The sequence below is a fragment of the Diceros bicornis genome, chromosome 4 (assembly GCF_020826845.1).
Source record: "Diceros bicornis minor isolate mBicDic1 chromosome 4, mDicBic1.mat.cur, whole genome shotgun sequence".
NCBI lineage: Eukaryota > Metazoa > Chordata > Mammalia > Perissodactyla > Rhinocerotidae > Diceros > Diceros bicornis.
The window spans coordinates 103169341-103241429 of NC_080743.1; the positions used below are offsets into that span (position 1 = coordinate 103169341).

Sequence of the window (72089 nt, forward strand, 5' to 3'; positions counted from 1 at the left end):
CATTTTCTAATAGAGTCCGATATTTCTCGGAGTCTTTCTTCATTTCTTTTTAGTCTTAGTTCTCTCTCTTCTTCCATCTGGAGTATATCTGTATTCCTATCCTCTAAAGTACTAATTCTTTCCTCCATATTGTCAGCTCTGTTCTTTAAAGATTCCAGATTCTCCTTTATCTCCTCCATTGTGTTCTTCATCTCCATCAGCCCTGATAGGTTTTTCTTTATGATTTCAATCTCTTTTGTGAAGAAACTCCTAATCTCATTTAATTGTTTGTCTGTGTTGTCTCGTATTTCGTTGAGTGTTTTTATGATAGCTATTTTGAAATCTCTGTCATTTAGTTTATGGATTTCTGTGTCTTCGGGGTTGATTTCTGGGTGCTTGTCATTTTGTTTCTGGTCTGGTGATTTCATATATTTTTGCATTGTGGTTCCTGTGTTGGTTTTGTTTTTCCTCATCCTGGAAGTCTCTGGTTGCAATTTCCACCTGCCGCCACTGTGTGGTGGTAGAGGGCTGTGTAGTCTAAGCCCCCTGTGCTCTGCCCCAGTTTTTCTGCTTCGATCCGCAGTTTTGTTTTGTTTTGTTTTGTTTCTTTTCCCCACTGCGATCCACGGGTCCAGTCCAGTTTATTCAGGTCTGCCTCGGACCGCTAGATCTGGTCGAGCTGCAGACTCCGGGTTGCGGGGAGGGGGGAGCTCTCTCTTTTGCCCTCTGGGTCCCTGACGTGGGAGGCTTCTCGTTTGCCCCTCTTTATCCGCTCTCTGGGTTGCTCAGATGTTGATGGTAGCCCTGTGGCTCCTCTGAGCCCTCTGTGCGGGAGTTTCCCACTGGCTGAGAGAGCCCGAAGAGCTACAGTTTCCCGCCGAGGGCCGCCCCTCCCCCCTCTCTGGGAGCCGCGCGGACCGGATCGCTGATCTGATGGGGAGGGAGCGGAGTTCTCCTTACCTCTCCCCACTTCCTCCGGGGGCCCAGCACGTTCCGCTCTCAGATGTGCGGCAGTGTGGATCCCTCCGCTCCAGCTTTTGACTGTCTGGGATTCCGTTGTTGGTCTGTGGCTGTTACTTTTGTTGTATTTTGTGGGGGAAGAATTCACGGGAAAGCTCACTCCGCCATGATGCTGACGTCACTCCTATATCATTTTTTTTTATAATTTTTATTTATTTATTTTTTCCCCCAAAGCCCCAGTAGATAGTTGTATGTCATAGCTCCACGTCCTTCTAGTTGCTGTATGTGGGACTCGGCCTCAGCATGGCCGGAGAAGTGGTGCGTCAGTGCGTGCCCGGGATCCGAACCCCGGCCGCCAGCAGCGGAGCTCGCACACTTAACCGCTAAGCCACGGGGCCGGCCCTTTATATCATTTTTAAATAGTTCATTGTTAGTGTAGAGAAAGGCAAGAGATTTCTATATGTTGATTTTGTCTCCTGCAGCTTGAGTGAATTTGTTTATTAGTCCTAACAGTTTGGGGAGGAGTCTTTAAGTATTTCTCTACATAAAATCATATCTGCAAACAGAGACCACTGTGTTTCTTCATTTCCAATTTAGGTGCTTTATATTTCTTTCTCTGGCCAAAAGTCTCTGGTTAAGACTTGCAGCAGTATGTTGAAGAGTGGTGTTGAGACTGGGCTCCCTTGTCTTGTTCTTTGTCTTAGCAAGAAAGCTTTCAACCTTTCACTGTTCAATATGATGTTAGCTGTGGGTTTGTCATGTAAACCTTTTATTATGTTCAGGTATGTTCCTTCTGTAACCCTTTCTTGAGAGTTTTTATCATGAAGGGGCGTTGAATTTGTCAAACTGCTTTATCTGATTTGAGAGGTTATTTTAGGATTTTTGTCTTTCATTCTATCAATGTGGTGTGTCACATTCATTGATTTGCATCATGTTGAACTTGATCATGTTGTTTGATCCTTTTTTTGAGTTTAGATAGTTTTGTTACAATGTGTCTTGGAGAAGAATGTTTTAGTTTGAAATTTTAGGGTGACTGATCGGCTTCAGGACCTTGGATGTCTACATCTCTCCCCAGATTTGGGAAGGTGTCAGCTGCTACTTTTTTAAGTCAACTTTCTTTTCCTTTCTCCCTGTCGTCTCCTCTGGTACTTTAATAATGCTTATCTATTTCTTTTCAAGGTATCCCATAATTCACACTGCCTTTCCCCAATCCTATCTGTTCCTTTTTTTCTTTTTGCTCCTTTGACTCGATGATTTCAGATGACACATTTTCTAGTGCACTAATTATTTCTTGTACATGGTTGAATCTGATTTAGAAGGTCTCTATTGAATTCTTCAGTTCAGTCATTGTGTTCTTCAACTCTAGGATTTCTGTTTGTTTTTCCTTAATGATTTCTGTTTCTATGTTGAACTTCTCACTTGTTCATGCACTATTTCCTTATTTTATTTAGTAGTCTATCTTTGTTTCCTTAGAGTTTTATGAATTTCTCAAAGAGCATTGTTCTGAAGTCTTTGTCACATAGTTCCTATATCTCCATTTCTTGGTCGGTCATTGGAGTTTTATTCTTTTTCTTTGGTGGTGTCATGGATCTTTGATTATTCATGATCCTTGTGACCTTCCATTGGTGTCTGCAAATTTGAGGAAGTAGGCATTTCTTCCACTTATTACAGACTGGCTTTAGTAAACCAAAGCCTTCACATTCAGCCCATCTAGGGGTCCTGGGTAGGCCATCTGGTGGTGTCCAGGGGCAGGCTTGCTGCTGGAGTCCTTGAGCAGCCTGGTACTGGGGTGAGTGGAAAGCTTGGGTCCACGGTATTGTGTCTGGCCCTGGGCACAGCTGGGACCCTGAGTTCACGAGTAACCCCACTGGACTCTGGTTTGGCAGGTCCTCATTGAGAGCCTGTGACCACAGGAGTCATCCAGGGCCATGAGAGTTGGCCAGTGCTGGGATGATCTGAGAGTCTCAGCTCACGAGAGCCTGCCAGGATCCTGTGCCATGAGAGACAGTTTGTGCTGGTGTAGGCCAGAAGTCTGGATTCCTGGTAGCCTGGGGCCACAGGAGCTACCTGAGATTGCAAGAGCCAGCAGGCGCTGGGTCAAGATGGAAGCCTGGGTTCATGGGAACCTGCCGGTGCCTGGTGCCATGGGAGCTGCCTGGGGCTGCCTGAGTCAGCAAGCACCTCGGTGGGCTTGGTTCTGTAGAAGCCTGTCGGAAGCCTGGTTCCATGAGAGCTGTCTACGGCTGCTGGAACTGGCAGGTGGTGTGGTAAGCCATGGGCCTGAGTTCCTAGTAGCCCCCGGGAAGCCTGGAGCCATGGAATCTACCTGGGGTAGATCTCTTAGAACTCAATTATAAAAAAAAAGAAGTTTGAAATGAAACTTCATTCAAAGAAATTTGAAATGAAACCATTTTCATTGGTTACTCAATGAAAATGGGTAACTAGCTGCAATGGACATGTCTCCAGGAGAAACACAGATGGCCAATAAGCACTAGATAGATGCTCAGTATCATAAATCATTAGGAAAATGCAAATTCAAAGCATAGTGTGAAACTATTTCACACTCAAAATGAAGGCTATACTCCACATAATGGAAAGTAACAAGTGTTAGTAAAGATATGGAGAATGGGAAACCCACATACATTACTGGTGGGAAAGTAATTTGATGCATTCACTGCAGAAAACAGTTTGCCATTTTTAAAAATCTTAAACCTAGAATTACCATGGACCAGGAGAGTCACAAGGTTGGTATGTCCAAAAGACCATTGGAAACATATGTTCAAAGAAAAACTTTTCCATGGATATTCAAAGCAACATTATTCACAATGGTCCAAAAGTGGAACAAACCCAAATTTCTATCCAGTTATGACTGCATAAACCAAATGTGCCCTATTCATAATATAGGACATTATGGAGCCATAAAAAGGAATAAGCTACTGCTACATGCTCGGCCATGGATGAACCTTGAAACATGTGTGCTTACTGAAGTCGTCCACAAAGGCCACAGATAGCATGATACCATTTGAATGAACTGTCCAGAATAGGCAAATCAACAGGGGGAGAAAAAAGGTGAGTTGTTTTCATGGGCTTGGGTTAGGAGATAATAGTGTGAATGAGTATGGGTTTGTTTGGGGGTGTTGAAAATGTTCTGGAATTAGTTAGTGGTGATAACCACACGACATAATCATTGTACTAAATGGCACTGAACTGTATACTTTAAATGCTTACAACAGTGTATTCTGTGTTAAGTAGATTCTCCATAAAAATTTTGAATTTTTTAAATTAATCAGGGTATTGATTAATTTTAATTTAGTTAATTTAAAGTTGGTTGGGATAGTTAATAAGGGTAATTAATAGAGTTATTAGGGATAGGGCACATTGTAGCCAAGAGAGTAAATATCCGATGATGGCTATAGTAACAGAACCTATAATTGTACAAGCAACAGTCTAAAATCCAGTCTGTTTCCATTGTCGCCAACTTGGAAAGACCAGCCATGAAAATAGGTCAGTGATCTCCGGGGCCTTGGGTATCTTTCAAAAGATTTAGGTAACATTACGCAATATTTTAACCTCTTGGGCCATCTGGTGGAGGTAGGTTTGAACTTGTGTGTTGATGTACATTCAGCAAGTGGTTCTAAGAAAGGCAAAAACCCCTCCTTCATTGGTTGGTATAGACAATCTAGGGCCAGGCCATTCTCTAAAACCATTTAGGCAAGAGACTCATGAGACTGTTCCACAAGGGCTAGGATAGGGTCTTATGGAGTTGTTGTCGATGTTGGGTTAAGGTTTTCGATACTTCTTGGTTGCCTCCGTTACCTGATTTTGCGTGGGTAGGGCCACCGCACCTGTGTCCAGTCCAGTCAGTCAGTCCTAGTAGAACTGAACACCCAGTCCTATAGGACTGACAGTGTCTCTATGGGTTGGTGGTAGCCAGTCAGGGCAGGAACCTCAGGGGACCTGCAACCTGAGGGAAGCAGGCTGAGATAGAAACAATGATGCATTGCAGAATATAGCTTGGAGAAATCTGCTCAGAAGGCTGGGGAAGAGAGAGCCTCACTGGGTGAGAGCCTTGTGATATCAGCCTACAGTAAAACCCACAAGTGGATGTTCCTGGTGTGAAATATTCATTACGGCCCTTGGAAGTAAAACCAGTAATTTGCACCCATTCACTAGTTACCTATGCTATATGATTTCAGGGGGTATTGTTAAAGTGTTTGTCGGCCAAGATCTGTTTGGGCCTGAGCACAAAATCACCAAGGTGGCCTCGAAGGCTACCCCAAAATGACCCCTCAAGGAGCAGTTGAGGCAGAAAGTGGGTGGAGCATTTTGAAGGAAGCCTGGGGCAAAGATGTTGTTGTGCGATTGAGTTGGGTACAGCTGAGTGTCTCCGCAGGGTAAGCCCTTCAGCTGGGGTACAATAGGTGATTGGAGGCCAAGTGACAGACCCTGCAACTCCTGATTCCCAGTGCACGGGCAGGCCTCTCAGCCCATTGGACATAAATGGTGGTGGTGTTTGTGAAGCATCTTGATGGCAGTGTGGAAAGTATAGGCGACGTGTGGTGGGAGACGTCATGATAGTGTCGGGAGGAGCTGTGTGTGAGATTACGGTGTTGAAGGGGGAGGACTGGAGGCAGGTGCAGTGGGTGTGTGACCAACAATGGTCAGTGAAGGGATAGCCGGGGTGTAACTGGGGAAAGCAGGGACCAGCAGAAGTCATGTGTTTAAAACAAGACACCAGGCCCAAATGGAGCCGCTTAGGCTATGCCTCACATAAACAAGTCGAGACTTAATTAGACTTTTGGCCCTCCCAGGAATAGAATCTTAAACCAGTCAATCAGGAATCACCTCATGCGCAGCAGGTAGGTCATCTTCCTGATAGAGCCCTGCCATCCTCTAAAGGAAAGTAACCTTGCAGTAACCAACCCGCTTTTTTATCTAGTGTAACTTCCTTGTTCTTGCTCCCTTCTGCCTATAAAATCCTTCATTTTGTAGAACTCCTTGGAGGTCCTTTCTCTCTGCTAGACTGGATGCTGCCTGATTCATGAACTGTTGAATAAAGCCAATAAGATGTTTAAAATTTACTGAATTTTATTTTGTTTTGTACCAGTTTGGCGGCAGCAGTGGGATCCAAAGGAGACGCCTGATGGCTTCGAGGATGAGAAACAGTCATTGGTACCAGCAAAACCTTTGAGTTCTCCATCTTTTTCACTGTTTCTGAGGGCTGTGGGTAAGTTTCTCTTGGATCTGAGATCCACTCTGTTTGCCTTGAGCTCCTGATCTAACTGGCTTTCCAGTCCAGGGTCAGTGGGTCAGTCTAGACTGACAGGATGCTCTAAGAGAGCATCAGTCTTAGCACTTGGTTAGTCAGCAGTGCCAGGCAAAGGCTTAGTGGTTCAGCTTGAGCTGCCAGATGGTTCTGCCAGGAACCCGAGTCCCTGGCCTTTAGTTAGTCCACAGTCCCCGTTTGTTGGGGTCTGCTGGGTGAGTCTGCAGTCTCCATGTGTTAGGGTCTGCTGCTTCAGTCCGTGGTTCTTGCTAATGGAAAGGAGTGGAAGAAATGTGTGCTCCATGCACATCCAATCTTTGAAAACTTCCTGCGTGCATTTTACATGCATTTTGCCCTCTGTTGACTGTCGATGGGTTCTAAGGAAATGGTGAAGGCACAGTGAGGAGGAACTGTGGGTTTCTGCACGACTACCTCGAGGAGGGCCCGCCCCTCCACCTGAACAGCCATCCGGCACTATTAGAAATGAAAGACATCCGATCACCGTGGATTGGAACACTCCTTATTGTGACGGTGTCAACATTATCCAAAGAGATCAACAAATGCAGTGCAGTCCTTATCAAAATCCCAAGGGCGTTTTGTGCTGAAATAGAAAAAAACCCATCCTAAGATTCTTATGGAATCTCAAATAAGCCCAGATACCAAAAATAATCTTGAAAGGAGATACTAAGTTGGAGGACTGATTCTTCCTGATTGAAAATTTACTATAAATCTACAGTATCAAAACAGCATTGCCATGGCATAAAGACAGCCATATTGAGCAATGGAAACAGAATTGAGAGCCCAAAAATTAACCCTCACCCATGTGATCAAATGATGTTTGACAAGGGTGCCAAGATTATTAAATGGGGAAAAGTCTTTTCAACAAGTTGTGCTGGAAATAGTGGATATCTACATGCAAAGGAATCAACTTGGACATTTACCTAACACTGTATACATAACTTGATTCCCAGTGAATCAAATACCTAAGTGTAAGAGCTAATGCTATAATACCCTTAGAAGAAAACATAAGGCAAAACTTGACAAGATAGGATTTGGTAATGATTTCATGGTTCTGACACCCAAGAGCAGCCAATAAAATAGGAAAATACATATGCTGGACTTCATGGATATTAAAATGTTTTGTGCCTCAAAAGCCATTATCAACAGAGTAAAAGCACAACCCATAGGATGGGCGACCATATTTGCAAACCATGTATCTGACAAAGGCTTAATATCCAGAATAGATAGAGAACTCCTAAATTCAACAACAAAAAACAAACAACTCAAATCAAAATTGAACAAAGTATATGAGTAGACATTTGCTCAAAGAAGATATGCAAATAACCAATAAGCATATGAAAAGATGCTCATCATCAGTAATCATTAGGGACATGTAAATCAGAAACACAGTGAGAGACCACTTCACATTCATTAGGATGGCATCTATCAAAAAGAAAAAAAAAAGAAGAAGAAAAAGAATAGAACCACTGTTGGCCAAGATGTGGAGAAGTTGGAACCCTTGTGTACTGTGGTGGGAATATATAGTTGCTGTAGAAATCAGTATAACAATTCCTAAAAAAAATTAAAAATATAATTATATAGGACCCAGCAATTCCTATTCTGGGTGTATACCCCACCAAGGAGTTGAAAGCATGTTCTCAAAGACATATTTCAACACTCATGTTCATGGCATCATTATTCATAATAGCTAAAACATGGAAGCCACACAAGTATTGTAATCAAGGAAGGGCTTACAGCCCAATGCACCCATTAGCCAAACAGGATACCCGCTCTTGTAGAAGGGGAAAAAGCTTTATTACGAGGTTGGCCAGCAAAGAGACGAAGGTTAAATCTTTCTCCCCAATGGGCTGTTGAAAAGGGCTTGAAAAGGGCAAAGGAGCGGGTACAGTAAGTTTGGGAACAGTCCTAGGCATTTTGTGCAAGCACAGATTTTCATGTTCTGTCACACATCCCACGTTCAAAAGACGGTGTCCTTAACATGATTGGCAGGGGAGTTCTTGGTCCCCCAGTTCATCCTCCAGTCACTTATGCAGTTGCAGTTTGAGTCTTGCAAGCCGTCTTGTTGTCTCATTGGCTCAAAGTAGTTGAAACTTGCTTAAGGAAGAGAAATGGAGTTTCTGAAAAGCAACTCTCGGCCTAAGATTAGATCCTTAGTAAATATCATATGGGATATGGCTTAAGAAAGTAGTCTCCAGGGTACTGTTGAGAAAAATCTGGCTGGGGCCCCATTTTATTTTGGGCTTGGTTGTGGGCCTTGCTATGGTATCTGTCCAGGGATGTATGGATGAGCAAAATGTGCTATATACATACAATGGCATATTATTCATCCTTGAAAAATGAAGGAAAGTCTAATATATGGCACACCATGGATGAACCTTCAAGATATTACTCTAAATGAAATAAGCTAGTCACAAAAATACAACCTTGTGTGATTTCCCTTCTAGAGCTTCCTGAAATCACCAGATTCAGAGAGACAGAAAGTAGAATGGTGTTTGCCAGTGGGTGGGAGGAGGGGGAATGGGGGATTATTCATGAATGGGTATAGAGTTTCAGTTTTGTAAGATGAGAAGTGTTCTGAAGATGGATCGTGGTGATGATTGCACAGCAATATTAATGTCTTCAGTACACTTCAATACACATTAAAACATACTTAATGTATCTATGGGGCCTGATGACTTGTCCTGGCCGAGCACAAGCTTGTGCTGTTGCACATCTTACCCCTCACTGTACAGTTGGGAAACTGGCCTAGAAAGAAGCAGATACTGTCCCAGACCACACGAGGTGGTCAGAGTCCTGAAGACTAGAGAGAGCTCCAGCTTACTTGGCCAAGGCTCCACCTCTTCCCTCAGGTTTCCTTTGGCAATGAGTGGCGTTAAGATCCTAGAGGATTGCTGCCCACCCCTTTCCATATGGGGTCATTTTCCTCTCCTCATCATCACACCTGCACAGGCACACTCCCTCACACTTGACTTCTCATATGGAGAACACTGAGGTGCAGTCAAGAAAGAGCTGACACCGGGGAAGTGACAAGAGGCATGAGGGAGAGAGGTTGGAGGCAGCTCTCCCACGGGGCAGTAGCATCCGTTCTCCTAGATTCGTGCACAGGGGCCCAGAGATGGGAAGAGGAATCCCTAAGGTTCCTAGGTGTCTACCTGTTCCAGATCCATCCCTGGCCCAGCCTGGGGATCACAGGACTGGGGTCCTGCAGTCCACCTCTGTGGGCACCCAGAACTGTGATGAGCCCATCCTCCCTTTGTGTAGGCATTGGGAACAGGAGAGAAGATCTCAGTGAGGGTCCTCCTGTATAAAGTGGAGTGCATCCAGCGAGTGACTCCAAGTGTTCCATGCACTCACAACATGTCTGTTGGACTAGGTTCTCTGTTGATGACCTACTGTGCTCTGAAACCCTGAGAAAATGATTTCCAGCCCCTGGAGATCCTTTAGAACTGAGGAGGCTAGGGGGCTTGGGTGGATGAGAACTGAGGATAAGGAAGAAGATGCCAGAGCACTGGACACCAAGTCCAGAGTCCAGGGAGAAGACTAATCCTTGTTGGACCCTTGAGGTCCTCATCTGGAAGTAGGGGAAATCATTGTCATGGCTGCAGTTAGGATGCCTTAGGAGTGAAGAGGACACCTGGTGGGGAACAGCAAGAGAGGTGCACGGTAGGCTCCCGAGATTCCTCCCACTCCCTCGAAGCTGACAGGTCCTGCTGCTTTACCCCTGGGACCCTGGAGAGCCTCTGCCTTGAGGACACCTGAAGAAAGATTCCTTTCTGTTTGGAGTTCCGGCCTGGGCAGCAGTGCTAGTTCTGGCCACGAGGGGGCGGGCAGCCTCTTGTGTCAGTGGTGGCCAGTGAGTTTTTGCTTTTATTTTTTTTCAGTTGTATTGAGATATACTTGATATACAGCACTAAGTTAACATTGCTGTGTGGTATATTTGAAACTTGCTAAGAGAGTAGATCCTAAAACGTCTCATCATCAGGAAACAATCTTTTTTTTCTGTTTGGTGATTGATGTTAACTAAACTTATTTTGGTAACCATTACATAATATATATATATCAAGTCATTCTGCTGTAATCCTGGAATTTACTTGGTGTCCACTGAACTTTTCTTGAGCTCCTGGAGCAGCGAAGAGTCAACCAGAGGTCTTTCTGGCTGTCCCCCTGCCTCAGAAACAACTTGTACCTCCTATTACTAGTGTTCATCTCCACAATGAAAGTTGGTCAAAAGCAGGGGGCGGGGTGCAAGATCTACCCATGTACTCATTCAGCAGCTGTGTCCTGAGCACTCACCCTGTGCCAGGTGCCCTGGTGGGCTGAAGTGCAGGATGAAAATGACCAAGTGGTCCCTGCCTGCCAGGAGCTCACAGTCTAGAGAGGAAATAGACAAAAGCAAAGACATGAGACAGAAAAGAGCAAGCGCTGTAGAGAAACACATCAGGGGGCTGTGAGGGAGGGCTGGGCGTCACTGGGTAGGAGGGTCTGAAAGACCTCTCTAGGGTGACATTTTCTGGGACCAGAATGACAAGAGGGAGTCAGCCCTGCACAAGTCTGGGAGCAGTGTGTCAGGGAGATGGCACCACTGGTCCTGAGTCTCACAGGCAGAAGTGAGTTTGGCCAGAGGAGGTTAGAAAGGTGGCCAATGCAACTGGAGGGAGGCTGGGAGAAGAGAACAGGAGCTAGGGTGGAAGGTAGGGCCAGGGCCTGGTAGGCTGTGTTCGTTACCTTTCCCTCTCTGACTTCATTGCCCCTAACCTTGCATTTCAAAACAACAAATGTTAACAATCTCACAATTTGTGTGGATCAGCAATCAGGCATGTTTTAGCTGGGTGCCTCTGTCTCAGTGAGTTTAACAGATTGGGGCTGTGGCCTGAACTGAGGCTCGACTAGGGGAGGACTGGCCCACAAGTTCACTCTCAGCCTTCAGGATTCATTTTGTATTGAGAGCCTGAGTTCCTTTCTGTCTGTTGGCCCAGGCACTCCCTTGCTTCTCTCCTCAATGTGCCTCCACATTGGGCAGCCCCAATACACCAGTATTTGATTCCTCACTTCCAGGGATTTGACAGAGTGAGAGAGAGAGAGATGGCACATGAGAGAGGGAGTAAGAGAAAGTGAGAGACCTTTTTAGTTAAAGTTTAGAAAAGACATCCCATCACTTTGGCTCTTATTCTGTTCAGAAGCCAGTTATTAACCTCTTTGTGGTTCCACGGGGATGTGTATAACATGGGTGGGGCTTACTGGGTACCACTGTGGAGGATGCCCACCTCATAGGCCAAGATGAGGCACTTCAGTCTCATTCTCCATAAAACAGGAAACAATTGAATGGTTTTATGCCACAGATGGCAATATCTGAATTTCCATTAGTTGCAACACCCTCATGGTGTTGACCTGAAAATGAGGCCAAGTTGGAAGTGACTGTCCCAATATCACATTCTTGGAGCCCAGGCCTGTTTTGAGTGGTGTTCTGTACTACATCCCACCCCTCCTTGTTATTCTTCCATCTCTAAGTTTGTGCCTTAGGTACATGTGACACCAGCCCACAGGGGTAATAGATATTATCTCATATACACCGGGTGATGTCCCTAGGAAGTAGATTCTAGCTTGATTCCCATGGTGCAGGTTTAGAGACTGGGGAGGACCTGAGAGGCACAAGGACTATCCCAGGATGAAGAAATAGTAAGGAAAAGGAGGTCTGCATTCATCTCTGTCTCCTCAAAACTAGGTCCCTAGTTAGGTTTCCAGGGACCTGTGGGTAGGGTTATGTGGTCTCATTGTGTACAGTTCAAGAGATGACGTGGGGTCATAGACCTCAACAGATCTTAGAACTCTGGTAACCAGGCACCCACATTGCCCCATCCAGCTCACTTGATTGGAGACAGTCAACAGGCAAAGATGTTTTGTTGTTGTTTCCCAACTTTTGGAGGATCTGGGCTCAAAAAATCCCAGAAAGAGAATCTTTTTGGTAGTTGGCGATGTTGGCTCAGCCTTAATTCTTGACGCCTCCGGGCATCTGGCAGGAGGCAGTGAAAGGTAACACGGGGCAGCCCAGGAGAGGCTAGTGCAGGCCAGGGCACAGCTGTGATCCCACCTGATCAGCCCCACACCCCTTGCCCCTCTTTGTGTGTGTGTGTGTGTGCATGTGTCTGTGAGGAGGAGAGAAGGCAGGACATAAGGGGCGGGTCATTCCTGAGCAGGAGCTGGTTGTTAGGTGTCGGAAACCTAACAGCTAGGTCATGTTCATACCTCAGGCCATGCCTGGCAGCATGAGAAGGTGAGCTCCTCTACTCATATTGTTACCGAGCACTAGAGGATTCATCTCCTTCCCTCCCTGACCAGAGTTCTTTGCAGGGATGCCCCTCTGTGCCTGAACTGAGGAACAGATATTCTCTTGGCGGTTGGCCCCAGTGGCAGTGTGCAGGCAGCCCCTGATTTCTTCTGGCCCAGTTCCCAGGCAGTCTTTGCAGAACTCCACCCAGGAGGTTGTTGAGTAACTGCCCAATGGTTTCAAATCCACCAACTCACTAGACAAGGGGCAGGTACATGAGGCCACCCACACTTTGCAGTGCTGCTCTGAGATGAGAGCAGGAGCAGAGGGTCTCCACACTCAGGAGCTTGAGATGACGGGGTTGGACTAGAACTAGGGAGGGACCAGACTCAGGCTGTCCCTTTTTTAAGCTAAAGGGGATGTACATGAATGTCATCTTGCCTGGTTAGGAGATGAGCTGCCGTGACCCTCTTACCCTTGTCCGGTGTGAGCTTCTGGAGGCCACTGAGGCAGAGCCAGATGGTAAGGGGGACTGCAGGCTAGGTATTCCTGGAAGGGAGTGGGATCTTTCCTGTGTTTAGAAGGACACATGGAAAGTCAGCTATGTGGGTGAATCTTTCTTTTTATCCCACTCCAGCGTCAGCTGCAGAGCTCCAGCCAGCGGCAGAAGAAGAGCAGTGGGCAGTGGTGGAGGTAGAGCTGGCTCCAGCTCCGTTGACACCACCCCCTCTAGCACTGGAGCCAGTGTCCCCTCCACCAGCAGTGTTGGAGGTGGAGCAAGGGCCAACATGGGCTCCAGCAGGAGTAGGAGCTGCTTAGCTGAAGTCACCTGGACCATCATTTCTAGTGAGAAGTCCATCTCCACCTGTGGCTCTTAAGGAGCGTGAGAAGCTTAATCTCATGGCCTTCCCTCCTAAGCTGGTGGTGGAGCAGTTTACCATGATGGATGCGGTGAGCAGCTGGGCTTTCAGGGTGGTGTGGGGCAGGCCTTCTCTCTGCTATCGTTGCCCCAGACCTGATCCAGACTCCTATGATCTGGGCCCAAATCCAGGCTCCACCCTTTACCAATCATAAAACCTGGGCAACTTTCTGAACACCCAAGCCTTTGCTGTCCACCTGCAGACCATGGAGGTGGACATTAAGAGGACCTGCTGCACAGAGTGACTGTGCCAACTCCATGAGGTAGAAGAGACGGAAAGCTGGGTGGGCCCTGGCCCATCTGTGCAGGGAAGGGCTCACTGTGTACAGCCTGGACCCTGGTGGCCCAACCGTCTGCTCAGGAGGCTCAACAGCCTCAGGACTTATTAGACGCCTGATGTGTACTCCACTACAAGGGAGACAGACAAGGCCTGTGGGTGTAGCTGCCACGCGGGGATGTGCATCAGAATGTGGAGTGGGACCAGAGGGGGGATCAGGGTATTGGAAGATGCCCCCTTGGGATGAGCCTAGTTGAGCCATCATCTGGAGCTTGGAGTTAGCCAGGACGGGCTGGGTTCAAATGTCTCTCTCCCTTCCTTGCCAGTATTGGGTCCTGGGTCATCCTGTGCTGGGTGTCCTCAGTGGACAGAGAAGAAAAGCCAGGGACTCTTACAAGGCTCAGGCCACATCCTGAGCTTTCTGAGCTTCAGCTCTAAACTGTGACTCCTGTGTGGGATTTTGGGGGCTGTAGACACAGACCTGGGGTGTGGCAGGGCTCGGTGACACTCCCCCTGTTCTCCAGGAGCTCTTCCAGAAGGTGGTGTCCTCTCCATGCCTGGGCTCCACGTGGGGCAAGAGGAACAAGCCTGGCAATGAGCACCAGACACCCAACGTCCAGGCCACCGTCGACCACGTCAGAAGGGTGGCCAGCTTCCTCATCATCCCCTGCCTCGGGGACCCGAGCATGACAGCCCAGGACAGGGTGAGGGTGGTGGAGCGCTGGATCCAGGTGGCCCAGGTGTGCTGTGGGAGGCCCAGTGGAGCCCCTCTCTGAAGCCTTAGAAACTGCCTCTCCACATTTATCAGGTCCCAGGATTGCAGTGTGTGGTCTAAGCCCCTGCACAGTCCCTAGGCCCTTCCTGCCAGGGGCCCGCTGACTTTAACTCCAGGTCCCAGTGAGAGGATGCTCACTTCCTACCTGGCTCCTTCCCTGGGTTGAGCTAAAATCCTGCTCCCTGTGAGTGTTACTCTTTGGGTCCTAAATGTGCCCTTCTGCGACTCCCTGAGCATCTGTCTCATCCAGGAGGGGAGATTTAAATAGAAGGGTACTGAAGCTAGAGCAAGCTGGGCTACAGTACCCCACCTCACAGCTCATTCTCTTCCCTTCCCCAGGAGTTCGAGATCCTGAAGAACTTCTTCTCGTCCTGCACTGTCAACTCTGCTCTACAGAAAACCTTCACAAGCCACCTGAAGAACACACGGGGGAAGTTTCCCGGTGGGTAGGCCTCTCTCCATAGGAGGACCAGGGTGGATGGGGGATTTCTTGTATGTCTGCCATTGGCCCCTCAGTCAGCTGGGAACTCCTGGGAGGCAGCAAATGCTGGGGACAGGGCCTGGGCCTCGGCAGGGGGTCTCTAAACCTTCCGGGGTCCTTAGTGCACCAGTTCTGCTTTAGGACTTGGCTTCCCTAAGTGTCAGGTAGTAAGTTGAGCCAAATTGGAGATTTTCAAGTGTTTATAGCAACAGAACTCTATGCCCAGTTGAAACTCAAAGCAGTCAAAACAGAGCTGCTCTGTAGAACTGGGGAGTGGAGATCCCAGTGACCAACAGGAGAGCCCCCTCCCAGTACCATGAGACCTTAGCGCTCAGAGGAGCCCAGTGAGAACACTCCTTCAGGCCGTTTGAATCTCTTGGGTTTGCAAAGAAAAGGGATTTGCATTCAGACCCCTCACATTATTCCTAAATTTATCCCTCGTTCTTTCCCCTCCCCTGAGAGAGAGCTCTGAAAATCTTAAGGAACTCAATAGTCAAGACAAGTCCTTGAGCAGAGACCTGATGATCAAGGTAGAGTGGAGGCTGGGGGTCTGGAAAGAGAGGAGGGGTGCAGAGGAGGGACACTGGGCAGGCTGTGGTTTTGATAGTTTCTCCCTTGAACTTTCTCTGAAACATTCCCGTCTATCTCATGCAGATTAACAAGTAGAGGGCTCTGTTCTGCCCATGGGAAGGTGGGGTGCCATTTGTGGGCGGGAGGCCCTGGTCATGGGACACAATGGTGTTGGCTGGCCTGTTCCAGGAGGAGTTGCCGAGCTGGCGCCATCAACAGGTCTCTGGCTTCCATGTATGTCCATCCTGCTGGATGTAGCTTCTTCCAGGCTGTTGGGTGGTTGGGGTGGGTTTAGCCCTCAGCCTAAACCTATCCTCAGGAAGCCAGGACCCTGCTGCTCCTTCTATCTTCACCACATCTCCAAGGGGCTGCACCCTGCCTGCCCCAGGGATGTGCGTGGCAGAGGATTCCCATGGTCCAGGTGGAAAAACAGGCTGCTCATCCTCAGGTGAGAGATGTGTGTGCATTCTGGGACTCCCCACTGGACCCCTAGAGCAGTCACTTCACTTGAGTCAACCACAGGAGTCTAACCTGAGTGCCTGGTTGGCAATGACATATGCCCCCGGTGGCTTATGAGAAGCGTCTAGGCAACTGATGGATTCTTAATGGATCCTGCTGAAAGGACCTTAGGAGCTTCATGTAAACGGGGAATCAAAATGTCCTGTCATCCCCTTCTCTGTTGATCAGAGGTGGCACCTTGGAGGTCCAGTTCTTGAGTGGATAAAGAAAGAGTTCAGGGGCCGTCCCTGTGGCGCAAGCGGTTAAGTGCGCGCACTCCGCTGTGGCGGCTCAGTGTTCGCCGGTTCGGATCCCGGGTGCGCACCGACGCACTGCTTGTCGACCTATGATGTGGCAACGTCCCATATAAAGTGGAGGAAGATGGGCATGGATGTTAGCCCAGGGCCAGTCTTCCTCAGCAAAAAAAGAGGAGGATTGGCAGATGTTAACACAAGGCTGATCTCCTCACAAAAAAAAAAAAAAAATTCAGTGCAGGGGAATGTCCTGAGGGGTTCCTTGGGGAGGAGAAGGCTTTGGCATGGCCTCTGGCCCAGCCTGGGGGCCAGACACTCCACGGGACTGGGCCAAGCAAGAGCCGCTCAACCAGACTCCCAAGACACCCCGTCCTCTCCATCCATGACTCAGCCCAGGACCAAGCTTTGAGAGCTCAGGGGACAGGACTCTTGTCAGTGGTGGGGCTGGGGGTTAGGCGAGGATGTTGGAACAGGGCCTCTGGCTGAGAGGGGCAAGCGGCCTCTCCTCTGTGGGCCCCTGAGCAACACACTGCCTATGTTTGGGCCTCTGTCTCCTCATCAGGGAAATGGAGGGATGGTGATTGTGTGGTGCAGGCCTCACAGGGTGGTGTTGAGGTAAGAGGGAGGAAAGGAATGTGGGAGCTTTCTGCCTACTCCACCTGGAGGGGTGAGGGCCAGAACAATGATGACAGTCTTGTGACACTGAGTCCTCATGAGAACCTGTGTGGTAGCCGGAGTTCTCACACTTTCCAGATGAGGAAACAGGCTCAAGGAGGCCAGGCCACAAGCCCAAGCTCACACCCAGAGTGAGAGTTGGAGCTGGGCTTGTTCTGGAATCACAAGACCTTGGAGGATGGAATGACATTGGTACCAGTTGACTCAAGTCAGATGTCCAGTGTCGGAGGCCAGTGGTGCTGGAGAGAAATGGGGTGAGGGGAGTATGGCCTCACTGACACTGTCCTCGACCCTGACAGGAGGGGCCCTCCACGTTTGCTCCCCCAGAGAGCAACCCCCAGAGAGTGCAGAAGAAGCAGCAGCAGCAGCAGGTTAGTGTGCCTGTGGGGGAGGGTCTCTGTGCTCCCAGCTGGAGGCCTCAAACCAAAAGATGAGGGCCCTTCATCTTGGTGCCACAGTGTCTGAATCCCCCAGTAGAAGTGACCAAGAGGAGGGCCTGGAAGAGCTGGTGCAGGATGAGTGTGTTTTGGGGAGGGCAAGGGACTGCACACCCTGTGATTTGCCAGAAGCCGGCCCTGGGAGGTGAGGAGGAGGAGTGTGGTGTTCTTGGGGTGTGAAGGGAGTAGGAATTGACGGGAGGCTGCTGAGGGTCCTAGGCTGCTCCTCGTGGGAACCCTGGGGTGGGCCAGGTGGCTGAGGGTGGGGACTTTTCAGGAGAGGGTCTACATGGGGTCGACTTGAGAGCAAAGGTTCATCCCACCCACACCCCGATGTCACAAGGTGTTGTCCCCTATCTTGGAACTCTGCTCAGTGACCTGCTGATGCTGCACCTGGCGATGGGTGACTATTTCGAGGTGGGTGCACCTGAGGACTAGGCAGGAAGGACCAGGATTCTGAGCCTTGGGATGCGGGAGCCCCCGAACTGAGCTCTGAGTTCTCAACACTTGGCACATCTCCTCTCATGAGAGCCTCGCAGCCACCCCTGGGAGCTGGGGCATCAGGCCTGTTTTAGCGATGAGTGAACAGAATTTCTGCCAGAGAAACCCATTCCAGTTACCCAGGCTGGGGAAGCTCAGAGTTGCCTGATGGCAGAGCTGCGTGAGGTTTTATCTGAGCTGGACTCAGCCTGTAACTCCCATGTTGCCCATGAAGGGAGAAAGAAGTCGGGCCCCCCCAAGTCAAGCAGCACATAAGTGCCTGAGCAGTCCCCTCTGCCTGAAGCCTCAGCCTCCAAGTCTGTCATCAGAGAGAGTTGTGCTGCCAGGTCCCTCAGTTACACCCCCATGTCCTCCTCCTCTGGAGCCCAGAGCCAAGCCTAGGTCTAAGTCCTGTTTTCTCTGCATGCCCGGCCCCCTCTGGGGATCTGGCAGTAGTGCAACATGAGAAGGGGTGGGCATAGGGAGCTAGTCAGGCTAGGGGTCTTTGTCTGATGAACTCTGGCTGTCTACCTTCCAGGGGAATGGGATCAACCTTGAGAAGAGGAATGAGGAGCAGCTGTGGCACTCCCTGCAGGGCAGAGGAAGGAGGTGGAAATCAGAGACCTTCTGGGCAGAACAGTCCTTGGCTCCACCCGCTGTATCTTACATTGAATGGAAGAGTTTGATACCAGAGAAGTGGGAGACCCATCCAATTGGCGAGTGGGTTGAGGGGAGGATGGCATCAAGGAAATCTTCCTGGAGGAGGGGCTGATTATTCCATTCTGAGAACTGGTAGATCCTGGATGGAACTGGAGTGAAGGATGGTTTCCAGGACTGGTCCCCTGCCCCACTCCTCACCTCCAACAAGACCACTGCAGCATCCCCCACCCAGGCCCTGTCTGCATCCTCTCCTTCCCTCTGGTCCCAGGAATACCGAGTCATGAGGGAGATCCTGCTGCTCCAGGAGGCTGCAAAGAATTACAACCTAGAGCCCGAGGGAGCGATTTGGGGCCTCGTTCCAGGACATGGAGTTGCTCAAAGAGAATGAGAGGTGAGGCCGGGCAGGAGTTGGGTGAAGGCAGGGGTGGACTCTCCCTGTTGGCCAGCCCAGAGCGCCTGTCTCCATGGTGCCCCACTCATCCCCCGGCCTTATTACATGGTGATCTCTGGGACACCCAGACTCCAGCTGCTGGGCAGGCAGTGGGGGGACCCCTGAGGTGTGGTTCCTGGTAGGCTCACAAGTGTCTCTCTGTCCTGTAGCTACAGCTTGTCCTGCGAGCCAGAGCGCTAGACCTACTTGGCCTGCAGAGTACGCAAGGCCAAGAAGAACCGGCCATCATCAAGGTCAGGGGTGAGTGAGTGTCTGGCCTGGGGTGACTGACTCCTAGGGGTTCAGTAAGGCTTTGGGCTAAGCGTGGCCTTGGGGAGTCGGATAGCTGGCACTGGGATCCCAGTTCCACTGTTGACCAGTCCTGTGACTGGGGTGACTCTCTTCAGCTTCCTGAGACTCCGTTTCCCCCTCTGTGAAATAGGTGATACTAAATGATGGCTCACGTGGCAGGGACGAATGGGGTACTGGTGGCTGACAGCACTGAGCACAGGGTCTGGAGCACCCAGTGCAGTGGGGACATGGTGGGGGGCCATGATTCTGAGGGAGGCCACGCAAGATAACCCGAGTCTTCTACTCAGCCCCCAGGCCCCAACCCCAAACCCCGTACCAGTGGCCGATCACAGCGCCATCCTCAGCAGCGGGGACACAGCTGGGATGCTTGCGATGCACAGGGTCAGCTCCTCCCATTTGATGGGAAGGGGAGCATTGTAAGCTGATTCCTGGGGTCCCCTGAAGCCCAAGAGAGAAGGGATGACCCCATCCCAGCTCCCTGACATCTCTACCTCAGCACCTACTCACCCATTGGGGAGAAACAGTGGTTATTTGTTGTAAATAATAAATGACATATTTGAACATTATATTAAAGTCCTGTTCCCTTTACAGCTTGGGAGTTGTGGTGTGGTTCTGTCGCTTTCTGTAGGCATGTGAGTGAGACACAGAATCTCACATTTCTCCTTGAATCAAGAACTCTTCTGAGTCATCAACTTATTGTATGTTGGAGAAGGGAGAAAGGCCAGCCCCTTTTTTGGCTAGTGACATCACTCCCAATTCGCCCTAACTCCAGAGGACAAGTTCATTTCAGTATCATTCAGCTCCTCCAGGGGCGGACACTGTCCCCGGCCCATTCTCCTGGGATATAAAGGTTAATGGTACTTTCACAGGCAAAGCAACAACCACTGAAATGTGGATGTCTTTAAAACAGCACTACCCAGGACCAGGTCGTGCCATAGGCAGGGGGTGCCTTTCTACATTCTGGAGGAAGAAGGAATGTTTTCTGCTTCTCCTGTTGAGGTTTCTTTTGACCAAATTTTAGGAACTTGTAGTTTTCTAGTTCAATCTCTGGAATTGCATCAGCTGTAAGTGGGGAAAACAATGTAAAAAGATCAAAACATGCATGTGGAGAGGACAAGGCCCGAAAAGGTAATTTGCAAATGGACTAAAGGCAGACAGGACTTTCCCTCCTGATACCCCTCTAGTGCCTCCATGTTCACCACTGACCTAGAATTGAATCCTGCTGGGGTCCATGTCCAGGACTGTGAATTCTGTTTCCTGCTGTTTTGTATCCAATGGGAAAGATCTGTGACGCAGCTTTAAGTCTACCACTGGGCCTCATTCCATAAACACGACCGACCGCTCTCTGTGAACCAGGATTTCCAGCACACCTGCCTTCCTTATGCAATTCCCTTTAGGGCAGAAATTCCCTAGAAGGCCCCCAGCCTCCTCCCTCGCTTGGCCTGATGGAGCCCGGGTGAGCTCTACTTTGCCAGGATAAGAGACCATAATCCTGACCAGTGAGTGACTCCACACTGTCCCTTGCTGTCCAGGTGACATCTGAGGCCGTGTCATTCTGAGGTCCATGGTCTTAGACAGTCCTCCAGTTTACATACTCAGTGTTGATGTTGCCAACTTGTCCAAATGGGGCAATTTGGCCCGAGCCATTAAAGTGTGTCACCCTTGGGTGGTTGTGTTTTTTTCCCCTGTCTTGTGCTGTGGTTACATTACAACCACCTGATGGGTTGTGAACCCTGTTTGGAGCTTTGAAAGATGAGGCATGACAGGGGTGTGGGGTGGTCCAGCAGGAAATGCCACGGAACAGATGATCCATGGTCGTGCATGAACACAGCCTTACCAATTAAAATACTGAAATGCTTCCCATCTGGTGGTGAATAGACACTGCTCTGACCTCACACCGAGAACCCACCCCGTGACCAGGAGCTTTCAAGGGGTTACCAAGTGGCATTTTGAACCTCATCCCTTGGAAACACCCTGTAAGACAAGAGCCAGATGAATCGCTTGGCACTTGTGAGTTATCGCCTCCTTTCTGATGGCTGCAAGTGTCACCCAGACACACAGGCTGGACTCTGCCAGGGAAGCCTTCTCAGGACAGGCAGAAGCTGAGGATGAATCCTGGTTCCCGGCATCCCAGGCCCTTCCTGACAGGGCACAGCCACCCAGGAAAGTGGTTTGGTAATGGAAAGACTAGGAAGGCAATACTTCCCCTCCAAAGAGAAAGAGAAGTACCAATAGTGAAAGCTTGATTCCTCAAATAGTCAATTAAATCTCAACAAGCAGTGAGTTCTTGTCAGATTACTGATGCCGAAAAATGGTCTCTTGATAATAGCATAATCCCCCAGCTGCCATGTCCATCTTCATGAATCAAATTTCCAACACATATGGATCTAAAAAACTGAGGGAAATCTGGTATTTCCTTAGATGCAACTCTGAAGTAGCATGCAAGAAGGAACACAAAAATGGAGACCTAGAAGTAAATATCTAATTTGAGAACATAGACATCGAAGTGCTTTGGAAATAATATTTTGGAATCTATTGGAATATTACACAAAAAGAATAATCCACTTTAAGTAGGTTTTACTGTGACTGTATGGGGAAAAACTGAATCATCCTGTGACGTTGATAACTCGCTGCTGACTTGAAAGTACAAATAAATAAAGTACATAGTAAAGGAAAATGAGAGAACAGCATGAAAAAGGAAGATCTTTCTCTCCTCACCTGCAACTCAACCTCTCACCTCAGAAAGAAACCGCTGTCTATATTTTCTGTCACGCAGCAGAGTTTAATAAAAGAAACGTATTGTTATATTTCAAAGTTTCAAGAGCTCAAAGTACAAAAACATTAGGGACGCTGCCAAGAGACCTCACTGAGGTGCCTGCTTCATTTCATCTGCTGTCAAGACGGCCTTCTTGGCCCCTCACTTTCTCTGCCTCACTAGCTAGTCTGTCCGCCATCAGTGCTATCACCAGTCTCTCTCCTGTGCTCCTCACTGCCCTTTCCTCCTTCCTGATACCTTCCTCAGTTGCCAGAAATTGTTGGCAGTGGAGCTGTGGAATGCCCAGATCAGCTCCTGGAATCATCCCTGCCAAATCTGAAGACCGGCAGGAGTGGGCATGGGACCTGGAGTGCAGACCACCTGCGAGCACACCTGGAAGGGATTCACCTGTGTGACTAGGTACAAGGTTTTGCAATCCTTTGGCAAGCTTGAAAGGAGTTACCAGTTGTCCTGCATTGCTGCAGGCCTGGAGTCCTTGTGGTCTCTCAGGCCAGCAAACCTGGTGGGGCTGGTCCAAGGTGTCCTCCCAGAGACCCTTCATTGTCAGGATGGGATGGAATTCTAGGAACCGGCCTCTTGAATATGTGACTGGACATCCTCATACGGATGGAGATGTTTAACCCAGGCTTTGGTTTGGACTGGATCCCACAGTTATGCTGCTTCCTCTGTGAAGACGTGGCTATCATCTTTCTTTTCCTCTTACCCTACAAAAGTAAATCAAGAAATTGAGACAAATGATAAAGGAAGCCTGCCTTTTTAGGACAATTATCCTGTCTGTTTTGTACTTCCACCCTCCCTCTATCCTCTGGGGATAGATCTGACCTCTGTCCCGGGATGTCATCAGGCAGATTTGCATCAAGATCAGAAAGCTCAAGGTCAAAACTCAAGGCTACTCCAGATCATTTCTCCTCCCCCATCCTGTTAACACCCCCTCCTTGTTTGAGTGTGTTTCTATTCTTTTCTTGTCCTTGTCACTCTCAACCTCATAAGTCCTGGCACTCCCTCTCAGGACAGTCGGTCCCCAGTCCTTTACTAAATCCCAAATCCTACCATTTGTGTGTTTTCTGATTACTCATTTGCTTAATCCATTGACCACTTGGTGTTCATAGAAGTTAAATCAATAGTGATATTATCAACCACCCCCTGTTAACGACTTACTCCCATATCCCAGATGTTCACATAATCCAAATGGTTATGTTCAAAAGTAAATAATTCAGAAAACATATTCACCCTCCACAAATTCCTGATCTCTAATATTTTTATTCAAACACTCATACAGTAGATACCTGTGCCTCATGATCAGAAGTAGTGCCAGATCACCGATCCTCACCTTAATTTCCTCCTACACCTATCAATCCTGGATTCCATGGACTATGATCTCAATAATTTCCTTGGAATAATAAAAAATTCATTACCACTCATTTATGTTGTAAACCTCCAAACCCAGAAGATCCCAATTATCTGCCATGCCGCAGCTACTGCTGGTCTTATAACAAGCTGAAGAAAAAGCATGAAACATGATCTTTTGGTACCACTGTAAATACAAAACCATCTGCATCAACTGGGAAGCATCCATAATGCCTGGAAATCTTGTTCTCTTTTTTCGTGTTGGCTCAATAACAAGAAGATAAATCAATTTAAAAAATGGGCAAAGGACCAGAGTAGACTTTTCCTAGTGAAGACATACAAGTGGCCAACAGGTGTATGAAAAGGTGTTCAGCATCACTAATCATCAGGGAATGCAAATCAAAACCACAATGAGCTATCACTTCACACCTGTTAAGATTGCGATTATCAAAAAAACTAAAGATGGCAAATGTTGGTGAGGATGTGGAGAAAAGGAACCCTTGTGGGAATGTAAACTAGTACAACCATTATGGAAAACAGTATGGAGCTTACTCCAAAAATGAAAACTAGCATATGATCCAGCAATCCCACTTCTGGTATATGCCCACAGGATTGAACTCAGGGTCTCAAAGAAATACCTGCACTCTAATGTTCATTGTAGCTAATTCACGATAGACAAGATATGGAAGTAACCTAAATGTCACTGATGGATGAATGGATAAAGAAATGGAATATTAGTCAACCTTAAAAAAAGAAGGAATTCCTGCCATTTTTGACAACATGGATGGACCTAGAAGACGTTATGCTAAGTGAAATAAGGCAGACAGACAAAGGCAAATACTCATTTATATGTGGAATCTTAAATAGTCAAACTTATACAAGCAGAAGTTAGAATGGTGGTTGCCAGGGGTTGAGGGGATGGAGAAATGGGGAGCTGATGATCAAAGGATACAGAGTTTCAGTAATCAAGATAAATAAGTTCTGGAGATCTAGGATATGGCATAGTGCTTACAGCTAACGAGACTGTATTGCGTACATCACATTTGCTAATAGTGTAGATACTAAGAGTTCTTACTACACAATAATAGTAATAAAGGAGGTGAGAGAAAACTTTGGGAGGTGATGGATATGTTTGTGGCCTTGATGGTGGTGACAGTCTCAAGGGTGTATACTTATGTCCAAATTCATCAAGTTGTATATGGAAAAGTATGACATCATCATTGATTCTTCTGCACCTTGAAGTACGCCATGTCCTCATCACAAGAGAAAAAAATTTGTAACTATGTATGGGGACATATGATAACTGGACTTATTGTGGTGATCATTTCAACATTTATACAAACACTGAATCATTGTGTTGTACCGCTGAAACTAATTTAATGTAGTATGTTAACTTTAGATCAATAAAAAAAAAAAAACAGAAAAAACCATTTTAATATTGTAAATGAGTTCAGTGAATCCCTGAAACTGCCTCATTCCCATATGAGAGTTACAGGAAGCAGAGAGGATGAAGTAAGATGGAAGAAAGTTGTGCAAAACACTATTCAAATTAAAATCATTTAAGTTGATATCAACTCCTTGTGGCAAAGTTCTGTGACCACCGATCTTCTTTCACATTTTTCCTGGAAAAGCATACCTTCAGATCCAACCCATAATAGTTTCCTCATTTGCTCTAATAAGAAAATTTTAACTTAATAAATAAAACCAAAAGCAACCCTTATGTATGAATAAAGTTAGTGAACTTTACAGAGAAAAGAGCATATTTGGACAATCTCAATAAAGGTAACAGAAGAACGGAATGATGATGAAGTCTCATTCAAGCTTACCTTTGAAAGCCAGTAAAACCAGGTTATCTTTTCAAGAATGTGTGTAGAGCTGACAACCTTGGAAGATAGAAATAGTGGCCTCCTCTGCAGCAAAAGGCAGGCTTGCTTACTCCCCAGTATAATAAAAATAACACCCTTCCCCAGACCAAAGGTCAGCAGACTTCCTGCCTGTTATTGAAGATTTGAGTTCCTTAAGCTCTGAGTTCTTGCAACCCTCTGCATGTCTCCTGGCCCACTGTGTATCATCCTGTAGGAAGTGGGATTTAGTGAACCAGTGCAAATGTTGACACTCTGGCCACTGCCATTGCTATGTCATTAAGTCCTGTGTCTCTGACCCATGGGTCTCGTATCTTTTGCCAGCATCTGTAAGACCATGGTAGCTAACTTATTCGTTTGCAGGTAAGGTAAAATATCAGACCATTGACAGTTCCAGACAAGCCCTTAAAGTAACTAGTAGTCTTAGGAACAGAGAGCTATCCAGAACAATATGCATGGATGGTCTTCATTGAAGACTTCATGCAACCAAAACTTTAATAAGTCTCTCTGACCTCTTTTATTTCTACCCCAATTAGAAGGAGAGACACCAAGCTTTATAGACCTAGGGCTTGTGCAAGCCACCTGGAGACCTAGTGACCAGAAACTTCCCATGGGGAGCAAAGACAGATGGGCATATTTCCAAAATGGACCCATATGCCTCCCGATCATCCAAAAGACAGTACATTATCTTAATTTATGATGATTTGATTCATTAAAATCTTGTGATGGGCCAAAGATACACTTCTAAGAGGAATGAGGCACATGGCAGTTGTAAGCAGATTAACACATTTGGTGAATATCAAACTCTGAACTAACTTTAGTGTTCTAATCAATCAAAAGGTACAACAAATTTAATTAGGTAGATTAAATGATATTTAATGGTATGCCTGTTTATTACTCTGCAATAATGAACAAGCAGCTCATGTAAATAACTATAATTGGTCTTTAAAATATGATAGTCAGGACTGTTTGAGATAAGCTGGAGAGAAGGAAGGGGAGAAATAGATAAAAGCTAGCTGCTCTGACACCACTCTCAAGACCCCTGGATCTACATGTAACCCAGGAGATCGAGGCAGATGGCTGTGTGCCTAGATCCTCCTGCACTATGGTTCTCAGGGATGTCACAGGGCTGAAGCAACTTCCTGAATCTTGTTTACACGTCCACGTGTACAATACCCTTGACCATGGGGATGAACCACCATTCATTCATCCCTTACACCCCTCTAATTGAAAATTAGATTTCAGAATCATTGTACCATTACGTGATAATTTATTCCTCAAACTTGTAGGATGGCGAGCTAAAAGAAAATCAAATTTCAATGGCTTCTTTTCTTTGAAGGACCAAGATGTTCTTTCACACTTAGAATCTGGATTAGAGGATAAATCCATAAAGTCAATGGAAACAACTGAAGAAATGGACAGAGGGATATTTCATTCATGTATACACAGTAATCACAGAGACTTGAGGATATCAAAGGAAATTCTTTATTAAGAACCAAAGTTATGGATTCCTATCTTGGGTTCATTACTTTGAATTTTTGACCCAAATCATATACATTTATTGGACCATGTTCAATTCTATGATCTTTAGAAGATGCAGCCTACAGCTGAAGAGAAACAGATACAACACCAATATCTTACCCTCTCTGAAGTACAACTGAGAGCCCCTGGAGTCAGAAGTTTTCTAGACAAGAAAAAGTCATTCTTCCTCTGAACAGAGAGAGTAGTAGCTATTCAAACATTAAACTTTAAATTGTTAACATGACTTGTTAGATTGTGATGGAGCAAGCCTCATACCTTCTAAGTTTCATGATTTTTCTCCAGAATACTGAGATGGATGACCTTAAAGTCCAGTTTCCCCATAAATGTCTTTATTCAGTGATAAAATTAAATTCCCTATAAAATAATTCCCATAGGGCTGGCTCCGTGGCTTAGTGGTTAAGTGTTCTGCTACTGGTGGCCCGGGTTCAGATCCGGCATGCACTAACACGTCGCTTCTCTGGCCATGCTGAGGCCACATCCCACATACAGCAACTAGAAGGATGTGCATCTATGACGTACAACTATTTACTGGGGCTTTGGGGGAAAAAAAGGAGAAGGATTGGCAACAGATGTTAACTCAGAGCCAGTCTTTCTCAGCAAAAAGAGGAGGATTGGCATGGATGTTACCTCAGGGCTGATCTTCCTCACACACAAAAAATAATAATAATAATAACAATAATAATTCCCATAAAATTGTTAAAAATATATCATAGTCTCTGACCAAGAGGAAACAAGGAAAATTGAGCAGTTGAATAGCAGTGTAATAAACTCCATACAAGGATCTTACTGCAGCATTATGTATAATAGTGAAACTGGACATAATCCCATCTCTATCAAAGAAGAGATAAACAGATCATGGTATTCCTGTTCTTTGGAGTACCTCTAAAACTTCTAAAAAACTAAGTTAGAGTGGCGAGCACTGAGAAGGAGAGACATCTATGATATATGGTTTGGGAAACAACAAATTGCAAAATGATGTAGTTATGTCATTTATGTTAAAAAAACTTTATGTGTATTTATAAATTCATAGGAAATGTCCAGAAGAATAAGCTGCAAACTCTTAACAATAGTTCCTTCTGAGTAGGGGAGTGAGTTTGCAGGGAAAGGGATGGATGGGGGAGGTTTCACTTTGCTCTACACAGATCTGGGTAATTTGACTTTTTTTTACAGTATGTAACTCTTTCATAATTAGAAAAATGAGTAATGTGACCGTTTGGTGCAGGGCAACAACATTATGTTCCCCAGTCTCTGTACTGTATGTTACTGCACAGCACGGACTGTAAGAGAAAGCCCAGAGAAGCAATGAAGACAAAGAAGACATGACACCTGCAAAAATTCAGTGGAGTATTTCTACATAACAAACCTTCCAGGTGAGTGATGGTCAGTATCTTCCACTGCTCCGGCTCTCCTAAGAAACCTAGAACCTCCCCAGGGTAAGCTGGAGGACCATGCCCGACTAATCCACTCCCTGCATGGGGCCGGTTTGTGCAGGGTGACTGCCATCAAGCAGAAAATGGACTCAGGATGGGGCGTGTGCCTTTGGAGAGGCTGGCAGAGAGGCACAAAGTGGAACACCAGCTAAGTGCACACACCTGAGAGGCGGAGGTCCAGGTGGAGACTCAAAATGTACCAAGAAACTGTGTGAAGTGAAGGAAGCTACTCAACCTCTCTGAGTCTCAGTGTCCCCCGCTGTAAAATGGGGATCACAGGCCTACTTCACAGAGCTGTTGGGGAAGATACATAAAAGTGTCTGTTACAATCAGTGTCACATTATTAACAAAGTCGTCTCTGACTTCAGAAAATCGATGAAAAGAATAATGTTGATGACCAAAGATGAGATGCCCAGCTTTGTAAGCAGCCCCAGCAGCATGAGAATGAGAGGAGCTCCGACTAAGCAGGGTTCTTCACAGCTCCACTGGAGAGGACGAACACGGGCTACACCAGGATAAGGGGCTGTTGTACAGTGACTCGTGTAGTGAGAGTGGGTCCCTAAAGACACTGTGAAACAGAGTTACACACAGTGGCTCCTAGGAAACAACTACAAAGCAATCAACACAGCGGATAGGCTTGGGAATGGGGCAAGCAGAGGAGGGTCAGAGTGACAAAATCTGATGGAAGACACTGAACCACGATGAGTTCCCAGCTCTGTCAACAGCTGCTGTGGTTGCGCCAGGAGATCAAACGCCTGAGACAGCTATGTGGGGACTGCTGGGAGCACAGTTGTCACTGCGGCCATATCCCAACAGCAGTGCATCAGAGCACACACACCCTGAGACTTTCCTCTCCATTAATCCTTGTTTTAAGATGATGAATATTCTCATGTTACAATGTCTCCTTCCAACACTTGTGGACCAGTGTCATCAGAACCCCCTGAAGAAGGCACAGGCCAGAGTAGGATGGAACACTGGGGCCTGGGGGAGTGGCGCTGCACCTGACTACACGGACTATCACCTGGGCCTATTGAACACGAGAGAAGAACCCGAGGATGTGGTCTAACAAGACTTCCCTATCTTGCCACATTCAGAGACACTACACACTTTCTCATTCTTTCTTTACAAAAATGTTAAAGAATTCATGTGTCATTAATTCATAAAGAGGCAAATTCTTGACAAAGTGACAGGGTCCAGTTTCCATGACCAGGTTTTTCAGTTGTTTTGATAATATCCCACATTCAGGAATCGGAAATGTAATCTATTGGGATGTGTAATATAAAGAGGGACTTTTTTTCATGTAGATCAACGCCCAGATTTTTAGGGACGACATAAATCATGAAAGCTGCTAACCATTCCTCCACAGGTTTCAATAAGACATTTAAGTTAATTTACCAATCTCAGGAAAAGAGAATTTGGCAATTCAAGTTTTTTGTTTCTGCATTCAAACGTACAGTACAGCTAAGAGAATGAGCAGAAAAAAATTAACAGGAAGGTCTTGCTTTCATTTTATCTTCTGCAAATAAGCAAGATATTTTATGCTCTGTTCCTTTCACAACTCTAATCAATTTTTAAAGAATATGGTACCTCTGACTATCACTAGGCATGTTTATGCGGGAACCTTGCCAGAATCCAAAGCAGAGATGTTAAATCTGACGGGTTTCAAATGCTGCCCAAGTGCTGTCTACCTTGAACATCCCTCTCCCAAAGCTGGATGACTGGTCTCTTCCTGAGTGATCAGAGTCGCCACTCATGTCCCTGAGAGGCTGGCCACTCAGGCCTGAGCTGAGATTAGGTGATCAATCTAAAGGGCAAAATGATTAAGCTATTCTCTTCTTAAGGTTGCTGCTTTGGAGGCCACTGCCCTGGAATGCGTTGGTGAAAATGGCCTACTTGCCTGGGAATTGGATTGTTCTCCTCTGCTCTTCGCGGATCCTGGGGAAACCAGTGATTAACCTCACAGATGCCTTAACTTCCACACCTGTGAAAAAGGCAAGCAACAGCCAATGTTACCACCCAGCAAAGCTCTTAAGTTGTACTTGCAAGACCAGCCACAAGGGGGAATCTCTCTCAAAAGCTGATGAAAGGATGGCACTTTGGCTAGAGAAGGCAGAGGGCAGCAGGCAAAGTGGAAAGTTTCTGGGATGTCAAACCAGTTCCCATAAGCATTTTAGAGAAGCACCTGGCCCTGGACTGGGTAGGGGGCTGTGGAAAGACCCACAGGCACGCAGGTGGGAGGAGGAATCAAACAACGGAGGAAGGCGGTGTGGAAGAGGCACGAGTCTGACTTCTATTTTGGACAAAACCAGTTGCACGCTGCAGGCCCTTGGCTGCCCATGCAGCCGCCACATCCTCCTAACTCCCTGGTCCCACTCGTCCCGTCGCATCCCTCTGGGATTCAGTCCACGTGCAGCGGGTGCAGGACCAGAGTCCTGAGTCAAGGGCGGTGTGTCCCTCGGCCAAGCGCACACAGCCCTGCTCCTCCCCCCAGGGTTAGGCACCACCCCATGCTCACAGCCTCCTGGGATTTGTAGTCCTGCGGTCCTGCAAGCTCCCAGCTGGGAGCATTTAAGAGACAAAAGCTCCCAGCATACACAGCTAGGGGCCCCAACTCCCACCTTGTCCCCCCGCCCCTGGTCCCCATCCCTCTGCTTCTCCACCCCACTCTCTATTCCGCCTCTTCTCTATACCATGACCACTCTCTATGCCCTGCCCACCCCCCAGAGTATGCGCAGTGTGGTTGGGCTACATCCCTTGAGGCCAGTACTCAAGTAGGGGTGGGGCTCAGCAGCCTGGCTATTGCTGAGGATGCTTGCAGCCCTCGTGGAAACATCCTGGCCAGTATTTGAAGGGTAAATTCTATATCTAAAATGGAAATAATGAGTGCCTGGGATTCTGGAATTTGCCTTTACAAGGCCACCTGTCCTACCATCCCCTCCATCCCTCCAGGTTGACATGATCCTCCCTCTGGTTCCCGTGGTCAAGGTCGCTGCAGAGATCCTTCCCTTGGACCTCGCCCACCTGAAGGGCCCATACCCATCATAAAAACTCAAAGCCATGCCACTTGCCAAATTGAGGCAAAAATGGAAAGACCCAGGGGGCCATGCAAGGGCGAGGGCATTAATAGATACTTGGAAGTATTAAAATCCATCTGATGATGTCATGAGTGAACGTGTTCCACTTTAAAACAAAACACTGCTGTTATTCTGAGATATTGAGTTAGGATCTTTGTGCAAATATGAAGGATTTAAAATGTTTATTGATGTATAACATGAGTACAGAAATATATGCAGAAATCATCCATGTAAACCTCAAAGAATTATTACAAAGTGAACACACTTGTGTGACCAAGAACTAGCACCAGCTTCACTCCGGCGCCAACAATCCGTTTCTCCCTCCTTCCTCCCAAAATGTAAGCGATATCTTACCAGCAAACACTGTATATCGAGTTTGTCTTCTTATACGAGTTTTTTATTACAGAACAATTTAAACAATATACAAAATAAACAAAATAGCATAGTAGGCCCATCACCCAGCTTCAACAACTACTAACTGTCTGCCAATTTTGTTTCATCCACATTCCATCCCATTCCCACCTCACTTTATTATTCTTTATTCCTTTGTGTGTGGGGGGTGTAAGATGTACGCACACTGAAAGACACAACTCTCAACTGTACAGTTTTGGCAAATAAACATGCCCATATAACCTTCACCCCTTTAAGAATAGAATAGTTCCATCACCCCCAGAAAACTCCTTCCTGTTCCTTCCCAGGCAATTTTTTCTTTCCCCCGAGGCAACCACTGCTCTGGTTTTTTCATCATAGGTTCATCTTGGCTGAAATCATCCCAAGTGTTTTGTTTTCTGTCCACCTTGCCTCCCTCAACACGAGGTTGATGAGACTCACCCAGCATGTGTGTGTCAGCGTTTGCTCCTTGGCATGGCTGAGGGCGTTCTGCTCTGTGGTTGCCCCGCAGTGTGCTCGTGTTGCATGTCATCTCCTGTGAACATTCTTGTACAAACCCTTTTTTTTTTGCTTCTTAATTCCTTTATTAGCATTTAAGTGACACACCTTTGCATTTTTTAGTGGTTGGTCCAGATTACAATATGCGTCTTTAACATATCACTGCCTAGACTTAGAGAAATGCCTCCAAGATTCATCCATGTTGTTGGGTGAATCAAGAGTTTATCCTTTTTATTGCCAAGTACTATTCTAATGTACCGATGCACCACAGCTTCTTTCTCGACTCACCTGATGAAGGACACTTAGTTTATTTCCAGCTTTTGGCAATTATGAATAAAATGGCTATAAAGATTCACACAAAGGTTTTTGTTTAAACATTAGTTTTTAATTTGTTTCAGTAAATACCTAGGAGGGGGATATCTGAGTTATATAATAAATGTATGTTTAACTTTATAAGAACCTGCTAAACTGTTTTCCAAATGCAACTATCATGTTGCATTCCTAGTTCTAGTTGCTCCTAGTCCACACCAGCACTTGGTATTTGCAATTTTATTTTTTATTTTAGCTATCTAATAGGTGTGCGGTCTCTTATTGTGGCTTCTGCTTCCTTTATGAAAGTGAGTTCTGCTAAATATAGAATCCTGAGTGGTTCCTGTGTTGACTTTTGGGTTTTCATTTTGCACTTGAAGAATGTCATTTTGTTATTGATTTGTCTCTTTTGTTTTTGATAATGTATCATCCATCATTCACATTATTTCTCCCTGTATGTAATGTCTTCCCATGTATATATGTAGTTCCTTGACTGCTTTCAAGATTTTCCTTTATCTTTGGATTTTAGCAGCTTGACTATCACGTGCCTAGGTATGGTTTTAATTTGTGTTTTATTTTGTGGGTTTCCTGACTTTCTTGGATCTAAAATTTTAGATTTTCCACCAAATTTTGAAAGTTATGCTATTACTTATTGATTTGCCTTTCTGCCTCATTTAATTTTTCTGTCTCTCCCCTCTGCTGGAGACTCAATCATCTCACAGGTTGTAAGGCTCTCTTCATTTTTCTTCAAAATTTTTACATTCTTTTCTTCAGGCTAGATAATTTCTATTGCTCTATCTTCATGTTTCTTCTACTGTTTCTCATCTACCGGTAAACTCAAAAGTATTTTTTTATTTCATCTTCTTATTTGGTTCTTTTTTGTAATTTCCATTTCTCTGCTGAGTTTCAACATCTGTTCATTCATTATGAGAATATTTTTCTTTACCACCATGATCATCTTTATAATAGCTACTTTCTTATCCTTGTTTGCTAATTGCAACACCTTGAGGATAGCTTCTACTGCCTGCTTTTGCTCATATATGGATTACATTTTCCTATTTCTTCAAATCTCATGATTTTTCAAAATTGTGTACTGGAAACCATGAATGATAGTTATAGAGACTCTGGATTCTATTGTATTCCTTTGAAGAGTGTTGTTGTTTTTCTAGCAGAGAGTTAACTTGGCTGGACTGAAACTCCAATCCTGTCTCCTTTACAGTGAGCATAGCTGAAATCCTCATTCAGTTCTTTCATCTTCCAACTGTTGTTTACACAAGGCCCTCTGGGGCCTACCCTGCATGTGTGCTGTTCAAAGATCTGCCAATTTGGTGTGTGTGTGGGGGAGACATTCATACATATTTTGAGATTTTCCTCTTTGTGTGTCCCTCCCTTCCAGAATTTCTCCCCTAACTTTCCAGCTACTCTGCCAGCCCCAAAATATATCCTGTAGCATTACAAGTAAGACTGTAGTTTTTTCCCCTGTCTGGGCCGTGTACAGATTTTGGAATGCTTTGAGGCAAAAGACTCAAGCTTGCAAATATCTCCTGGTGCAATTCCCATCACTTAAGGGAAGACTCTGTCTCAGTTCTGCTTGCTTTGGAAGAGGTTTATACATACACACACATACACATTTATTATATGTGTATTACATATAGATAAATGATTCTCTATAAATATATATAATATTTTATGCAGATTTTTATCATTGTTATCTGTGAGAGTGTTAGTTCAACAAGCTACTCCACCATTACTGGAAGCCAGACCTCGTCTTTTTTGGATTTTATATAAATTGAATTATAAAATATATTGCCTTTTGAATATAATTTCTTTTATGCTGCATTATGATTGTGATAGTTATCCATGCTATTGCATGTAGCTAGTGTTTGTTTATTTGTTGGAAATAATTAATTTTTTTAAATGGTCATAAAATATGCATAACATAAAATTGACCATTTTAACCATTTTTAAGTGTACAGTTCAGTGACATTCAGTACATTCACATTATTGTGTAGCTATAACCTCCAACCATCCACAGAACTATTTTTACCTTGCAGTGAAACTCTGTGCACATTAAGCAACAACTCCCTGTTGTCTCTCCCTCTTGCCCCTGGGAACCACCATTCTCCTTTCTATTCCTATGAATTTGACTACTCTAAGTACCTTATATGAGTAGAATCATACACTATTTTACTTTTGTGGCTGGCTTTATTTCACTTAGCATAAAGTCTTTAAGGTTCATCCATGCCATAGCATGTGTCAGAATTCCTTCCTTTTTAAGGGTGAATGGTATTCCACTGTGTGTATCCAGCACATTTTTTTTTGTCAATTCATCCGTTGATGGACACTTGGCTTGCTTCCAGCTTCTGGCTATTTTGAATAACACTGTTAATGACAGGGGTGTATGTATATGTCTTTTTACCTCTGCATTCAGTTCTTTTGGGTGTATACCCATAAATGGTGTTCTGAGATTCATTTTCTCCCATATGGGAGGGTTCCCCAGACCTCCAACAAGCAATTCTTGGAATGTCAGCTGGTCGTCAGATAATTCAACTCAATTTGATGCTGTCAACACAGAGATACATCCGATTCCACAGGTTGAGGGCTCAGTCCTATAAGACTGCACACCCACCCAACCTCACTTCAACTTCATATGCTAGTTAGAAGTCCAGGCTGTTTCCTGTACTTCTGACTGACTGGCTGTAAACCAGAGGTTCCCACAACCTCCTCCTTGGGTTTGATTAATTTGCTAGAGTGGCTCACAAAACTCAGAGAAACATTTACTAGATCACCAGTTTATTATACAAGGATATAACTCAAGAACAGGCTGATGGAAGTGGCGCATAGGGAAAGGTATGTGAGAAAGGGCACAGAGCTTTTATGCCATCTCCAGGTGCACCACTCTCCAGTCACTCCTTGTCATTGGCAACCTGGAAGCTCTCTGAACCTCCTTCTATTGGGATTTTTACTGAGGCTCCCTCATGTAGGCATGATCAATTATTAACTCAGTTTCCAGCCCCTCTCCCTTGTCTGGAGGATAAGGAGTAGGGCTAAATATTCCAAGCTTCTAATCAGGGCTTGGTCTGTCTGGTGACCAGCCCCCATCCAGGAGCCATCCAGGAGCCCACCCAGAGTTACCTCAATAGAACAAAAGATTCTCCTAGTGTTCTTATCACTTAGGAAATTACAAGGGTTTTAGGAGCTCTGTGTCAGGGATGGAGTCAAAGACAAATATTAGAACAAGAGATGCTCCTAGTGTTCTTATCATTTAGGAAATTACAAGGGTTTTAGGAGCTCTGTGCCAGGAACTAGAGACAGAGACCAATAAATATATTTTCTATTATTTCAGAACCCATAAGTGGAATTGCTAGATGATATGGTAATTCTATTTTTAATTTTTGAAGGAACTACCATACTGTTTTCCACAGTTTTATATTCTCACCATCAGAGCACAAGGGTTCCAATTTCTCAACATTCTTGCCAACATGTTATTTTCTGATTTTGTGATAGTAACTATCCTAATGGGTATGAAGATGTATCTCATTGTGGTTTTATTTTGCATTTTCCTGACACTTAGTGATGTTGAGCATCTTTTCATGTGTGTACTGGCCATTTTTTATCTTGTTTGGAGAAATGTCTATTCAAGTCCTTAGTGCATGTTTAAATTGGGTTTTTTTTTAATTGTTGAGTTGTGAGAGTTCTTTGTATATTCTAGATATTAATCCCTTATCAGATATGTGATTTGCAAATATTCTCAACCATTCTGTGGGTGGCCTTTTTACTCTGTTGATAGTATCTTGTGATACAGAAAACTTTTGCATTTTGATGAAGTCCAATTTGTTATTTTTTTGTTGCTTATGTCTTTGGTGTCATATTAAAGAAATCATTGTTGGCAATGGCATTTGGACTCAATGACACACAGCTTTTACCCTGTGTTTTCTTCTAAGGATTTTATAGCTTCAACTCTAACATTTACATCTTTGATCTATTTTGACTTAATTTTTGTATATGGTGTAAGGTAAGCATCCAACCTCATTCTTTTGCATGTGGGTATCCAGTTTTCCCAGCACCATTTGTTGAAAAACTTATCCTTTCTCCAATGAATGGTCTTTGCACCCTTGTCAAAAATCATTTGACTGTATAAGCAAAGGTTTATTTCTGGGCTCTCTATACTATTTCATTAGTATATTGTGTGTATTTATGCCAGTACCACACTGTTTTGATTACTTTGTAGTAAGTTTTGAAATCAGGAAGTATGAGTTCTCTAACTTTGTTCTTCTTCTTCTAGATTGTTTTGGCTATTCAGGGTCCCTTGAGGGTCCATATGCATTTTAGGACATATTTTTATATTTTTGCAAAAAACATCATTGGAACTTTTACTTCTTTGAATAAGTTGACTCTTAAGTATTTTACTCTTTTTGATGATATTGTAAATAAAAATGTAATGTTTGTAGATTTCTTTTTCAGATTACTTATTATTAATGTATAGAAGAACAACTAATTTTTGCATGTTGATTTTGTGTCCCACTACTCTGCAGAATTTATTAGTTCTAAAAATTTTTTTCTGGAATTTTTAGGGGTTTCAACATATAAGATAATATTTGTAAACAAATATAATATTACTTCTTCCTTTCCAATTTGGTTGCTATTTCTTTCTTTTTCTTGCCTAATTGCCTTGTCTAGAACTTCTAATACCATGTTGAATAGAAGTGGTGAATGTGGGCCTTCTTGCCGTGTTCCTGATCTTCGAGGAAAAGTTTTCAGTCTTTCACCCATGAATATGGTGTTCTGTGTGAATTTCTATATCTGGCTTTTATTATGTTGAAGTAGCTTCCTTATATCTGAGGGTTTTTAACATGAAAGCATGTTCAGTTTTGTCAAATGCTTTTTCTGCATCCATTAAGATGATCTTTTTATTTTTTCCTTCATTTTGTTAATGTAGTTTATTACATTGATTTATTTTCATATATTGAAACATCCTTGCATTCCAGGAATAAATCCCACCTAAAAATGATGTATAATCCTTTTAATATGCTGCTGAATTTGGTTTGTTACTATTTTATTGAGGATTTTTGTATCAATATTCATCAAAGATATTGTACTTTTCTACAATAGAAATCGTACTTTTCTTTTCTATTGTATTCTATTATAGTTTTCTATTTCTGTAGTTTCAAACACCTGTCATTTTATTTTCTCTTAGTGTCTTTGGCTCTGATATCAGCATAGTGCTAACCCCACAGGAGGACTTTAGAAATAGTCTCTCCTCTTCAACTTTTTGAAAGAGTTTGAAAAGAATTGGTGTTATTTAATTAAAAAAAAAAGGCTTTGTGCCCAGGAATAAATTCAGCATAAAATAAATACAAATAAATATTTTTTAAAAATGTGAAAAAGTTGTTTTCCTAAAACAAATTAAAAATTAAGCAAATACGTTACTTACCACTTTACTACTTAAAATTTTTTAACCTAATAATAGGCATGAAAAAATTGTTAGAATTAAAATGACTCAAGTGTTCATTTTCTTCATTACAAATTTTCTGACAGAAGTATATGATACCATCATGTATGACATCTTTTATCAAAAAATGGTCATTTTTTGTAGTATTTGAGAACATTACGAATTTTCCCAGTAGCCTCTCACAATACTCTGATATGCAAAGTTATCTTTTCAACATATATGTCTTATCATCATCCTTACCAAATTAACAAACTCTGTCAGGTGCTAATTAATTAACTACTTTTCCTATGATTCAGGTTCTCCGCCATTGATTTCCCTAACTATCAGGAAATTCTACAACTTCTGCAAGATTAACAATTTTACCTTACACTGTATTTCTCTCATGTGGTTTAAAACATCCAAAAATCATTGATAAACTGACCCTGCCCAAACTAAAGCATGGTGAATTATAAAAGATGGTCTCTGTTAAGTGGGGAGGGATTTCAGGTTGAACTTAATTTTACAAGTGGTCAGTTTATTACAGTGTATTGTTCTGTTATGTATTTCACTTCTTTTTTTAAAAAAGTGATAGTTGAGGGCACTTAGATAATAAAAAGTTGAGAAAATAAGGAACTGATATACTTTGTAAGCTTCAAATGTTTTCAAGCATAAAATACAATAAGAACTAAAGCCAAGAAATGGCAGAGGAAATAGAGATAAGAGGATGAAATTGCAAAACCGAATCTATACTAATATCTCAATGGCTAGCGTTGTGGTGCCAAGAAGGTGGTGAAGTCAAAGAATTCGTAAAGATGATAATAAACAGACTGCAAAGAAAAAAGACTGAAATTTTTATAGAGAGAATTTTTACAGCAATATTACAGATCGAGAAGAGGGAAGAGAAGTTGGAGTGAGAGACTATCTGCTTGTTAAATTACTCCCACTGTAGAGAACAAAAAACCAATTTGCTGAAATCTTTGTTTCCCTCTATGACCCTATCTTTATCTGCAAAATGTCAGCTCTGAATCAATGTCACAATCCAGCTTTTCCATCCCTGGGGAACAGAGCATTTAAGCTCATCTGAAACCTCATCTGCCCAGCCTGTGAAATAAGGCCGGCCATCCATTCTCACAGAGGAGCCAACTGGAGGTAGGATTTTTGGTTCTGAATTCAGCTAAACATCTTCAAAGAATTGTATCTGGCCTTCCTCATCCAAAGCTATCAGTGAAGGGCTGGCTGGCTTTCAGAGAAGACCAATTCACAGTCAGCTGTGACATTTTCTGTTGAGCTTTCTAGAGAAGGCTGTGGGGCTTGTCAGTAAGAGTTGATTTCTGTACGGGTTATATTTTTTTATTTTATTCAGAGATTTATAAAGAAATTTATATGGTAAGTATTACTTATTATCAAGAAAAAATGTTGTCTATTCTCTGGTCATTTAAGCAAAATCCTCCTCTCAGGGCCCACCCATAGACAAAGCCCAGATTTAATCTCCAAGCGTCTGCCAGGCACACTGTGGTCAGTGGGAAGGACTCAAGTTGGGAGCCTGTTCTCTTGTGTCCTGTGCTGGTACTTAATCTTCCATCTCTTCAGTGTACTACTAGACAGAGGCTCAAAGGACTTGACATTGGAGAAATGTACTTTTCATTGTCTTTAGACTTTTACACTTTTCAAAAAGACTCTCAGCATTTCCAGTAATTGTGCAGCAGTTTACCCAACACTAAGCTTCTCACTATCAAAAATTAAAATAAATAAACTTTGAAAAGGAAAAAAGTGATCTTTGCAATTTTGTACAGAATCTATATAATGGGTGAATCCTTATAAATGGAGGAAAGGTAACAAATTTAACTCTTTTGGTTAGTTAACACAGTATTATATTTTATATATTACCAATTTTGAGATTATTTGTATTTAAAAATACTGCTTCAAACCCCTAAATCATTGTAAGTGGTAGAGTCTGCCAACTGCCTTGGCTGAACAATTATATACAGTGTCAGCCAAAATTCTTCCATTCCTGTATAATCTTATATATGGGTGGTAATGGTGGGTTCTTATAGATTGTTTAAACACGTGCGTATCACAAAATACAAGTGGCCATTAAAAATTAAAATATTCACGAAATACAAGGTTATCTGATTCCTAGAAAAAGAAAACAATACTGTAACATTAAGGCTAAAACTGTCAAAAAGGAAGCCAAGATAGACTCAAGTCAAGCTTTTGCTGAAAAGTTATTTGGCTCATCTTTGAAACTTTATCATGTTTATTATGTAAGCAAGATACTTTCAGAGACTGGAGTATGGAAAGTGCTTATTGGTAAGTTAACATTGTGATCATTTATTTTGTAAATGTTAATACGAGAGAAGTAATTCACTTTTGGGCCCGCCCCGTGGCTTAGCAGTTAAGTGCACGCGCTCTGCTGCTGGTGGCCGGGGTTCGGATCCCGGGCGCACACTGACGCACCGCTTCTCCGGCCATGCTGAGGCGGCGTCCCACATACAGCAACTAGAAGGATGTGCAGCTATGGCATACAAATATCTACTGGGGCTTTGAGGGGAAAAAATAAATAAATAAAATCTTTAAAAAAAAAAGAAGTAATTCACTTCCTACTATATTAGGATTTTCAAGTTCTGCTAAATCTAAGGCCACATTACTGGCAAGTTGGGATACCTCTAGACATCTGAAAAATATGAGTCCTACAGAGAAACATATAAATTCTCTCTTCATCTTGTTCTAAATTCTAAAACATTCTAAGGTTTTGGAACAAACCAATGACATTCCAAATTTACAGTAAGGCTGCATGTGCCGTACATGATCCTATAAGAAGAGAAATCCGAATTTTAAATAGAGGAGATTGTGTACAAAAATAAAGTACATTTTCACGTCTGAAAGGGTATTTCAAGAAAGAAAGGATTCTCAGAACATGTGGTAAATGGTAAATAACTTACCAGGGGCTCTCTAAAGGAGAACATATTGTGGAAAAAAGATCTTAAATGCAGAGAGCTAAAAGATCTTAAATGCTGGAATCCTTATGATGAAACAGACGCTGAACTACTTTTTCTTAAAGTTTAAAATGCATCGCATCTTCCAAACAAATACCTCCTCTCTGCCTTGTCGCTTACCTGGGCATGGTGACGTGTTTGGATCATTTTTCTAATTCATTTGCTCTTAAACTTGATGGGCAGCAGAAGCACCTGGAGGCCTTGTTGAAACCCAGATTGCCAGGCCCCACCCCAGAGTTTCCAGTTCAGCAGGTGTGCAGCAGCACCTGAGAATTTGCATTTCTACCCGGTTCCCAGGTGATGCTGATGCTGCTGGTCCAGGGACCCCACTTTGAGAACCACAGCCTAACTTACACCCTATGTATGGTTACCAAATCCATTATTTCATCATTTGTCTGCTACTTTTCTTTTATCACATCAGCACCTTACCTCCGAATCTCCTCATCTAGCATTGGCAATACTTGGAGAGTTTAACAGCTGGTCTTCCTTTCTGGCTCAGTTCTCCCTCTTCCTCTTGATACTACATTCTCTTGCTAGGTAATTCTTCCTTAAAGATCAGTTCATCATAGATCTTCCTTGCTCAAAATCTCATGGCTCTTATGCTGAGCACAAGACATTTTAAATTCTCTACTTGGCTCATAAGATCTGGAATAGCCTGTAGAATGTGGACAACCTATTCCCTACCCTGCCTACTATAAAGGAGTATGTGAGGATTACATAAGATATGCACAATGATGCTTGTTATGCACAGTGTGATATTCTATAAATTCACTGTGAACACTGAGTCAGTGAATATGACCCACTGCTCCTACGAGAAATGCAGGGTTAGGTTGCTGCAAGCCTTAGTTACATTTTCTTCAACTGATCAATACATAGCCTTATTCTCTGTGTGTTTCTCTTTAAAGTCACCTTATTTAAAATATATTGTTGATATATTAACATTGAACTCACACCAACAGCACTGTACCTCATGTCTGAAAGAAGCTTGTCGAACACACATACTTTCTCTGTAAAGGCATGTCACAATCTCTTGCCCTGAGGAACACCAGGCAGCATTGCAGCCCTACACATGGGGGACATATTGAACAGCAAAGTCACCAACACAAGGCACAAAAAGATGAGAAATGAGGCACTAAATAGACTGCAAGAAGGACACTTGTTTACAGTATGGGCTGAAACAAGAGGGCAGAGCGTCACCTTGTTCACCCTCAGCTGGGAACGTGCATGTCGAGTGACTCAAGTTTTTCACCACTTTGTGCATATCTGCAAATGGACATGAAAGCCCTGTGAGTGTTTATTTGGAGGCTGTCAGTACATTTTAGCTAGTGGGCCAGTGTGCAAACACGGAATCCACAAATAATGAGGATCAACTATATTATGAAAGCATCTTTTCAAAACCAGAGTATTGCTCAGATATAAGAGCAATAATGATAACATAACAGCTAACATTTTAGTGCCTACTATGTGCCAGGAGCTCTTCTAAGCACTTTACATAAGTTTATGCATTTAAGTCTCACTGAAACCCTATGAGACAGGAGTTCTCAGTAGCCTCATTTTATAGATGAGAAAACTAAATCTCAGAGAGTAAATACTTTGCACAGTTTCCCCAGTTAAAAGTGGAATAACTGGGATTGGTGCCCAGACAAACTGGTCCAAAGCACACAGCCTCAATCACTGTGGTAGGAATGTGAGCGAATTTTCTAGCACGCCCCGAAAAGCCTCTTCTTCTCCAGTCAGTGTGGTCTCTCACATACATATTCACTCATCAAACATTTTCTGAGTGCCCCAAAGGTGTCAGGTACTGTGTTTAGATACTGGAGGGACAAATAGAATGTTGACACAAATAATCCATGACCAATCTATAAATCAAAATTGGGGTGAGTTTATGATGAGCCAACATTTGAGGGCCATATAGCCCGGGAGAGTCCTTTCACTAAGAAATGGAGTACTCCAAAGAAGTGGGGTGTACAGAGTGGTTATATACCATCAAAGAGCATGTTTCACATGTGATTGCAATGTTCCTTTTATAATAGCCGTGACATTGACCTTTCAGCACGTTGATTGATGGACACAGTAGGTATCAGGTCTGCTGTCTCCATGGGTGTGGCTGTTGTCTCGAGTTGGGTGGTCACAGGATGAGCACAGCAATCAAATCCTAGCCTAGGGAGAAATGCTTATCCTTAAGGAAATGCCAATGTGGGAGAAGTTGCATTTATATCTTAAGGTCATTGTTTTTGTCTTTGGGACATGTTAATTGCTTAAAGCTGATATACAATGGATGAACAGAGGCTACAGGCCCCTTTTGGGGGGAAAAAAAAAAACAAGGTCAAGCCTAATTAGTTTTACACCAAGTGGCTTCCTCATATGCTCCAATATATCCTATTGCTTGCCATTTATTTATGAAGAAGAAGGATAGCCTCAGCTTTAAGGAGCTCACTGTCAATGAGACATGAAAAAAACAACAGTTAAGAAAAAGTAGATAAGTACAAGGTCCCCGAGTGGTGACATCAAAAGGGGTCTCTAAATGGAGACCTCTCAGGAAAAGTGTCCAAGAGGAAGGAACATTTGACATGAGTTTAGATTGAGAAATAGGAATTAAGTTGATCAAAAAAGAGGGTAGGAAGACAGAAGAAACACATATAAAAAGACAGATATAAAGGATGCTAAGGATTTCAGAGTATGGGGGTATTTCTAAGGCTGGAAAAAAGCCAACATGTAGGAAACAGTGGGTGATGAGGCTAAAGATGAGGACAGCAAGGCAAAGCCTGCGTGTCCAGCTCAGGAGTCTGAATGTTCTCTCAGATGCTCTGAGCAGTCATTGTAGCAGTCTAAGCAGATATCAGATTTAAGCAAATTTAGATTCTAGAAGGTAACTCTGGAGGTATTGTGGAGGAAAGATTAGAAGAAATTGAGACTGGAAGTAAAGGGTCCTGTTGGGAGACTGGGCAGCGATCCAGATAAATAGGCCTTGGCTCAGGCGGGGGGTCTGCAGGTGGAGGAGGCCAGGAGGTGGGAAGCAGTGCTGGGCTCCTGGAGGAGGAAACTGAGCTGCCTCTCAGTCACAGGAAGACTGTGCCTGTCATGGCCTCCCCACCCATATCCCCAAATGTCATGTTCCTTTCTACGTCTGTACCTTTCCTCTCTTCTTCCATTTGAAATCCTCATTCTTTCTTCCCTCCACCTGCCCAAAAGTGATCCATTTGAGGACTTGATCTAGTCTCCCTCTCCTAAGGAGCTGTCCTTAATTACATTTTCTCAATAACATTCCCAATTTTTTTAGGTTCTGTAATACAACATACACTAAATACCTTGGCAGAACCTAATTACATCTTGCAAACAGTTTCATGTATGTGGAGGAGCTTGGAATCTTATAATTCTTTGTATTTTCTTCAATACCTACCACAAATATCTTGCACATATAGGTCAATGGATGTCCAGTAAAGTTCAATAAAGAAGAAGCACCCTTTATAAGCTAAGAACTTTTATGAGCTCAGTTATTCCTTTAGATCAGCTGCTTGATCCATTTGTCTTTCTCCACAGGTCAACAGTGTTGCCCAGCACAAATGAATTTTACACCTTCTCAAACTCAATAGAGCAAAGATGGAACTTCATTCCCCCTGCAAGCCCTACTGCCCCAGAGAAAAGCAAAAACAACGTGTGACATCTAATTCTTTCTTCACATTCTCATGTCAAATTGCAACTGTTTTCCAGATGCTAACTGGTTTTCATTCTTAAAACTGACAGAAAAGATTCTCATTATTTCTTTCTTTCCTTTTTTTTGGGGGGGGGAGGAAGGTCAGCCTTGAGCTAACTTCTGATGCCAATCCTCTTTTTGCTGAGCAATATTGGCCCTGGGCTAACATCTGTGCCTATCTTCTTCTACTGTATATGGGATTCCGCCACACCATGGCTTGACAAGCGGTGCATTGGTGCGCGCCTGGGATCTGAACCTGTGAACCCGGGGCTACCACAGCAGAGTGTGCGCAATTAACTGCTGTGCCACCGAGCCAACCCCTCTGTTTATTTCTAAAGCTGAAATGTCTAAATCGTTCTCCAAGCCAGTTGGAGTTTCCATAAAATGAAAATGTACATTCCAGAAAAATCCTTAACTTTCCAGAATAATCCTTAATATATTATGGTAAACACCTTGGCAAAATGTCACTGATTTTCAATGTTAGTGCCTCCACAAGGGTATCCTTGCATTGTGGCCCCTCCCAACCACCTCTCACTTTGCCCCTCCCCAGGCTCATGGGCTCAAAGTGTTTACTGAGCACTAAGAAGGAGCAGAGTCTGAGGGAGACTTCAAGGATAGTCTGTTTTCTGACCCCAACCATCTCTCTCCATCTCTCCTTTAACCTCTATTTTTCTTACTCTGGTTTCTACTTTAGTTCTTTACTTGTCTTGTGAATTGTTGTTTTGTGGCTTATAATTACCATGTAAATTGTTATTACTTTTTGCCTTAGAGTTTAGAAAGAACTTACATTAAACAAGGTTTTTTTCCCAGCTCTTTGATGTGTCTAATACCTTCCAACGCAATTCAAGTGGCTTCTTGTTCTTATATCTCCATCATTATTCCTTCAGAATTATGTTCACCCCACACTTTTGATCTGACCAATGATGCTTTACTCTTTAAACTTTTCTATGCCAAGACTCCCATGAGGAATCCCTCAAGCACCATCAGCTAGGCAATCCCACATTCCTCACATCTGTTTCTGATGCCGGCCCTGATATCTGTTCCCCAGCATTGAACCCACCATATATGGGGTTAAATCAAAAAACACTCATTCCCCCTTCTCTGCTTCTCTAAGTTATATTCACATGTAGATATGGGTTGTTTTACCCTTTGTGTTCCTGAATTCCACAAGACAAATGGAGGTAATAAATTGTTGAAAGCCCAGGTGTCTACAAACTGAAACTCTGACTAATTACCAGTTCTTGTGGTTTGTTACAGGGAGACTGAGATCTCAAAATTATCAAGAAGCTGAAGCTCCCCAACTCCCGCTTCCTGGCGCTGAATCCACCATTCATCACAGGGACAGACAAACAGAGGACACCTGCAGCTCCCCTAACTCAGCTAAACGCAGGCTGATGGGAGGACGCCGAACTGCAAAGCCGCAGCTCCCCTACCCCACCTAAAACCTTGTAAACTGTAATGGTTAATTGGCAATAGTTGCCGTCCACACCCCAAGGCCAAATTTCTGGTGATGAGAGAAGATTGGTTGATGGAGCCCTAGATCTCCCGCTGTAGATAGAGATGACAGCCGGCTTGGCGCCAGAAGACTGGGATCCCTCCTCCAACAAATAATCAGTCACCAAGGATATATTATTTCCCACAGACTTTCCTTTAAAAGCCTCAACTCCTAATGCCTCAGGAGGACTGTGGATTTTGGGGCATGTGCCCACTACAGCCTCATTTTGCTGGCAAAATTAAACCACTTTTCTTTTCCTCAGTCCCTGGTCATTGCGTTCATTGATTCGGCTACGGTGACAGGGTCCTGGGTTTTTCTGGCTACATTTCCTTGATTTGTTCCTAAATAAAGATATTTCTGAAACTAATAATAAATTGTACCAACTGGTCATTGTATAAAAATCACTATCACAGATATTTTAAAGAGAACAAATGGAAAAGAATATTAAATTCTTCAGATAACTTTGCAATCAAATGAGGCATTGAGGGGAGCAGGGGGCACTGATTAGACCAGGATCCTAAGAGAAGAATTTTAAGTCAATTTCAAATGAGGTTAAAACTGGAATGAGGAAGTATATTACCAGTTATCTGAAATCATAAGCATTTCTCTGACCTTTGAGAATTTATTTGCATATAAACTGTACCACATGTGGGGTAAGAGTGCTGATATTGTTTAATTTCTTTTTATTATTCAGCACTTGGTAATAGATGTGGCTGTTCACAATTAATAAATATAATGTGGAGAGACTCAACTTTCAACTGCCTGATATTATCAATTCTTACATAAAGCTAGAGTTTTAAAGATCAAATTTCATTCTAGTTACCTCTCAACTAGTCCATTTATGTCAGAAAGATGTTGAGTTTTAGGAAAATACTTCAAAACACAAATTTTATATGTAATTTCAAAAGCAAAAAATTAGTTAAAAACTGGGTGGTAACCAGTTTTGTTACCATATATTAATATTTAGCATGGGAGCAAATATTTTTAGAGAATATAATTGATATTTGCCTGTTTGTATATTGTAGAATGTTAAAGGAGTTACAGTTTTAATAGTATTTCAAATACCAGAGAATAAAAAACAGAATTGTTTCAGTTTTATGAAATAGTTTTTTAGACATAGCAGATTTTCAGAGCACATTATTTGAAAATAAAACAATCAGTTAGTGAGGTTTAAGCAATGTGGTTTTATTTTAAACTTGCTCATTCTATAGGAGCATCAATAAAAGCCCTCCAGGAGTAGCTGACCCTCTTTCTTCCTCATGAGCACCAGCTGTATTTTCTTTAAGCATCAGACTCTCGGGCAACACCACAACCCTCAACTCCGTTTAGTTGAGAAAAGGCTTTATGAGTCATGTGTTTTTTCTAGGGGTATGGAGCTCCCAGACTTATTAACTACAGAGAGAGTAAGAGTCAGAACACATTCAACAAACTCCATTGTACTCAGGTGAGAGGGCAGGTGTCTGAACGCACATCTGAAGAAGAACTTAGAGGATGCTTTCTGACTCTGCTTCGTGCCTCTGACTAAGCAGTCCTAGACATCCCCGTTACGGCCACGGAAAAACACAGGCAGCCTTGATGGACCAGAAATCCTCCTATGGCCATCATTTGTACAGAGTAAACTGGCTTAAGACCTCTCGTTTCCTGCTGCAGTGGTAATTTACAGACATACAGAACTGCCATCTAGTGACTAAGAAGAAAACAGCAAGGTGCTTTACAAGAAAAGTGAAATTGTGAGTTTTTTAAAAAAGAACAGTGAAGCATTAAAGTTGGTAAAGTTGACACAAGGTGGCACACGAAAGTTATAATGAACCTGAAAAATGTGTAGGTGAACTAATCAGTTGCTCTCTCTGCCTCTAAAACATGTCTTGACATCTGACTCATAAATAATATAGTTTAAATATAGTAGAATAACTTTGGAAATAAACTTCTCATCTCATCTCATCCAATGCTGTTGGCAGGACCTGGTATTAAATAGCCAGACGGTGAGTACCCATGTTGAAGTACCATTTTTATCACGGTGGAGAGAATATGAGGCATAAAACCCAACAGACTGATGTTCAGATCTTCCCTCTTATCCTTGATCAATTTTGTAAACATGGTTTTCTTTATCAGTTAAATATGAATTATAATAGTTACTTTAAAAGATTACTGTAAGAATTGCATGAGATAATACAGTAAAGGAACCGGTGCACAGTAGATTGACAGTTAATTCTCCTTCTTTGTCTCTCTTCTATGACACATACACAAATCATCTAAGAAGAGAACCCGCCTATACAGTAAACTCATAACAAAGAGTCAATAGCTCCAGAAGTAAGGAACATCATTGTCGAGTGCTTAACCTCAACTGCTTCCAAATACTGTTAACTCTCAATTAGTTTTATGTGTTTTCTGTCTTCCAGACACTTCACTGGCTACAAAGAAAGGAGATGGTGTGAAATTTAAATTCATCCATTTCACCCTCGAATGGCCAAGCTGTAATATCAGGTGTTTTAAATCACCTAGTTCATCAGGTTTTCTGCTTATTACTGTATATTTTACCACGGTTCATAGTCCGAGAAAAATAGAAAATCATCATAATTTTACACACGTGAATATATATCTTGACTATTACAGCTGGAATCTTAATATATAATAATAAATATAAAATTATATAATTTTATATATAAATTATATAAAATATAATAAATAATATAATAATAATAAATTAACATGTTGTACATGTTTTGTCCTTGTTGATAATATAGAATACTTTTGTCCAGATTTTCTTTGGCATTTTCATATATAATGAAGAACTCAGTAATATATGCCCTGGAGATAAGGATTCAGAAAAATCTAACATACTATCCTAGTCATGCCTCAAAAAAAAAAAAAAAGCTATAAAAATAATGAGAGGATATTTTGAAGGCACTATTATTCTTATTTCCAGCTTTGTTTCCCTTTACCTCTTTTTAATCTTTCTCCATCTTATTCGCTATTTGCTAATCATCTCACAGTAATTAAGTAACCCTCAGCTGAGTCCACCATGCCTCTTCAAGTGCCCCAGCCTGATGTAGGTCTCAGCTTTGACAAAAAGAAGCTGGGAAAACCTGTTTTGTGGCACTATTCTTAAGAGTATCTTTACTTTTACAATAATAGCTATAGTTTTGAGAGGCACCAATGGATTACAAAATGAAGTACTCGACCAATGTTGTATCCTCATTTTCCCTCCAGGGGAGCACAACTTTCATGTGTAATGCAGGGCTGCTGGTTTATTGTTTTTTCCTTTCAAGATATTTTATTACTTGTAAAACATAATAGGGTTAATAGTGATATGTGAGTAACAATATAAACTTACAAACTGGAAAAACCTGCTACTTTAGTGTCATAATTTTATATACTGTAATAAGCAGTAATACTTTCATAATGTAGTATCTTGATTGATCATAAATTTTTTCCTGGATCATTTTTATGCTAATTCATTTATTAGATTACTAAATTTATACTTTTATGATCTTTATTTTCAATAAATGTAATTAAAGGGACATCAGTTGTTCTTGACAAGTGAAAGGTCACAAAACATTTTTGATAATTTTTAAGTTTAAGGAGGATATGTCTGCTTCTTTTTAAAAGAGAAGTCATTTAATATTTGGAAAAGTTTTCAAAAATCATCAAATTCTTTAATTTTACGGAAAGGAATACTACGTTCCAGAGAGCCTAAGTACATTGTCACACACTACCCAGAAACATACCTGGGCCTAGAACTCACGTCTCAGTCGCCTGACTTCTACTGGACCACACTCAAGAGAGCACACCCTCTTCTTACTGGTAATTTCTAATACTAAGTTATTTTGAAAAGCAAAGTTGGGAGAAAGTATAAATAGATTAAACAGATAGTTTTATATAAAAAGTAGCAACTGCTATCCACAATTTCTATCCCATATGAGTGTTTCCTTTCTTGCAGGTTTCCTTTTTTTAATAGTGAGTCCATTTTGGTACAAGAAAAAAAGACATAAAATGTGGCGTCTTTAGTAACAGAAAAAAAAGCTGTGGAAATTAAAAAGACACTAACTAATGTTCCATCTACTAAAGCAACTTAAGAATATTATTTGATTTTAGAAAAGCTCTGAGAGATTTTGTTAAAAATCATATCCTTGTCATTATCAGTCCAACCAAGCACATTTCCACATGACATCTCCTAGAGTGGCCAGTTTTCTGCTGGATCCAGTTGTTGTCAGGTCCAATGTTCTGGCTGGGTAGAGAATGATGCAGCTTCTGAAAAGCATGTGCTCGGTTCCACTTCAAGGTTGATTTCCTCTGCAAAGTCTAAGTAGAAGAAAACATCCCCTTCCAGCTGATTGGATTCCCCTGCAGGCTTAGAGAAACAAGGTGGCCTAGCCAGCTGGGCAGACAGGAAGATAAATCAGAGTTTGTCACAATTTTATGACAAATAAGAGAGAAAAGGATTCCACATCCTAACAAGATCTTCTTACTTGTTGAACAACATTTGAACATTTTTTTCAGAGTTTCCAAAATAGCAGATTGAGATTCTATGTTGGAAAGGAAGAAGATAGTCAGTATACTAAAAAATAAATTTTCTCATTTCCTCAATCAGAAAATAGAACTAGGGCTGGCCCCGTGGCTTAGCGGTTAAGTGCACGCGCTCCGCTGCTGGAGGCCGGGGTTCGAATCCCGGCCGCGCACCGACGCACCGCTTCTCCGGCCATGCTGAGGCCGCGTCCCACATACAGCAACTAGAAGGATGTGCAGCTACGACATACAACTATCTACTGGGGCTTTGGGGGGAAAATAAATAAATAAATTAAATCTTTGGGCCGGCTCCTTGGCTTATCGGTTAAGTGCGCGCGCTCTGATGCTGGCGGCCCAGGTTCGGATCCCGGGCACGCCCCAAGGCACCACTTCTCCGACCAACCCGAGGCCGTGTCCCACGTACAGCAACTAGAAAGATGTGAACCTATGACATACATCTATCTACTGGGGCTTTGGGGGGAAAAAAATGAATAAATAAAATCTAAAAAAAAAAAGAAAATAGAACTAAATAAAATATATCTTTAGCTATAAGTACCAAAAATATCCAGTTTATCTTCCAGTTATACTTCTGTGTTATGAGAACATGACTGCTTTTCAATATATTTAATATGTACAGTGACTAACACTCATGCCGTTAATTACTTTTGAAATTAGAATAGCCCTATGCCCTTATTGACAGACATCAATCATAATTACTTTTCTCAATTCCTAGTTTCTATTTTGTGCCAGAAAGTACCTGCTGAGACATTCACTTTTTATATTATTCACTTATCGTAAGTCTGTACAATGATAGATGACAACTCAGCCATCTTGAAGGATGGGGTCTCAAACGCCATATCTCACTATTGACAAATCACCTTCTGGTTTGAATGAGAGATGATGAGCACTGTCACCAGAGACATTCGGGAGAAAGGGATTGTGCTCCTTTAGTCTGTCCTTTGGGAGTCTGTGAGACTGCAAATTCTTCATACTGGAAAACCTGAGGGATAACCAAGTCTAGGAATCTTTTTAAAGCTAGGGGACACTTTCTTCTACGTGAAGCTTGCAGTGATGTTTACAAACATAAGAAGAAAAACAAAAAGCCTTCAGGAATCCCCAGTGCTCCATGGATCGGAGTCTGAAAACCACTCGTCTTTTCCATCCTCCACGTTTTACAGATGAGACATAACACAAGCAGTTGGTGGCAACCTGAAGACTAAACTTCATCTCCTGACTGTCAAGTCACTCCCACCTCCGACTGCTGTGCAGACCAGACGCCTGACAAGATACAGCAGTCACTCCTGGGGATAATTTAGACATTCCCAATTTAGCAACATTTTAGTTGATGTACGTGACAAGGCTATAGAAAAACAAAAGGTATTTACTACTTAAATTGTATAACGTATAGTTAAATGACATTGAAAGTTTTCATTTCACTTACAGCACAATTTTGATGGGCCCAGGGGCCTTCTTTCATCTGCTCACCCTCCCTGACATCTCAAACCTTCTCTGCATTTCTGCTCTTGCTCACTGTGCTCCAGCCACACTGGCTTCTTGCTGCCCACTGACATCCGAGTCACAGTCCCTCCACAGCATCTCTGCAGCCCTGGGACATCTGCATGTCCTCCTGCCCTGTCTCTTCCCTCTGGGCCTTGCTCCAGCCTCCCTGGGCTCTCTAAAGTAGCAACCCACTCACTCCCTAGCTCTCCCCATTGCCTGTCACTTACCTTCTTCATGAAACAGATCATCACATGATAGACTATGTAATTCACTTGTCTGCCTACTTAGCCATTATCTCTCTTACCCAACAAAAACAAACTCTGTAAAGACAGAGATTTTGTAGAAAATTTTTTCCTTAGTGTATCCCAAGTCTGGCATAGAGTAGGTGTTTAAATATTTGTTGAGTAATTGTAGGAGGGAATGAAAGGAGTTATCAGAAGAATGAGCACAGCATGGAAGTAGGTGAAACCATGAAGAGTGGGCATCCTGGGAAGGGAAAGAGGGAGGAAAGATTTTATATCTGGCAACACAGATACCACTGTGCCTTTACTACTTCCTGCATGTCAGCTTGTCGATGTAAATAATCCATAATCAAACTATAAATCAAAATTGGGGTGAGTTTATTATGAGCCAACTTTTGAGGACCGTGGCCTGGGGCCTTCCTTCCCTAAGGAAGGAAGGGCAACAAAGAAGTGGGGTGTACAGAGCAGTTACATACTGTCAAAAAGAAAGTATCACATATGATTGCAATGTCTCTTTTACTATAACAAGATCCGCCCTGCCAGGTTGCCCTGCCAGAATAGCTATAGATGGACACAGCGGGGAGCAGGTCTGCTGTCTCGATGGGCTTGGCTGGTGTCAGGTCTGTTGTCTGGAGCTGGGTGGTCACAGGATGACTGCAGCAATCAAATCCTAGATTAGGGAGAAATGCTTATCCTTAAGGCAATGCCAGTGGCGGGGAAGTTGCATCCTTATCTTAAAGGCATTTACTCTTCTCTTTGGGACATGGCAAAGCAGTTACACAATGCAGGCCACAGGCCTTTTTGGAAAAACAAATTCAGGCCGAATTAGCTTTACCCCAAATGGCTTCCTCATATACTCCAATATATCCTATTGCTTGCCATTTATTTATCAAGCTCAAGGTGTGTCTTTCAAACAGAAATCATTAAGAATAACATGAAGTAGTCACTTACCAACAGATGTCACTGTGGCAACAGAATATTAACAAGTGGCCTTCAAATATAACCATTTTCCCAAATACTATATTTCACTGAGTTAATCAAAAAGGGATTCTTCTCTCTTATACTGACAAATCTCCACTCTGAACTTAGCACTAGAGGTAGTCAATTTTGAATAAAGACCTTTAACATCAAAGCCAGCCAATAGATCCTATTAAAGCAAATCCAAACTCGGGAACACTTGTGTTTTCAGTCACATGCAAATCCTCTCAAACTCAAGATAGGGTCCCGGCTTTGTGCAGATTGAGAGAAGCTTCTCTTCCTCTGTTTCTATTCAGATAGTGCAGGGAAGAGCCCAAAGGGTCTCCTGGTGGAACACGAACAGCTCTTTACATTAGAAATGCAGGCAGTGTTTCCTAGCGTCTTTTCTATAGGCCAAGACATGCTGACTTGCCCAGAGGAGCAAACTTCTGGGCTCCAACAGTAAATAAGACTGTGTGCAGTTTACCACACCAATGAACTACAAAGACGTATCAGGAAATATTTTGAACACCCACACCTAAGCTCTCAGTTTCCCTCTGTCTTATTTCATGACTACCTGAACTGAATTCATTCTCCATCCCCATCCCTTTCGTGATAGTTTTTATTTCCCTGAATCAGCATGTTATAACATCTAAGAGAAATTTATCAAAATACTCTCTTCAAAATAGCTAGCTGAAGTATAGGAGTTGTAGAGGGTCAAGATTTTAAGATGAAAGTGATGTACAGAGTAACTGTACTACAAAATAAAAAGAAAATGAATGAGAACAATGAGAGAAGGAAGAAAAAAATGATAAGGAGAAGGAATATAGTAGAGAGTAAAAGTAAGAAAGAGAGAAAAAAGAAGAAAGAAGGTGTAGGAAAGAGAAAGAGTTAGAGAAAGCATGAGAAATGGCAAAAAGGGGCACGAGCAGAGAGAACACACTGTGGGAAATCAAAATTGACCACCCTGAAATATATCACGTTACTTTGATTATTTTCTCTGGCGGACATTTGACGTTCCCCACTAACTGCCTAAGGGAATTTAACTCTGGGTATGGACAGCCTGGTAGGGTCCTCAATAAGGCCATTCTTTTCAATGTTCTGTTTACCAAATATTTACATTTGTAAAGGTATCTCCCTCCATGTGCTGGGAAGGGGGGGTATGGCCTTGTCTCTGGAAACTCTTATCAGTACAGAAGGAGAGGTCTTAAATCTATATACTTTTTTTGTGTGTGTGAGGAAGATCAGCCCTGAGCTAACATCCATGTTAATCCTCCTCTTTTTGCTGAGGAAGACCGGCTCTGAGTTAACATCTATTGTCAATCCTCCTCCTTTTTTTTCCCCAAAGCCTCAGTAGATAGTTATATGTCATAGTTGCACATCCTTCTAGTTGCTGTATGTGGGACGCAGCCACAGCATGGCTGGACAAGCGGTGCATCGGTGCGCACCTGGGTTCTGAACCTGGGCTGCCAGTAGCGAAGTGCATGCACTTAACCGCTAAGCCACGGGGCCAGCCTTATATACTCTTGATTACTGTGATTTCTGTCTCTCTAACCACATTCTCTATAGGCAGCCCTGTAAAGAATTTTCTGACAAATATTTACATTGCCCTTTCCTTGTGAATTGCATTCTTCCCCTCTGAAATCCGAAAACACTACCTACACCAACATCCTCCTTTGTCTTTAGCTGAAGATGGTATTTAAGATGAGAATCGCTGCCATTGTGTTGAGAAACTCAGTTTCCCTGGTTTCTCCCATGTATACATGTTATTATACTTGGTATTATTTTCTCCTGCTAACCTGTCTTTTAATTATTTGGCCAGCCAGAAGAACCTTAAGGAAAAGGGAAGAGGGGGCTCCTCCCTCTTCCCCGACAACACCATGCTCAGAGCAAATGACAACTCAACTGGCTTCTGAACAGGGCTCAGGTCTAGAGTCCCTGGGCTGCATTTGAGAACTCCACTCAGTTCTAACATCTTGAGAATGACCACGCTTCATCCAAGCTCTGATGGCACTGCTTATCAGTGCTCTCCTCTCCCAGTACCTGCTGGAGCTTTAGGAACTGCCTCTCTCATCTCTGGGACTGACAGAGTCCCCATTAAATATTCATCAACTGGGATGGTTGCTTTGAAAGAGTAACTCAGAGAGAGCTCTCTCAAGGGTACATTTAAACCTGCCAAATCCTTCACTCACCCTTCTGAAGAATTAAGAAACTAAACAGTTTTTTTTTTTTAATTACTGTGAAGCAAAGTAGGAGAAAACTTTCCTGGCAAAACTTTAAATGTTCCATTTTTTTTGAAGTTACATCACAAAATTCTGAGCATAATCTAAAATTCTGGGCTCCCCACAGTTCTAAATATGTTTCAGAAATGATCTCTGTATCATCACAACGTAAGCCTATGCCTTAAAAAACAAAATAAACTTGGATGAGTTTTATCTTGTAGAGAGAGGGCAGCAAGAAAAAGACTAGGATGTGCCTCTCTGCTATGAAGGAAAATAAATAAAATCACACCAAAATATACAAAATACACCTCTAAAACTGAATGAAGCTGTCTCTAAAGAGTTTTACATTTTAAGTAAAAATGCACCTATATAAAATTATACATCAGGTTGACTAAAGTCTAGTCAACTTAATAGAAGAAGAATTCATTAAATTTCATTTAAATAACATGATTTATGATTAACTACATAATAAATGGTAGATATTTTAATTCTGGTATACCATGTCCTCCACCAATGAAGGTGGGGTTGAACCTGTAATTTTCCTGAAAGGGCCCAACCGTATGTTCTGCCTATTTGATCATTTAATAGCATGGATCTGCTCCTCATTGCCAACAAAGGATGTCTACACTCAGGCTTTAGCTTGCATATGTAAGGGGAAATGTGGGCTGAGTTTACAAAAAGAAAAATTGAAGATGGAGCATTATCTTTAGGAGACATGGTCATTCTGTTCAAGAACATTTTCTCCCTTCAAGTGAGAAGCTGAGAGAGGGAATGCTGTCAGCCTCTTCCTTGGCCCCTTATAGAATTCTGCATTGCCTCAACCGAACGTGTCCTAAAGTGTTTGAACTAAACTTGAAAATGAGCTGATGACACTGTATTTGCATTACGTCACACAGAATCTCTTTCATTAGGCACCATTCAAAACACTTTTTTGGGACATTAGAGGCCAGAAAAGTTTTGCTTCTCTGAGAGACTGTTGCTTTTAATCTCATGGACATGAGATGATAGAGAATTGTTCCCATTTCCCTTTCTACTTTAAACCTGAGGGATACATTTCCAACTACTTTTAAAAACTGCAGGTCCTCGGGCCAGCCCCATGGCTTAGTGGTTAAGTGCCCAAGCTCTGCTACTGTCAGCCTGGGTTCGGATCCCAGGCACGCACCGACGAACTGCTTCTCTGGCCAAGCTGAGGCTGCATCCCACATAAAGCAACTAGAAAGATGTGCAACTATGACATACAACTATCTGCTGGGGCTTTGGCGGAAAAAAAGGAAGAGGATTGGTGACGGATGTTAGCTCAGGGCCAGTCTTCCTCAGCAAAAAAAGGAGGAGAGGTATGGATTTTAGCTCAGGGCTGATCTTCCTCACACACACACACACAAAAAAAATTAAAACATTAAAAAAAAAAACTGCAGGTCCTTCTGAAACACATTTCAGTGCACTGGCTTATTTCAGCTTCATTTCATTGTTCCATCTTAAATTCCTTTAGGTTTGATCTATTTTCCATTGTAATCCTTTTGTATACCTAGATATTTAAAAGCTGCTCAAATCTATATTGGAGAAAAGTTGGATTACAATTCTTTCAGCCAGCATGTAAACACAATTTTTAGGGTTTCTACACAAAAAGTTTCTGCCATGTTTCTACCAGCTCTCCTTCCATATATTTTCCTCCAGGATTTCCTGTGACAAAATAGCCTTTCTAAAAGCCAGTCCTCTGTTCACTCTCTTGGCCAGTCACATGTTCATAGAAAGATAAAGCACTGGATTTTTCAAAGATGCAACAAGAATGATCAAGTCCTGAGTCACACCTAGATATCCTGCTCCTGTTCTCCATGAATTTTAAAACTGAAGTTAATTATCTCTTTCATTTTATCTAAATCTATTGAGTAACCTTGGCACTGAGCCCCTAAACTTGTCCACAGCCTGCTTCAGCAGACACAAAACTCTCTCTCAAATGCTTGCATTCGTGTGCTGGGTAGGTATTTTATTTATTTAGATCTTATTCCACAAAAGATCTTCATTGATTCACTCAAATACTTAAGTATATACTATGTGCCCAAAGGTCTTGAAATGTTGGGGGTCTGCAAGGAAGACAGATATGTATAAACAGATAAATTACAGTACAGAAATAATTTGAACTAAAGAGATATGTATAAAATGCAAGGGGACTCTAGGAAAAAGAACCACCAGGGGTTGAACCACAACCAAGATATACAGCTAAGTACTGGGGATTTGAGGGAAAAAAAAACCGCCATGGGGGGTGGACAGGGTTTGTACCATATAAGTAAAGGAAAACAAAGAGCGAGAAGATAAAGACAAAAGAAGATAAATGCAAAGGTTTTCTTCTTCTTAATGTTTCTGCCACCAACTTTAGGAACACACTGCTTGTTGGTGTCCTTTCTAGCCAGTCTCATCCTTCAGCCAGCTCCTATAGACTTCAAAAATTCCATTGTAACAAGCTGGGCTCCTCCATGGAGACAATGCCAACTATGTAGAGAGCCAGGAGGGGAGAAAAAGATTCACAGGAATCTGCAGCCCTTCTGCCGCTCACTGGTGGGGAGGGGCACTGAGGCTTCACTTTGGCCTCTGTCTCCAAGTTCACATAAAGGAGGGTCAGTTCCTTCCTTGATATATGAAGGTGGAGAGAAACCTCTCTCACAGACGGGATTATGGAAAAATTAAAGTGAGAGCCATGAAAAAGGCAGAGGAGGTAGCACCATGAATCTGAAGTAACTGGACATGTGAATTAATAAGCAATATAAAGAGCTGAAGACAAAAACGAAGGCAAAAAACAAGTTCTCAATTTTCTAAGATGGAAATGCAATTCTTTCTTCTTCAAAAAGAGAAAGATTATTGAACCTTTTCCTTTAAAATAAAATTGAAATGGGCCACATGTTGCAAAGAATGGTTTTAACCATGATGTCACTACACAGTAATGTGTAGCAATCAGTTCTTAAGTGCACTGCAAATAGTTCCTTACTTAACAATTATGTTATCAAAGTTTGCAATTGATATATATATATTTTAATAAATATTAGACTGTGTGCAAATTTGTCACTATATTATTGACAATGTCACTGTTACAACTGAAAGCCTGACTAAGAGGGAGAAGATAGTGTGATCCCAGATTGCTCGATTCACAGCAAGAAAATTTATGTGCCATCAGGTCATTTGGACAAAAGAATGCTATATGGCTGTTGGGTTTATAACAGATCCATTAGAGAAAAACAAGTCACTACAGTAAATTATTTTCTACTTACTTCCATCACCCTCTCCAGGAACACATATTTTAAAATGAGACTCTTTATTATATTAAAAATGACCAGCTCTGGCACTTTGAAAACTACATCAAATAATGAAGAAAAACTAGGTTACAAACATCCTGGTATTAATTCCAACTACCATCTTTTACCAAACTAAATCTCGAATTATCACTAATTAACTTGCAATCTAGTGCTATTCCAATATACAAAATCAACAACATTAATTTAATACAAATTAAAATGTTTCAGAACTTTTTAAAAATTTCTCTAAAATTTTAGAGGATAATATAAATATATCTCTTGGAAAAGTTGAGAAAGATAGAGACACCAGGAAAGGAAAAGGTGAAAATATTACCCTAATCAAAGATGTAAAACACAAGATATGAACAATTGTTAAATAATTCTCTATGAAATTCTTCAATTCTACTATCTCTACACCTGGCTATTTCCTATCAATAATTTGATACATAAACAAATAGAATAGTGTATTTAATGGGATCAATTCTTTTAGTTGTGTGCTTTTCCTTTTAAAACTACTTATGCTTTTATGTGCTTGCTTTATTTTCAGGTGGTGTCACATTAGAACACACTCATCTCTGAAGATTTTTGCATTAAGGAACACTACTTTGGTCCTTGATCAACTGTAATCTGTGTTATGATAAACTCAGAGTCCTACATGTAACGATTCCTACATCCTATCTTCTGTACGTTGTTCATGTGAGGGAGTATAATCCACCAGGTAAACAGTAATAAGTGTTTCAAAAGCATCGGATATTAAAAGAACATGCAGGGTTGGGTGTGGGCCCCCAATTCAGCACCTTAGTGCAAAGAAGAAAGGAATAAATGTATCCCTACAAGGACTGGGATAAAAACAGGAGATTAAGAGCACGAGGCACCAACTGCAGGCCTTTAAGCAGGGACCAGGAAGAAAACTGTTGACACTGTGGATAATGGTTGGTTTTACAGGCAACTCACGAGGATGATAAGAACGTGAAATAATGATAATTATGATAATAGCATCAAACAGTTCTTCTGAGCCAGGGACTACACTCTGAATGTTAATTCTGCGCTTGAACATACATTAACGCACATAACACTCAAAATATCCAGATGTAGTAGATGTTTTTCTTCTCACAATTTATAGATGAAGAGACTGGGTACACAGGCTAGGAAACTCACCCAGGTTACAAATGGCAGAGCCCAAGCCCAATGTTCTTATGTTAGGCTCTTTTACTACAAGTCCAAGTTAAGTCTCTAATGACTACCTACACTCGCAACTGCCAAGACCGTCGTGCTCCCTCGATGAAGGTAGGCATGGGTGGGGCAGGGACCCAGGTGTGGGAGACTGCCAGATCTCATGTCTGGCACACAGGTTGCCAGACTGCTTCCACCTGTGACGGGGCCCAGCACACGCCCCAGAAAACTTGGCGGCAGGCCCCAGGGCTCTTTGCTCCGGAACTTGTCCCCTTGAAAGGGGCCTGGCAAATGTGGCTGGTTCGGCTGGTTCGGCTGGTTGGCCAGCCTCCTTTGGACAAAGCAGGCGAGCCAAGCCAGCATTGCAGTCTGCCCTGGGTGTGGCACCTGGGCCCTCAGACACAGGGTCTCACAGGTGCCCTCCATCGTGCATTTCTCCCTGGAGCTGTGGCCTGGGCACTAGGAAGGCCAGGCCTTGCCAACTCAAGAGAAGAGACTAGGACCTGTCGCTGGAAGGGATTCCCCAGCATGGACCTGGCTCCCTAGTCCTGTAGCCTGCTGGGGCCACACTCACTGCTTTGCTGTATGCCTGTCTCAGCCCTTCTGACTCCACAGAGCCTTTCCTCTATCTGGTTGGAGTCAAAAAGTGCGTGCATGGGGTGAGGCCATGGTTCTGTCTTTCCAGGAAGAAATGAGGCCTGGGTCGAAGCAGCTGGCCAAGGCAGAACCTTGACCTCGCACCCCAGTCCACCTTTGGCCATCAGGGCCAGACCACCGCTTCCAAAGAAGGGAAGCAGCCTGCGAGCTGAGTGGAAGTGGGGGATGGGAGAGAGACAACACCTGAAGCCAAGTCAAGAATGGCTGTGCACCTTCTTCACCTGCACCTGGCAGGCATGAGGGAATGCCCAAGCTGGTCAGAGTCTCGCAGATGGGGGGAGCCTTCACTAAGGACCCCCAAGGCCCACCATAGGCCCCAGTGGCCACGCATGCACCCTTGGCCTGACAGGTTGAACCCAAGCACACAGGGTCCCAGGAGGGGCCAGAGAAAGAAAGGCCCATGGGAGAGGTAGGCAAGGTGCGCAGGGCATGCCCCCCTCCTCTTGTCAGTTCCCTGAGACAGACAGAGAGAGAGAGACACAGAGAGAGAGAAACACAGAGAGAGAGAGAGAGAGAGAGAGAGAGAGAGAAATCCCAGACCATTAGTCTCTGCCGCCACCGCTGGTGACATCTCATATACCATACCACTTCCCCCACCACCCCCATGCCCTCACCCATTCCAACCCCACCACAGAGAGGCCGGTTCCTGATTCTCTCCATTCTGGCCCTTCTGGACCTGACCCCAGTGCTGGGCAAAGGGTTCAGAGAAACATTTACATGTCACTCTCCATGGGAATTGTCTTCTTCCCCTCTCAAATCCCAAAACTTAACCCCCAACATCCTCCTTTGTCTTTAGTGGAAAATAGGATTCAACAGGACAATCTCTGCTACTGTGCTGAGAGATTCAGTTTCCTGGGATTCTCCCATGTACACAAGTTCTTAAGCTTGGTACTATTTTCTCCAGCTAACCTGACTTGTTAATGATTTGGCCAGTCATAAGAACCTTAAGGGAAAGTGCGGAGGGGGATTCTCTCTCTGCTCCCGACAGCCCTGAGCTGGCTTGGTCCCTGAGACCTGGCCAGGGGTAGCCCATCCCCAGGCGCCCTCTCCTGGGGCATCCCAGGAAATGCTCAGCACCAGCCCCACCACATTCGCCACTGCCAAGTCCGTCTTCCTCCCTTGGGAGGCCTGGGCAGGAATGGAACTCGGGTGTGGTAGGGCGCCAGATCTCAGGTCTGACACACCGGTTGCCAGGCTGCTTCTTCCTCTGACGGGGCCCAGAACAAGCCCCAGAAAACTTGGCAGCAGGCCCCAGGGCTCTTTGCTCCAGAACTTGTCCCCTTGAAAGGGGCCTGGCACACGTGGCTGGTTCAGCTTGTTGGCCAGACTCCTTTGGACAAAGCAGACGAGCCGAGACAGCCTTGCAGTCTGCCCTGGGTATGGCACCTGGGCCCTCAGGCACAGGGACTCATGTGTGCCCTCCATCATGGATTTCTCCCCAGAGCCGTGGCCTGGGCATTAAGAAGGCCAGGCCTTGCTGACTCCAGAGAAGAGGCTGGGACCTGTCATCAGAAGGGCTTGTCTAGTGTGGCCCCGGCTCCCTAGGCCTGTAGCCTGCTGGGGCCACACTCACTGCTTTGTCCTATGCCTGTCTCGGCCTTTCTGACTCCACAGAGCATTTCCTCCACCTGGCTGGAGTTGAAAAGTTCAGGCGTGGGGTGAGGCTGTGGTTCTGTCTTTCCAGGAAGAAATGAGGCCCGGGACGAAGCAGCTGGCTGAGGCAAAACCTTGGCCTGGCACCCCAGTCTGCCTTTGGCCACCAGAGCCAGACCACTGCTTCCAAAGAAGGGAAGAACCCTGCGAGCTGAGTGGAAGCGGAGGATGGGAAGGAGACAACACCTGAAGCCAAGTCAAGAACGTTGGTGCACCTTATTCACCTGTACCTGGTGGGCGCAAGAGAGCACCCCAGTCTGTCAGAGCCTGGAGGGCAGGCGGCGCCTTGACTGAGGACCCCCGATGCCTGCCCTAGGCCCCGGCAGCCATATTTGCGCCCTTGGCCTGACAGTTTGAACCCAAGCCTGCAGGGCTCCCGGAGCAGCCAGAGAAAGAAAGGCTCATGGGAGAGGTAGGCGAGGTGGGCAGGACATGCCAACCTCCTCTCCTTAGGTGCCCGAGAGAGAGACAGAGAGACAGACAGACAGAGAGACAGAGAGATCCCTCATCTCTGAGTCGCTGTTACCATGGCTGGTACCAACTCAGATGCCATCCCACTTCCACCCACCACCACTGCTGTCTTGGGCCAGCCCCACCACAGAGAGGCCAGTTCCTGGTCACCTCCATGCTGTCCCTTCTGGACCTGAACCCAGTGCAGGGGAAATGGTTCAGACAATTGTTTACATGTCCCACTCCATGATAATTATCTTCTGCCTCTCTCTAATCCCAAAACCCCATCCCCAAAATCCTCCTTTGTTTTTGGGTGAAGATAGGATATAAGAGGAGAATCTCTGCCATTGTGTTTAGAGACTCAGTTTCCCTGGTTTCCCCCATGTACACACGTGCTTAAGCTTGGTATTATTTTCTCCAGATAATCTGATTTGTTAAGCATTTGGCCTGCCATAAGAACCTAAAGGGAAGGGGCAGAGGGTGATTCTCTCTCTGCCCCTGACAGCCCTGAGCTGGGTCAGTCCTGCAGTCCTGGCCAGGGGCAGACCATCCCCTGGCCCCCTCTCTCGGAGCATCCCAGGAAAGTCTTACTGCCAGTCCTACCTCACTCACCACTGCCAAGACCATCGTCCTCCCTCGAGAGGTCTGGGTTGGACAGGGATGCAGGTGTGGGAGACCAGATCTCAGGTCTGGCACACTGGTTGCCAGGCTGCTTCCTGCTCTGATGGGGCCCAGCACACATCCAAGGAATCTTGGTGCCAGGCCCCAGAGCTTTTTCCTCCAGAACTTGTCCACTCAAAAGGGGCATGGACCAGGTGGCTGCTTTGGCTGGTTGGCCAGCCTCCTTTGGAGAAAGCAGGCAAGCCGAGCCAGCCTTGCTGTCGCCATGGGCACTGCACCTGCACCCTCAGGCAGAGGACCTTACGCATGCCCTCCATCATGGATTTCTCCTCAGAGCCATAACCTGGGCACTAGGAAGGCCAGGCCTTCCCAACTCCAGAGAAGAGGCTGGGACCTGATGCTGGAAGGGTGTGCCCAGTGTGGGCTCGGGTCCCTAGGCCTGAGGCCTGCTTGGGCCACACTCATTACATTGCCATATGTCTGTCTCAGTCCTTCGGACTCCACAGAGCCTTTCCTCCACCTGGTTGGAGTCAAAAAGTGCAGGCCTGGGGTGACGCTATGGTTCTGTCTTTCCAGGAAGAAATGAGGCCTGGCACAAAACAGCTGGCTGAAACAGAGCCTTGACCTCCCACCCCAGTCTGCCTTTGGCCACCAGTGGCAGACCTCCGCTTCCAAAGAAGGGAAGCAGCCAGCCAGTTGAGTGGAAGTGGGGGAATGGAGGGAGACAACAGCTGAAGCCAAGTAAAGAAGGGCGGCATTCCTTCTTCACCTGAATCTGGCAGGCAAGAAAGAGAGCCCCACCCGGTCAGAGCCTGACAGTCGGCGGGGCCTCAACTGAGGACTCTTGAGGCCCGCCACAGGTCCCGGTGGCTGCGCTTTTACCCTTGGTCTGATGGGTGGAATCCAAGCCCGCAGGGCTCCTGGAGTGGCCTGAGAAAGAAGGGCCCAGGGGAGAGGTAAGTGAGGTGGGCAGGGCATGCCAACCTCCTCTCCTCAGGTCCCTGAGAGAGAAAAAGAGAGAGAGACAGAAAGACAGAGAGAGAGAGAGAGAGAGATCCCTGATCTCTGAGTCTCTGTCGCCACTGCTGGTGCCAACACACACGCCATCCCAATTCCACCCACCACCCTCACGACCGCCTCGGGGTGAGCCTCACCTGGGCACGGCACCTGCACAGCCACTTCTTCCTTCCAATTAGTAAGGATCAAGTAGTAACTGAACAACATTTGGAACGGGTTCCCAGTTAGGGACTTCAGAGGGAATCACACGTTCCTTTGAGAAGGCACATTCTCATTCCAAGTTCCAAGTCGCTGTCTAGCAACAAGTTTGTATAGGATGGGCAATCATACCAGTGGTGATCTAAACTTGGTATGACACCCATTCCTGGAAATAACTTTGTGCCTGATCTCTCCCCGTTACATCTCGTAAGGATCACACAGTGAAACCAGGTTTACAACATGATGCCATATATGGCACATGAGAAGGATTCTCACATGCCTTTCAGAAGGCAGTGTTCTGATCCTGGCTTGTCAGTGCTGATCAGGGAAGAGGTTTGTATAGGACTGGAAATCCAAAGTGGACCTGAGGCAAACCAGGTCTAGCACACAATCCTGGAAATAACTTCATTCCCCATCTACCTTCCTTCCAGCTAGTAAGTATCTCATAATACCTAAACAAATTTTGGTACAGATTCACGTTTTGGGCCTTCACAAAGAATCTCACGTTCCTTTGAGAAGGCAGTATCTGATTCCAAGTTCCAAGTCGCTGTCTAGCAACAAGTTTGTATAGGACTGGCAATCATACCTAGAGCTTAGCTAAACTGGGTATGATGCCCACTCCAGAAAATAACTTTGTACCAGATCCCTCTCCCTTCCATCTCGCAAAGATCATACACTGAAACCAGGTTTAGAACATGATGGCATTTACAGCCCTTGAGAAGGATTTTCACATGACTTTCAGAAGGCAGAGTTCTGAATCAGGCTTGTCAGGTCACGTCTGGGAACAGGTTTGTATAGGACGGGAAATCTAGAGTAGACATAAGCCAAAACATGTCTAGCACTCATTTCTGGAAATAACTTGATGCCCCATCTCACTTCCTTCAATCTAGTAAGGATCACATAGTACCTAAACAAGATTTGGCTCAGAATGCTCTTTGGGGCCTTGAGAAGGATTTGCACGTTCCTTTGAGGAGGCACATTCTGATTCCAAGTTGCAAGTCGCTGTCTAGCAACAAGTTTGTATAGGACTGCAAAACATAGCTAGAGCTGAGTTAAACTGGGTATGACACCCTTTCCTGAAAATGATTTTGTGCCTGATCCCTCTCCCTTCCATCTCATAAGGATCACATACCTAAACGAAGTTTAGAACATGAAGCCATTTACGGCCCTTGAGAAGGATTCTCACATGTCTTTCAGAAGACAATGTTCTGATACCGGCTTCTCAGGGCAGCTCTGGCAACAGGTTTGTAGAGGACTGACAATCCAGAGTGGAGCTGAGCCAAACCATGTATAGCACCCATTCCTGGAAATAAATTCATGCCGCATCTCCCTTAGTGCAAGTTAATAAGGCTCACATAATACTTAAACAAGTTTGGCACAGACTACCATTTTGGGACTTCAGAAATAATTACACATTTCTTTGAGTTGGCACTTTCTTTCTTCAAGTTCCAAGTCGCTGTCTGGCAAAATGTTTGTATAGGACTGGCAGTAATACCTTGAGCTGAGTGAAACTGGGTGTTACATCCATTCCTGAAAATTGCTTTGTGCCTGAACTCTCTCCCTTCCATCTCGTAATGATCAGACACGTAAACCAGGTTAAGAAAAAGATGCCATTTTTGGTCCTTGAGAAAGAATCTCAAATGCCTTTCAGAAGACAGTGTCTTGATCATGGCTTCTCAGGGCAGGTATGGCAACAGGTTGCTATAGGACTGGCAATCCAGAGTTGAGGTAAGCCAAGCCATATATAGCACCCATTCCTGGAAAGAATTTCAAGCCGCATCTCACTTACTTCCACCTAGTAAGGATCACATAATTCCTAAAGAAGATTTGGAACAGATTAAAGTTTGGTACCTTGAGAAGAAATAGCACATTCCTTTGAAGAAGCACTTTCTGATTCCAAGTTGCAAGTTGCTGCCTAGCAACAAGTTTGTATAGGACTTGCAAAGATTCCCAGAGATGAGCATAAGTGGGTATGTCTTCAACTCCTAGAAATAAATTCATGGCCCATCTCCCTTACTTCCGTCTAGTAAGGATCACATATTTCCTAAAAAAGATTTGTCACAGATTCCCAAATGGGCATTGAGAAGAAATTGCAAGTTCCTTTGAGCAAGCACTGGGTAAGAATCCAAGTCCGGGAAATAACTTCATGCCCCATGTCTCTTACGTCCATCTCATAAGGATCACATAATTCCTAAAAAAAGTTTGACACAGATTTCCAATTAGGGCATTGAGAAGAAATAGCACATTCCCTTGAGGAAGCACTTTCTCATTCCAAGTTGTAAGATGCTGCGTAGAAACAAGTTTGCATAGGACTTGCCAAGATTTCCAGAACTGAGCTAAAGTGAGTATGTCTCTATCTCCTAGAAATAACTGCATGCCCCATTTCCTTTACTTACAGCTAATAAGGATCACATAATTCCTAAATAAGTTTTGTCTCAGATTCCCTTTTTGGGCATTGAGAAGAAATAGCACGTTCCTTTGAAGAAACACTTTCTGATTCCAAGTTGCAAGTTGCTGTCAAGCAACAAGTTCTATAGGACTTGCAAAGATGCCCACAGCTGAGAAAAACTGGGTATGACTTCAAGTCATGGAAATAAAATCATGGTCCATCTCAAATACTTCCATCGTGTAAGGATCACATAATTCCTAAAGATGTTTTGGAAGAGATTAATACTTGGTGTCTTGAGAAGAAAAAGCACGTTCCAGTGATGAAGCAGTTTCTGATTCCAAGCAGCAAGTTGATCTCTAGCAACAACCTTGTATAGGACTGGCAAAGATTCCCAGAGCTGGACTAACGTGGGTCTGTATCCAACTCCTAGAAATAACTTCATGCCCCATCTCCCTTTCTTCCATCTAGTAAGGTTTATATAATTCTTAATAAGGGTTTGACACAGATTCCCAATTAGGACATTGAGAAGAAATAACACGTTCCCTTGAGAAAGCACTTTCTCATTCGAAGTTGTAAGCTGCTGTGTAGAAGAAAGTTTGTAGAGCACTGGCAAAGATTGCCAGAACTTAGCTACAGTGAGTAGGTCTCTATGTTCGGAAATAACTGCATGCCCCATTTCCCTTACGTACAGCTAGTAAGGATGACATAATTCCTAAAGAAGTTTTGCTAGAGATTAACGTTTGGTGCCTTGAGAAGATATAGCATGTTCCTTTGACGAAGCACTTTCGGATTCAAAGTTGCAATTGTTGTCTAGCCACAAGTTTGTATAGGACTTGCAAAAATTCCCAGAGATGAGCTAAAGTGGGCATGTTTCAACTCCTAGAAATGTCTTCATGCCCTATCTCCCTTACTTCCATCTAGTAGGGATGACATAATTCCTAAAAAAGTTTGTCAAAGATTCCCTTTTTGGGCATTGAGAAGAAATCGCAAGTTCCTTTGAAGAAACACTTTCAGATTCCAAGTTGCAAGTTGTTGTCTAGTAACAAGTTTGTATAAGACTTGCAAAGAATCCCACAGCTGAGAAAAACTGGGTATGACTGCAAGTCCTGGAAATAACTTCATGATCCGTCTCCCTTACTTCCATCTCGTAAGGATCACATAATTACTAAAGAAGTTTTGGCACAGATTAATGTTTGGTGCTTTGTGAAGAAATGGCACGTACCTTTGAAGAAGCACTTTCTGATTCCAAGTTTCAAGTTGCTGTCTAGCAACAAGTTTACATAGGACTTGCAAAGATTCTCAGAACTGAGCTTAAGTGGGTATGTCTCCAACTCCTAGAAATAACTTCATGCCCTATCTCCCTTACTTCCATCTAGAAAGGTTCACATAATTCCTAAAAAAGTTCTGACACAGATTCCCAATTCTGGCATTCAGAACACATAGAACGTTGCTTTGAGCAAGCACTTTCTCATTCCAAGTTGCAAGCTGCTGTGTAGAAACAAGTTTATATAGGACTTGCAATGATTGCCAGAACTGAGCGAAAGTGGGTATGTGTCTATCTCCTGGAAATAACTTCATGCCCCATCTCACTTATTTCCATCTGGTAAGGATCACACATTTCCTGACCAGATTGGGCACAGATTCCCTTTTTGGGCATCGAGAAGAAATAGCCAGTTCCTTTGAAGAAACACATTCTGATTCGAAGTTGCAAGTTGCTGTCTAGCAAGTTGTATAGGACATGCAAAGATGCCCACAGCTGAGAAAATCTTGCTATCACTCCAACTCCAGGAAATGACTTTTTGCTCCATCTCCCTTACTTCCAGCTACTAAGGATCACATAAATCCTAAAGAAGATTTGGAAGAGATTCATGTTTGGTGCATTGAGAAGAAATAGCACTTTCCTTTGAAGAAGCACTTTCTGATTTCAAGTTGCAAGTTGCTATCTAACAACAAGTTGGTATAGGCCTTGCAATGATTCCCAGAAATGAGCTTAAGTAGGTGTGTCTCCAACTCCTAGGAATAACTTCATGGCCAATACCCTTACTTCCATCTACTAAGGATCATATAATTCCTAAAAAAGTTTTGACACAGACTCCCAATTCGGGCATTTAGAACATATGGTATGTTGATTTGAGCAAGCACTTACTCATTCCAAGTTGCAAGCTGCTGTGTAGAAACAAGTTTGTACAGGACATGCAATGATTGCCAGAACTGAGCTAAAGTGGGTATGTCTCAATCTCCTAGAAATAACTTCATGCCCCATCTCCCTTACTTCCATCTACTAAGGATCACATAATTCCAAACAAAGTTTTGACACAGATTCCCAATTCGCACATTCAGAACATATAGCACGTTGCTTTAAGCAAGCACTTTCTCATTTCAAGTTGCAAGTTACTATCTAGGAACTAGTTTGTGTAGGACATTCAATGATCCCCAGAACTGAGATAAAGTGGGTATGTCTCCAACTCATAGAAATAACTTAATGCCCCCTTCCCTTACTTCCGTCTACTAAGGATCACATAATTCCAAACAAAGTTTTGACACAGATTCCACATTAGGGCATTCAGAACATATAGCACGTTGCTTGAAGCAAGCACTTTCTCATTCCAAGTTGCAAGTTACTATCTAGGAACAAGTTTGTATAGGACATTCAAAGATTCCCAGAACTGACCTAAAGTGGGTATGCCTCCAACTCATAGAAATATATTCATGCCCCATCTCCCTTACTTCCAGATAGTTAGGGTCACATAATTCCTAACAAAGTTTTGACACAGATTCCCAATTCGGACATGCAGAACAATAGCACGTTGCTTTAAGCAATCACTTTCTTCTTCCAAGATGCAAGTTACTATCTAGGAACAAGTCTGTATAGGACTTTCAAAGATTTCCAGAAGTCAGCTAAACTGGGTATGTTCCAAATCCTAGAAATAACTTCATGCCCCATCTCCCTTACTTCCAGCTAGTAAGGATCACGTAATTTCTAACAAAGTTTTGACACAGATTCCCAATTCGGGCATTCAGAACATATAGCACGTAGCTGTAAGCAAGCACTTTCTCATTCAAAGTTACAAGTTACTGTCTAGGAACAAGTTTGTATAGGACTTTCAAAGATCCCCAGAACTGAGATAAAGTGGGTGTGTCTCTAACTCCTAGAACTAACTTCATGCCCCATCTCCCTTACTTCCAGCTAGTAAGGATCACATAATTCCTAACAAAGTTTTGACACAGATTCCCAATTCGGGCATTCAGAACATAGAGCACGTTGCTGTAAGCAAGCATTTTCACATTCCAAGTGGCAAGTTACTATGTAGGAACAAGTTTGTATAGGACTTTCAAAGATCCCCAGAACTAGCTAAAGTGGGTATGTCTCCAACTCCTAGAAATAACTTCATGCCCCATGTCCCTTACTTCCAGCTAGTAAGGATCACATAATTCCTAACAAAGTTTTGACACAGACTCCCAATTCGGACATTCAGAACATATAGCACGTTGCTGTAAGCAAGCACTTTCTCATTCCAAGTGGCAAGTTACTATGTACGAACAAGTTTGTAAAGGACTTTCAAAGATCCCCCGAACTGAGCTAAAGAGGGTATGTCTCCAACACCTAGAAATAACTTCATGCCCCATCACCATTACTTCCAGCTAGTAAGGATCACATAATTCCTAACAAATTTTTGACACAGATTCCCAATTCAGGCATTCAGAACATATAGCACGTTGCTGTAAGCAAGCACTTTCACATTCAAAGTTGCAAGTTATTATCTAGGAACAAGTTTGTGTAGGACTTTCAAAGATCCCCAGAACTGAGCTAAAGTGGGTATGTCTCCAACTCCTAGAAAAAACTTCATGCCCCATCTCACTTACTTCCAACTAGTAAGGATAAACTAATTCCTAACAAAGTTTTGACACAGATTCTCAATTCGGACATTCAGAACATATTGCACGTTGCTGTAAGCAAGCACTTTCTCATTCCAAGTAGCAAGTTACTATGTAGGAGCAAGTTTGTATAGGACTTTCAAGATCCCCAGAACTGAGCTAAAGTGAGTATGTCTCCAACTCCTAGAAATAACTTCATGCCCCATCTCCCTTACTTCCAGCTAGTAAGGATCACATAATTCCTAACAAAGTTTTGACACAGATTCCCAATTCGGGCATTCAGAACATATAGCACGTTGCTGTAAGCATGCACTTTCTCATTCCAGCTAGCAAGTTACTATGTAGGAACAAGTTTGTATAGGTATTTCAAAGATGCCCAGAACTGAGCTAAAGTGGGTATGTCTCCAACTCCTAGAAATAACATCATGCCCCATCTCCCTTACTTCCAGCTAGTAAGGATCACATAATTCCTAACAAAGATTTGACACAGATTCCCAATTCAGGCATTCAGAACATATAGCACTTTGCTGTAAGCAATGCTTTCTCATTCCAAGTAGCAAGTTACTATGTAGGAACAAGTTTGTATAGGACTTTCAAAGATCCCCAGAACTGAGCTAAAGTGGGTATGTCTCCAACTCCTAGAAATAACTTCATGCCCCATCTCCCTTACTCCCAGCTCATAAAGATCACATAATTCCTAACAAAGTTTTGACAGAGATTCCCAATTCGGGCATTCAGAACATAAAGCTCGTTGATGTAAGCAAGCACATTCTCATTCCAATTTGCAAGTTACTATCTAGGAACAAGTTTGTATAGGACTTCCAAAGATGCCCAGAACTGAGGTAAAGTGGTTATGTCTCCAACTCCTAGAAATAACTTCATGCCCCATCTCCCTTACTTCCAGCTAGTAAGGATCACATAATTTCTAACAAAGTTTTGACACAGATTCCCAATTCGGGCATTCAGAACATATAGCACGTTCCTTTAAGCAAGCACTTTCTCATTTCATGTAGCAAGTTACTATGTAGGAACAAGTTTGTATAGGTATTTCAAAGATTCCCCGAACTGAGCTAATGTGGGTATGTCTCCAACTCCTAGAAATAACTTCATGCCCCATCTCCCTTACTTCCATCTAGTAAGGATCACATAATTTCTAACAAAGTTTTGACACAGACTCCCAATTCGGGCATTCAGAACATATAGCACGTTGCTGTAAGCAAGCACATTCTCATTCAAAGTTG

The 72089-nt window shown here is 43.6% G+C and overlaps 1 long non-coding RNA gene across 1 annotated transcript; it reads left to right on the top strand.

Annotated features, from left to right (window-relative positions):
* The first annotated feature begins 18670 nt into the window (after positions 1 to 18670).
* LOC131405012 (uncharacterized) lies at positions 18671 to 46450 on the top strand. The gene is made up of 3 exons (XR_009219901.1): positions 18671 to 18908; positions 19118 to 19208; positions 45866 to 46450. It is a non-coding gene; the product is annotated as an uncharacterized LOC131405012 (long non-coding RNA).
* The last annotated feature ends 25639 nt before the right edge of the window (positions 46451 to 72089 follow it).